General features: G+C 43.5%; 8 protein-coding genes across 15 annotated transcripts; 6 read left to right on the forward strand and 2 right to left on the reverse strand.

Annotated features, from left to right (window-relative positions):
* The first annotated feature begins 7,286 nt into the window (after nt 1-7,286).
* LOC134179605 (52 kDa repressor of the inhibitor of the protein kinase-like) lies at nt 7,287-8,586 on the forward strand. The gene is made up of 2 exons (XM_062646541.1): nt 7,287-7,946; nt 8,005-8,586. Exons 1-2 carry the CDS (start codon nt 7,287-7,289, stop codon nt 8,584-8,586), a joined length of 1,242 nt encoding a protein of 413 aa, XP_062502525.1.
* A 3,028-nt stretch (nt 8,587-11,614) lies between these two features.
* Nucleotides 11,615-13,560, forward strand: LOC134180049 (kelch-like protein 18). The gene is made up of 2 exons (XM_062647123.1): nt 11,615-11,821; nt 11,924-13,560. The coding sequence occupies exons 1-2, from the start codon at nt 11,770-11,772 to the stop codon at nt 13,423-13,425; spliced, it is 1,554 nt and encodes a 517-aa protein (XP_062503107.1). The 5' UTR covers nt 11,615-11,769; the 3' UTR covers nt 13,426-13,560.
* Nucleotides 13,561-14,392: 832 nt separating this feature from the next.
* On the reverse strand, nt 14,393-16,972 carry LOC134179606 (52 kDa repressor of the inhibitor of the protein kinase-like). The gene is made up of 3 exons (XM_062646542.1): nt 16,188-16,972; nt 15,033-16,128; nt 14,393-14,974 (listed from the first exon to the last, which is right to left on the reverse strand). The coding sequence occupies exons 1-3, from the start codon at nt 16,970-16,972 to the stop codon at nt 14,393-14,395; spliced, it is 2,463 nt and encodes an 820-aa protein (XP_062502526.1).
* A 353-nt stretch (nt 16,973-17,325) lies between these two features.
* On the reverse strand, nt 17,326-17,926 carry LOC134179607 (speckle-type POZ protein-like). Its single transcript, XM_062646543.1, has 2 exons — nt 17,917-17,926; nt 17,326-17,870 (listed from the first exon to the last, which is right to left on the reverse strand). Exons 1-2 carry the CDS (start codon nt 17,924-17,926, stop codon nt 17,326-17,328), a joined length of 555 nt encoding a protein of 184 aa, XP_062502527.1.
* A 222-nt stretch (nt 17,927-18,148) lies between these two features.
* Nucleotides 18,149-19,128, forward strand: LOC134179608 (uncharacterized). Its single transcript, XM_062646544.1, has 2 exons — nt 18,149-18,976; nt 19,035-19,128. The coding sequence occupies exons 1-2, from the start codon at nt 18,149-18,151 to the stop codon at nt 19,083-19,085; spliced, it is 879 nt and encodes a 292-aa protein (XP_062502528.1). The 3' UTR covers nt 19,086-19,128.
* Nucleotides 19,129-26,691: 7,563 nt separating this feature from the next.
* On the forward strand, nt 26,692-41,458 carry LOC134180039 (myosin heavy chain, non-muscle-like). Of its 4 annotated transcripts, none has more exons than XR_009969924.1 (36): nt 26,692-27,060; nt 29,663-29,787; nt 29,853-29,929; nt 29,996-30,068; nt 30,208-30,295; nt 30,871-30,941; nt 31,003-31,111; nt 31,168-31,218; nt 31,724-31,807; nt 31,867-31,968; nt 32,028-32,092; nt 32,233-32,347; nt 32,409-32,537; nt 32,604-32,693; nt 32,826-32,914; nt 32,977-33,014; nt 33,134-33,221; nt 33,433-33,496; nt 33,561-33,595; nt 33,658-33,697; nt 33,825-33,871; nt 33,935-33,975; nt 36,393-36,475; nt 36,556-36,654; nt 37,075-37,191; nt 37,252-37,461; nt 37,523-37,594; nt 37,817-37,885; nt 37,955-37,990; nt 38,052-38,147; nt 39,068-39,118; nt 39,185-39,216; nt 39,557-39,590; nt 39,665-39,760; nt 41,078-41,104; nt 41,175-41,191. XR_009969924.1 is itself a non-coding variant. In XM_062647109.1 (36 exons), exons 1-36 carry the CDS (start codon nt 26,944-26,946, stop codon nt 41,380-41,382), a joined length of 3,009 nt encoding a protein of 1,002 aa, XP_062503093.1. In that variant the 5' UTR covers nt 26,692-26,943; the 3' UTR covers nt 41,383-41,458. The 4 variants fall into 4 exon arrangements, 2 of the variants coding, with proteins under 2 accessions (XP_062503093.1, XP_062503094.1); XR_009969923.1 differs by having other exon boundaries at nt 39,662-39,760; nt 41,175-41,187; XM_062647109.1 differs by having other exon boundaries at nt 39,030-39,118; nt 39,662-39,760; nt 41,175-41,458.
* Nucleotides 41,459-41,960: 502 nt separating this feature from the next.
* LOC134179610 (NADPH oxidase 5-like) lies at nt 41,961-48,814 on the forward strand. The gene is made up of 16 exons (XM_062646545.1): nt 41,961-42,056; nt 42,586-42,783; nt 43,194-43,224; nt 43,273-43,369; nt 44,486-44,615; nt 44,670-44,820; nt 44,880-44,983; nt 45,059-45,165; nt 46,026-46,414; nt 46,480-46,658; nt 46,728-46,919; nt 47,077-47,255; nt 47,316-47,559; nt 47,615-47,824; nt 48,042-48,311; nt 48,376-48,814. Exons 1-16 carry the CDS (start codon nt 41,961-41,963, stop codon nt 48,505-48,507), a joined length of 2,709 nt encoding a protein of 902 aa, XP_062502529.1. The 3' UTR covers nt 48,508-48,814.
* Nucleotides 48,815-48,927: 113 nt separating this feature from the next.
* On the forward strand, nt 48,928-60,419 carry LOC134179843 (uncharacterized). 5 transcript variants are annotated; one of them, XM_062646835.1, is made up of 7 exons: nt 48,928-49,019; nt 49,325-49,466; nt 56,416-56,943; nt 58,599-58,840; nt 59,401-59,694; nt 59,806-59,940; nt 60,002-60,419. In XM_062646835.1, exons 3-7 carry the CDS (start codon nt 56,849-56,851, stop codon nt 60,205-60,207), a joined length of 972 nt encoding a protein of 323 aa, XP_062502819.1. In that variant the 5' UTR covers nt 48,928-49,019; nt 49,325-49,466; nt 56,416-56,848; the 3' UTR covers nt 60,208-60,419. The 5 variants fall into 5 exon arrangements, with proteins under 5 accessions (XP_062502819.1, XP_062502820.1, XP_062502816.1 ...); XM_062646836.1 differs by lacking the exon at nt 48,928-49,019 and adding an exon at nt 49,175-49,261; XM_062646834.1 differs by lacking the exons at nt 48,928-49,019; nt 49,325-49,466 and adding an exon at nt 53,676-54,860.
* The last annotated feature ends 529 nt before the right edge of the window (nt 60,420-60,948 follow it).

Raw genomic sequence — 60,948 nt, forward strand, 5'->3', positions numbered from 1 at the left:
ATTCGCACTGCCACATGCATGGCGTACAACGTTTGTTTGAGAAAGCATATATTCTGGACACAGAGTGCCGCCGAAGTTACGGAACCAGCTACTGTTGAGACATTTTGAACAAGGGCTACTGCGTAGGTGGAAAGAGCGTTTGCGTCACCCACTAGCCACTTTTGAGGAAGCACTAACTCAAGCGAGGTTAGCCGAAGCAGCAGAGAAACAGTTGTTAGCAGACCTATAACTTCGGTGGACAGTGTCCTGAGCCCACCATCCAGGAATACAGTGAATACAGATGAATTGAGATCTCCAATCTCAGAGTTTAAGCGACCGAGTTGTTATCTGATAGAGGAGCCGATTTTATGTCAAACGTGATGACGGAGGTTTGCAAGCTGGCAGGCATCAAGAAGTTGAATACTACGAGTTACCATCCTCAGACCGACGGAATGATAGAGCGGTTTAATAGGACGTTAACAGATATGATCGCGAAGTACGCGGTAGTCACGGATACCAGAGGGATATCTACTTAGAGTACTTGCTGTTTGAGTATAGAATAAGGCCTCATTCGTCGTCAGCAACATCCTCTTTCAAACTCCTGTATGGGAGAGAGGCTCGTTCGCTGACAGAAACCGCTCTCACCTTACCTCCGACTGCCCAAGATCTACAGCTAGACGACTATATCACGCAACTAAGAGTAGAGCTGGCATCAGCCTGGGAGACGGCAAGAACAAACATCAACAGCCACAGGAACGCTATAGAGGACAACATGATAAGAGATGTAAGCAAGGTAGGAAATACAAAGTTGGAGACAAGGTCTTTATATTTATGCCATAAGCCAAGCAACAAGGTAAGTATCGGAAACTCGAGAGACCTTTCCGGGGACCGTACGACGTTTTGAAAGTTCGCGGAAATACATTGCTGGCGCGATTGTCTAATCGACCGAATACAGAACCATTCTTTGTCAATCTTGAGAGAATCCGTCCTTGTCGAAGTTAAGGACCGGAATGTCCAAGATGGCTTGGAAGAAGAAAAGGAAATCAATGAGAACCACTAAACTAATAACTTTAAACTATATTTAGCAAACTATTGCTCGAGATCTAGAGAGGGGAGATGTAAGGAGTTGTGTTATACGGAACTGTCGAGTTGTGTTCTAGGGGATTGTTAATAATAAAAATAGCTGAGATTCGAGTTGGCCAACTTTTGTACCTCGTTTGCCGTCATGCATGAATGTGTTGGATACATTTGCATTCGACTCAAAGGAGACCGCCGACTCTCGATGCTCCGATCAAATTGCTACACGCTTGCATGCATGACTATGATATTTGGACATCTACGATTTAACTGTTGATAGGAGGGCATGTTGCTATTGGCTCTCTGCTAATGCAGTTTTGATGATTGGTCAATTAAGCTCACGCGGACTCGTATTTGCTCGTGCACCAATATACACGCATGCCTTCTCCAATGGATAGTCGGAAAAGAGAGATTGGCTATTTACTTTCTTTTCCCATTACATGCATGTATATAGTGACCGCACTGCAACCTGCCTTGTCTTGTTGCAGACCAACATATAAGTAGATAGTCAATCTGCGCGTTGAAATTTAGTTGCACCGAAGGAGTAGATCAATTTACATTCGTTAGCAAAACGTGGTACGAAAGGATAATTTACACTGAACGCACGTCGACGTGCAAGCTATAGGACTTGTGTGGTATAGTAGGTCTTCTACGTTTGGTCGACCTTGTGTCAACTAGCTCTATGAGAGGCATGTAGAAAACGTTAGGAAGAACTGGCAATGAGTCGATCTGTTGTTGTAAACATATATACATCAGCATGCAGAGAGTCAATATATCGACATGCATCTCTTATCGAGGAAGTACAATCATTGAGCAGTTTCTTGATCGGAGGATTGAGAATCTGTCGTTTGAATCAATGGCAAATGCCCTACCTTCAGTCTGTCTACTGCCTCGTAGGGAAAAGCAGACTGCACGCACCCTCGAACAAGAACTCACCGAGTTCTAGTGACCGTGTATGCAGGTCTAGGCGCAAATACAGAATTGTGAAACAGAGGGGTTTAGTGTTAATTAGCCACGCCCCATAGCAGCTAAATGTCTATACACACACACACACACACACACACACACACACACACACACACACACACACACACACACACACACACACACACACACACACACACACACATATATATATATATAGGACCTACGGAACCAGTAAACTCACTTCAATCTGTATTGTGGTTAATTTTCTAGCATATTAAAGATAATTATATAAGTTTAGAATTGAACGAATTAACCATCCATCAGAACTTTAAGGTACATTAACTCTAATAACACAACAAACAAGATTTTGCTGCGGTGGGCGTGTCGTTAAAGAGGAGGGGTCCTGACCTCTAGGACCCTCCCCTCTACCTGCCTATGCCGTATACTGGCAGTTACTCTAATGAACGAAAGGTTTAAGTAGCGGCAGAATTAAGCCTACTATATGTATATAAGGATTACCCAGGTTTTGGAGAGTTGTGGGGGCGTGGTCGTCTTTTTGCGCGCTTAGAAAACATAGTAAATATAGACTAAAATATCTCAAAATTAACGAAATAAAATTTTTGCACGTTGTGTACTATATCCTATTTTGTTTTAATCAATAATCATCTAGCAACATAGAAAGCAGTTGCTAGCCTCGGAGGCCCATGCGCCAATTTTGTTCTGATTTTTCTTCTATTTCTTTTCCACGGATATCTCTTTTTATACGTTATGTACAGCTGTGAAACTTTAGGAAGCGCTTTAGAATTACCCGAACTTTATTCTTTTGTTGAGCACTTCACCTATTGACGCACGCGCAGTAAACGTTACGGTACGTTAAGGCTTTGGGTTGCAGACCGAACGCTTGCTGTGTTGCGCGGCGCATTGTTTTGGTCTTGCTTTCCGAGGCCAACTACGAGAGCACACAAGAGACGGGTCTAGACGCTTCAGGCGACTCTAGCAGTGAAAGAGAACAAGTTACAGTTCATAAGCTACTCAGTCGTTCGTACGTTGTAGACTCCACATGATCGTCTTGAGCGACTTGCCATCGCTCGATCTTTCGCACTTTCCTCCGTGTTTCTTTCTACGAATGGACGCCATACTACAGTACAAAGGGCTTGAGTGATGCGAAAAACACACGGAAACGTGCGACACCGCACATAATCACGTGACTCAAAGTGCCTTCATTCTACAGCCGAACCATCGCCGTATGTGTGCTTTTCGCCGTCGATTGAAGGTGAGTCAAGGAAGCGAAGGCACGGTTTACTTCCGTCTAAGCAAATATCAAAGTGTACGTAAAGCGGTAAAACGAAACTCGCACCTAATTAGTGGACGTTATTTGAAAAACCGCCAAGAAGGTTTTGCTTTTTGGCCTTATTAGAATGCTCAGCTATCAAGTTTGCTCTGAGATAGCGCCAAACTTTCCAACTTGATGTGTGACCAGAAACGATTAGCGGCCGAGGGCAGAGGGAGAGTTGCGCGGAACGGTGAAGTGCTCCTTTAGAGAAACTAAAAGGAATGTTAAAAAATGTGTTTCTTTCAAGCAGATTTGATACTTTGACCGCCATCAACGCTGTTGCACAGTTCGGGCCAATCACAGAGCAGTATTTGCGATGCTTGTTCATGGCAACCAGAGACATTGGACGAAGCGCCATTCAAATAGCTCTGCCCAAAGAGTTTACGAAAGAGTCTACTACCAGAACTGTGTAATTCGATCATGTTTGCCATTGTCCGGTCTAGTCTGAAATTGTTTGCGATCTGCGTTGTACACAGGAGCAATATTAGCAAATAGTTACTTACACAGAGCAATTTATACAGAACCTATTATTTGCAACGCATATCCCGTATGTGATAATCTTTGTCTTTGACTACTAGGCCGAGTTCTATTACAACTGCCGTTGCATATTCAATTATACACGCACAGAGGAAAGAGCAATGCAAAGACACTAAAAACTAGGATCTATATCCGTGCAACGTGCGCTAGGATACCATGGTTCCGTATTTACACCGTAGACTTAGCTTGAGCTTGAGTAAACTACCTCTGAATCATGTCTAACGAAAGCTGTTACATACATGTATAAACAGGTTTATTTAACGATAATGAAAACACACTAAATCTTAGACATGCCTAGAAAATACGTACAGGCCCTAGTGAAGACATGTACATGCACCCTAAGTATATGTTACGCGCTTTTGCGCTCCTAAAAACTTACCAAACTAGAATTTTAAAAACTTTTTCTCTGAAAAAATAAATAGATGTAGCAATTGTATAAAAAGTAACAAAAGCAAGATCTATAGATAATATGAACCAAAGCCAGACATCACTATAGTGAATTCTTCCAACCCCCACATTCCCTACATTATACATTTGGAGGTTGGAAGAATTCACTAGTGATGTCTGGCTTCGGTTCATATTATCTATAGATATTGTTTCTGTTACTTTTTATACAATCTCTACATCTATTTATTTTTTCAAAAAAAGGGTTTTAAAATTCTAGTATCTAATATATAGAGCTCAAATTGTGTGTGTGTGTGTGTGTGTGTGTGTGTGTGTGTGTGTGTGTGTGTGTGTGTGTGTGTGTGTGTGTGTGTATGTGTGCGTGTGTGTGTGTGTGTGTGTGTGTGTGTGTGTGTGTGTGTGTGCGCGCGCGCGTGTGTTTGCGTTTGGCGGCCACGTCTTTTGTCCGTTTGCAGCCGAAGCTGGCACGCACACTCGGCACGCACAGGGTAAGATTTTCGTAAAAAATTTAAATTATGCACAGGGTTTCCTCTCGAGGGTCCGACCCCCGCATAAAATTTCTCGATGACGCAAACGCTACACATTCCAGTTCATTCGAACACACGCTCACACCAGTCCTGTGTAGACTGTATGCATTGTCGTCCTTCGCAAAACTTCGAGCAATCAAATATCTCCTGCCGACGAAACTTACTCTTCTAGCGATTTCGTCTCTCCAAATTCTGATTGCATTTCTACCAAATGCAACCTAGACGTTTTCTGCAGCAAGCGCTACACGGGAAGTGTGTTGATTTCTATCGAAACAAGCGCGAAGAGCATGATTCGAATTTATTCAGCACATCCGGGACCTCGCAACAAAGATTGCACGTGACGTGTCCACAGACCTATCTTTACACTACAGTATCTTGCCCGTACAAAGGACGGGCCATGGATCCTAGTATATATATTTGTATGGGCTGTCATTTTAGATTCTTCGCATTCCTACATAGGGAGTGCTACCGCACTCTCTGATATATATATATATATATATATATATATATATATATATATATATAGCAGAGGTGTCTGTCTGTCTGTCTGTCTGTCTGTCCGTCTGTCTGTGTGTATGTATGTCTGTCTGTCTGTGTGTTCGTCTGTAAGAGCGTTTCTCAAAAACGGAGTGTCTGATCTCAGCCGAATTTGGCTCGCGCACGCCGAATTCATTTGAGTCGAAAGTGAGATTGTGGTTGTCTTCCTGACTTCTCCCACGACGACGCGATTTCCTGCCAATCGCACTCGCTTCCGCTCGGGCCCGAGTATCTCTGGAACGGCGCATCGTATCTCCACCGAATTTAGACTGCTCGTTCATGACGTCGGACAGTAGGCTCCGATTGTGTTGCCAAAACAAGCGCGAAGAGCAAGGTTCAAATTCATTAAGCAAATCCGGGACCTCGCAACTAAGATTGCACTTGACGTGTTCACAGACCTATCTTTACACTACAATATCTTGCCCGTACGAAGGACGGGCCATGTGAGCTCGTATATATATAAAGGAGAGGTGTTTGTCTGCCTGTCTGTCCAAGCCCGTAGGCTGGGGGGGGGCACTGGGTGCACGTGCACCCTCCCCGGACCCGTTCATGGAAGAAGTCCGGGCTAGTAGGCAAATGGACTCCGAGGGATGTGTTGGAACTCCTAAGTACGTGTCAGATATTTGGTTATCCTGTCTGCTACCTGGTAACGTGGAGTAGTGTGTGTTCGTTACAGTGACACTAGATGGAACAGTCTCAGGAAAAAGATAGAAAAAGGAGGCAAGCAGCGGCTACGTGTCAACGGCTGGACGGCTTTCTAGTTCCGAAAAGGGCAAGTGATCAACTTGTGGCCCCTAATCCAGAGTTTACATAGCTGGTTGCAGTAGACGATCAACTAACACCGACTTCCAGTGAGTGCTGTAGCGGTAGTGTAGAAAGAGTAGAATCGTCCTCAACCGCCACGTATGTCGAGCCTTTGCGCAACACATGCTGTGAAGTTCACGACAACGAGGCTCAGCGTGCAGGCGTCGCAAGCGGCAATCAGCAATGCCATCATGCTAATACTTCTGATCATGATTTAGTGGATGATATTGGCAAATTGTTTTTCAAAACCAAGTCTCCTGTCGATTTCTGCAAGTCCATGCAGGCTCTGAGTGCTGCGGAGAAGTACAACCTACTGACAAATCACAAAAAGCCTCGTGCCGACCAAGGTTTTTCTCCGACATGTATCGGTGGCCGCAACCGAGCTTTTCGTTCTGTTTGGCTATCAGAACACCCGTGGATGGTTTACAGCGAGCAAGTGGATGGTGTCTTTTGCATTGCTTGTGGAATTTTTGTTGCTAAAGTGTCCAAGGGGAAGTTTGTATGCAAGCCTTTTCGTGATTGGAACAAGAAAGGAGAAAAAGCAAAGGAGCACGAGCAGTGCTTATACCATCATCAAGCCATTGAGCAAGCTGATAACTTTAAGCGAACCTTGGAGAATCCAGATACTACCATTACTGCACAGTCGGACACCCGCAGGGCGCCAATGTCGCGCGTAATCGTGCTGTCCTGAAGTCCATTGCTTCTGCTGTGTTGTACTGCGTCAGACAGTGCATTGCTTTACGTGGAGACGCAGAGAGTGTGGAATCACTTGGAAATCCAGGTAATTTTCTTTCTTTGCCGAGGCTTCTGGCAGTGCACGATGAAGAGTTAAGAAGGCACCTGGAAATTCCTGCAATGCGATGGGCAACTTATCTTTCTCCTCAAACACAAAATGAGCTGATTAAAGTCATGGGAAACCACATCTTCTTACAGGGAATAATAGGTGATTAGACAGCTGCGCCCTTTTACGCCATTCTTACTGACGAGGTAACTTCGCATAACGTTGAGCATCTTGCCATCTGCGCCAGCTTTGTTGACAGAAGTACTAAAGAGGTCAGAGAAAAGTTTTAACGTTTTTGAAGTTGAACAGAATTACTGGGGAGCGGATTGCAGATGGTATCTTTGGCTTTCTGGAAGAGAATAACATATCACTCGCTACTATGCGTGGTCAGGGCTACGACGGCGCCAGCAACATGTCTTCAGATCGAGTGGGTGTCCAGGCCAGGATTAGACATAAAGCTTCTTTAGCCACCTACGTACACTGCAGTGGCCACTGCCTTACCCTTGTGATAAGCAAGTCATGTGCTCTTCCTGAAGTACGTAATGTGATCGATTGCGTTAAAAAATGCAGCCGTTTCTTTCTCAATAGTCCAAAGAGAAGTGGTGTTCTAGAGATGTTCTTCAACCACAATGTGGTCAACGAAGAGAGGAGGAAAGCACTGATCGATCTGTGCAAGACGCGATGGGCTGAGCGGCATTCGGCTTATCGGCACTTCTACCAAGGGTACGTATTTGTGGTTGAAGCTCTAGAGATGATAGCTTTCCGCTATCACTTGGAGAAATATGGGGCTACGTATGCCGACTGGGACTATGCAGGCCGCAATGAAGCACAACAGATTCTGGCCAGTGTTACTTCCTTTCAGTTTGTTGTTGTGTTTGTGACGATATATCAGTACTTATCACACCTTTCGGGCATTACCGTGAAGCTGCAGAGCAAAGCTGTTGATATCGTGAAAGCGCATAACATGATATCTGAAATTGTGAGGACCTACAACAGCGAGCGCGCAAACGTTGAAAGCAGCTTTTCTCAAATCTACAAAGTTAGTTCAGACATGGCAATAAAGGTTGAAAGTACAATTGCAATGCCTCGCATTGCAGCAAGGCAGCAATATTCCAGCTGCTTCTGTTCAAGAGTATTTGCAGAGAAATGTTGCAATTCCCTTTCTTGATCATATTATTATTAACATCAACCGGCAGTTCTCAAAGTCGGCAGTCACAGCCATTTCCTTACTTGGTCTTGTACCAAGTATCATATGTTCGCAAGATGTCAACCTGGAGGAGGCGCTAATCAAGTACAGAAATGATCTGCCATCGCATGAATTGATGGACGCGGAACTCGGGCGCTGGAGGAACAGGTATATGGCGATGCTCCCTGATAAGAGACCGTGCTCACCAGCAAAAGCCATCAAAGAATGTGACGCCACTGACTTCCCAAACATCTCGGTTCTTTTGACCATCACCTGTACCATGCCTGTCACCTCGTGTAAACGTGAGAGAAGCGCCAGTGCTTTACGACGCCTAAACAACTATATGCGCGCATCCATGGATAAGGACAGATTGTCTCACCTTGCACTCCTTCATATCCACTACGATGTACCAATAGATCTTGACAACGTAGTCGATTATTATGCTCGCCTTCACCCTCGCAGACTCGAACTTGACTCGGTACTGTTACACTAATGTTTTCTGCTAACTCTAAGTCTTGCATATACAATTATGAATACAGATACGTATTATTAGATAATGCCCGCGCAATTGCAAATGCAATTGTGTGAAACAACTATACAAACGGAATTTTAACCATGTTTCCAAAGTGATGAATCCACGAAAAACTTTAGCGCAGTGCGATTACATTTAATTGAAACCACATAGACTTTGTTGGCAAATGCACCCCCCACTCCTGCGACCAGCTTACGGGCCTGCTGTCTGTGTGTCCGTCCGTACGACCGTTTCTCAAAGACGGCGAGTCCAATCTCGGCCGAATTTGGCTCGAGCACGCCGAATTCATTAATCTCGAAAGTGAGACCGTGATCGTCTTCCTGATTTCTCCCACGACGAGGCGATTTCCTGCCGATCGCACTCGCTTCCGCTCGCGCGCGAATATCTCCGGAACGACGCATCGTTTCTCCACCGAATTTAGACTGCTCGTTCCCGACATCAGACGGTTGGCGCCGATTGTGTCGTTTATTGCGGGCGACGCTGGGAAACGGAAGATATTTTGCTGATATCCGGGTCTTGAAAAAATGCGCCCACGGTCGTTTGCCAGTCTACGACCGTCGAAGAGCTGTCGTGTTTGATGCACCTGTTACCCGAAACGCCAGCAGCGTCTTCAAAGAGACGACGTTCAGCGGTACTGTCGAAAAGGCGAGAGTCGGCATTCGTTCTAGACGGGGGACGGATTATCCGGGTAAGTATTGCACGTGACTTGCACGTACGAGATTCACGTCGAAGAATGGCGAAATGGCTTCAACGGGATCAATAATCCAATCAACGGGATTTTTTGAAACTGGACACGTGTCGATTCTAAGCCAAGTTCGATACACCTGTTCCTCGCAATGGCAGCAACGTTCAAGTCGAAATGTCTTCAACCAATCGCTAATCCAATCAACGGGATTTTGGAAACGGCAATTGAACGGGATATAATTATGAAAGAGAATTCTGTCTGGCTGCTACTAAACGGTAAAAGCACTTACACCACGGCTAATTAGTGACCGTAAACGGTTACTGACAAAACATTACAGTCTACTGCGCCAAAACATTACAGTCTACTGGCTGCGCAATATCTGGGAGTGCTATACGATTGCAAGTGTATACGCGACATTTTTTATTGTTTTTACAATGCCTCCGAACAGACGGACTGGCTCAGGTTGCGCTGACAAGGGCATAAATTAGTGTAATTGGTTTGTGCTGTGATTGGAACTTTTTTTTGCATAGGGATGATAACCAACACTCTAGAGCAGAGAGTTTGAAAATCTACAAAGATCTCTCTAGACAAACTGTACGTGACCTGGCTACACCTCCTCTGCCTCTCCAACCATCAAACGCATTTTTAGATACTTTCTGCTATAATCTCTACCTATAAAGGCGACTTGCCTGTCTGTTTGTGTCTCTGTCTGTACTGTCTGTCTGTCATTAATAGCAAACAGTGTCTGCAAATCAATAATTTGTGTGATTAAACTGTTGCCCGGGTGTTGTCCCCTGGGCGAAGCCGGGCATTGGAGCTTGTATATATATGGCACTCTTGGGCTCTTCCACGTATTGTCGCTGTGGCTGGAACGCGTTTTAGAACTTTTACACACGACTAGAGCGACGCCCCTGTTATTGGACACCATCAATCATCGGACAGCATGCAAGAAGTAAACGAAGTAAGACTGAGCTTTGCTAGAGGCCACAGTAAGAAGAATTAGTAAAGACTGTGATTTCAGACGTGGGACTTCCAAAGGCTTGAAACGATTATGCTAGGACGGTAAACGTGATCTTTCTCTGCGACCCCGTTCATCGGACACCACCATCATTTACCAGACACGACCTCCCCCATGAAAACGCAAAGGCCATTCCGCAAATTCGCACCTGAGATAGGTTTATAGGTGACTAGCTAACGCGACAACACTATCACTGTCTCCGTTTGCTACTCTCCAGGAGAGATAGCGCACGCTCATCGAGTCGAGGTAACGCTCCTTTCGTCGGACAGTCGTTTTTTCTTTGCAGCAGCAGTCTGCAGGTAATAATGTCATGAGAGAGAGTTGAAAGGAAATATCGTACGGCCTCCAATTCGTTTGACCTTTATTTGACTCAGCAACGGTTATTAGCGGAAACTGCTGAATTTTCTCTGCTGCCAAGCTCAGTCTGTTGGCATCTACTAGCCCTCAGGTACTGTCTAGCCTTTCCAGCGTAAGAATTTGAACTCCTGAGTGTCTTGCAGCGCAACTGCACAGGCTTGATGCACCGGCCGGATATAGCAGACGATTCACGTCATCCATGTTCGAGCTTTGCGGTGAGCACATTCTCCCAACTCGCACAGGAACAACCCGTGCTTTCCTTTCAAAGCCCCTAAATTGTTACTTGGCTCTGACTAAGACGTGTGCAGGTGTTTCTATCTCAGTTTGATATCTACCATTGCCTGACCTTGCACCGTCACGAAGTGCGGCACGTCATCGTTGGTACAGCCAGCTGTACTGAATGCAGGAACTTTGTTTACTATCAGAGCAGCTAGAATCTTTACGCCTGCTTCTCCTAGGTAAAGTTGAATTAGATTACATCAAGTCCTTGTCAACGCACGCTACGCAGCGATCGACTTTCTTTGCAAAGGGTAAAAGAGCGTTTAGCACTTTAATCCTGCCCTCTCATCGATTTCATTTGTCGTCTTCTTTGTTGAATGGCCAGATGCAGATGCAGGGTAAAACACGATTTGTAGGTAAAGAGTTGTTGATTAGCGATATATGAGTAACTAGGCTGAATGATGCGTGTGTGCAATATAAACGCTACTGTCCGGTGAACGATGCGTTTGTTCGATGAACGGGGTATGCAAGGCTCCGCACAGTTTTCAATCTCACTCTAAGCAGAGAAGAGGTACAATGCTCTCTTTTGGTGTGCTCAATTACAACTCGGATACCTACAAACGGATAACTGAGAACTCGCGTCCGGAATATGATGGTGTCCGAGGAACGGGGCCGCGCTCTAGTATATATAAAGTACTAGGTCTCGTGACCTCTATACCGTACACGGGTCTGACATTGCCAAAGTTGGGATATAGAAGTTCAACCACGCCTCTTTGGCTTTGGTTGCTCTATTTGTACTTGATTCAGGTTTCTCGCGTAATTGGTAACATTGTCCAAAGTGCTAGATGCCACCTCTACTTGTACCATGAGTGAAGAGTCTTGCAGCGAAGAGCCTCTAGAAACCGTTTCAGTGTCCGGTAAGTGTGCTAACTGTAAATATACGGCCGGATTAGCGGGCACGCATGCCATGCGGTATGCAAAGTAACGGTCATGTGATCATTATTTGCATTTGCTTGCAGATGAGTTTGACGAGTATGAGAGAGTTTCTCATCCTTCTACGGCTATGAAATCGTGGAAGTCGTTTTACGACAATCAAGAAATGGTTGATGTCACTGTAGTTGTCGGCAGTAACAAGATGGAAATCAAAGCTCACAAGCTTGTGCTGTGCGCACACAGTGACGTCCTAAAGAAAATGTTGACTAGTCCAATGAAAGAAGCTCAAGATAATACAATTGAGTTTCCTCAAGTCGACGAAACAGCATTCAGAGCACTTCTTGAGTTTTTCTACACAGGAAACGTTCCAGTCAACAAATCCTTTATATGTCAACTCATAGAACTTTGTGATTATGTCCACGTTCCAAATCTTAAAACACATTGTTGCACATGGTTGCATGAAAATCTGGTAGCTGAAGATGCATGTGAATATCTTATGTTTTCAAAGAAGCCGTCAGCTGATGAGCAGCTCTATGAGAATTGTTTCCAATGGATCGAAGATCACGCCGCTGAAGTTCTCAATACAGATGGCTTTGAAATGTACATGACGGCAGAAGATGTAAAAAGATTAGCCGCTAGTGACGACCTGAATCTCGATGAAATCCAGCTGTTTCAAGGAATCGAGCAATGGATTGAGTATGATGATTCAAGACATGGAGACGGTACAGAGATAGCAAAACTTCTGCGCTTACCAATGATGAACGTCAGCGACTTGCTGGGTTGTGTGAAGAGCAGCACGTTTGTCGAGTCTAATGCTATTCTTGAGGCTTTAATGTTGTTGCAGCAACCCACGGTATACAATCCGCGTGAAATCGTCTCATCTAATTTTAACGACTTGCGTCTGCCATCTGAGCGTATTTCAAGATTCCGGTCTTCTTTCACGTGGAAATTGCCCGGATCAACAACATCTGTTAGAGGCTTAGCAACAACATCTTTTGAAGTTCTTGGAAGTTTGCCTACCAATTCCAACCGTATTGTTGTGAAAAGTTTGGACGTGTTGCATACAGCAGCAGGACTGCCCATTCCAAGTTGTGCACGAGTTCAGCTCACCACCAAATCAACCGTCAATCGTAAAGTTACAGTTGGACTTCTAATTTTACCTTCTGATCGAGATTCATTTCAAAGCGTGAGCTTACCAGGATTCGCATGCCATGGCCGACTCGGCTCCACTCCTCCACAACGATGTGGGGTGCAGATAGAAAATGCCACTCTTTATACGTTTCCTTTGTTCAAAGCTGTGTCAATTCCAGCTGGACGCATTGTGGCATTGAAGTTTCACGTCACATTAAAGCAGGTGTGCATACACCTAAATGGCGCTGTAATAGCACAAATACCCTTGACCACAGAATCATGTTGCAATTACTTGCCACAATTCGGACAATCTTGCAAGATTGCGCAACAGTCGTCTTCTCAACAAGCGATCCTAGATAGAAAGAATGACAAAAAAAACGTTTATATCGAGGTTGCAATAGAAAATATTGAAAACACCGCAACTGTATCAGTGAAAAGTGACACTGCTAGCTGCTGAAACATGTAATTAATTAACTTCAATTGTACACCCTAGCTGCCCCAACAATACATGTTAGCACGTACTTCTTGTAATAGAGTAGTGATGCAAGAATCTTTAGACTTATATTGTACTGATTCACAATATAATACTCAAAAAATACACATGGAAGACTTAATTAATTAATTAAGTATGTTGTGATATAGTATACTAATTAGATTAGTGACGTGTATGTTACGAGACAGTACATCTTGGTGAGTCTGTGTTCCGCGTTCAGAGATAGTGCAGTGTGTCTATAGCAATAGAGCGTCAGTCTTCCGTGGTGTATGATCAGTGTGTGCGTTTAAGTACAATAATACTACAATTGGCGTCGAGGATATGGCAACGGGTAGACACGGGAAGATTAGCGATTTTCGACCAGGAATCGACAGTGTTGAAGACTACAAAGAGAGGTTTCTACTCTACTGTGTAGCAAATGACATTTCGACGGACAGAGACAAGGGCAAGGCCGTTTTTCTTACATGTATTGGAGCTACAACGTACAATTTGTTGAAGAATCTAGTCCGTCCGCAAAAGCGCAAGACCTGAGTCTGGACGAGTTGCTCGAAGCACTACAGAAGCACTATCAACCACGCATAGTCGTGATCGCAGATCGCTATCGTTTTACAAGCGACAACAAAGGGAAGGAGAGTCGATTGCAGTGTACCAGTCAGAATTGCGCAGGCTAGCAAAGGATTGTCTTTTTGCAGGCCCGTAGGCTGGTCGCAGGAGTGGGGGGTGCATTTGCCAACAAAGTCTATGTGGTTTCAATTAAATGTAATTGCACTGCGCTAAAGGTTTTTGTGGATTCACCACTTTGGAAATATGGTTAAAATTGCGTTTGTATAGTTGTTTCACACAATTGCATTTGCAATTGCGCGGGCATTGTCAAATAATGCGTATCTGTATTCATAATTGTATATGCAAGACTTAGAGTTAGCAGAAAACATTAGTGTAACAGTACCGAGTAAAGTTCGAGTCTGCGAGGGTGAAGGCGAGCATAATAATCGACTACGTCGTCAAGATCTATTGGTACATCGTAGTGGATATGAAGGAGAGCAAGGTGAGACAATCTGTCCTTATCCATGGATGCGCGCATATAGTTGTTTAGACGTCGTAAAGCACTGGCGCTTCTCTCACGTTCACACGAGGTGACAGGTATGGTACAGGCGATGGTCAAAAGAACCGAGATGTTTGGGAAGTCAGTGGCGTCACATTCTTTGATGGCTTTTGCTGGTGAGCACGGTCTCTTATCAGGGAGCATCGCCATATACCTGTTCCTCCAGCGCCCGAGTTCCGCGTCCATCAATTCATGCGATGGCAGATCATTTCTGTACTTGATTAGCGCCTCCTCCAGGTTGACATCTTGCGAACATATGATACTTGGTACAAGACCAAGTAAGGAAATGGCTGTGACTGCCGACTTTGAGAACTGCCGGTTGATGTTAATAATAATATGATCAAGAAAGGGAATTGCAACATTTCTCTGCAAATACTCTTGAACAGAAGCAGCTGGAATATTGCTGCCTTGCTGCAATGCGAGGCATTGCAATTGTACTTCCAACCTTTATTGCCATGTCTGAACTAACTTTGTAGATTTGAGAAAAGCTGCTTTCAACGTTTGCGCGCTCGCTGTTGTAGGTCCTCACAATTTCAGATATCATGTTATGCGCTTTCACGATATCAACAGCTTTGCTCTGCAGCTTCACGGTAATGCCCGAAAGGTGTGATAAGTACTGATATATCGTCACAAACACAACAACAAACTGAAAGGAAGTAACACTGGCCAGGATCTGCTGTGCTTCATTGCGGCCTGCATAGTCCCAGTCGGCATACGTAGCCCCATATTTCTCCAAGTGATAGCGGAAAGCTATCATCTCTAGAGCTTCAACCACAAATACGTACCCTTGGTAGAAGTGCCGATAAGCCGAATGCCGCTCAGCCCATCGCGTCTTGCACAGATCGATCAGTGCTTTCCTCCTCTCTTCATTGACCACATTGTGGTTGATGATCATCTCTAGAACGACACTTCTCTTTGGACTATTGAGAAAGAAACGGCTGCATTTTTTAACGCAATCGATCACATTACGTACTTCAGGAAGAGCACATGACTTGCTCATCACAAGGGTAAGGCAGTGGCCACTGCAGTGTACGTAGGTGGCTAAAGAAGCTTTATGTCTAATCCTGGCCTGGACACCCACTCGATCTGAAGACATGTTGCTGGCGCCGTCGTAGCCCTGACCACGCATAGTAGCGAGTGATATGTTATTCTCTTCCAGAAAGCCAAAGATACCATCTGCAATCCGCTCCCCAGTAATTCTGTCCAACTTCAAAAACGTTAAAAACTCTTCTCTGACCTCTTTAGTACTTCTGTCAACAAACCTGGCGCAGATGGCAAGATGCTCAACGTTATGCGAAGTTACCTCGTCAGCAAGGATGGCGTAAAAAGGCGCAGCTGTCAAATCACCTATTATTCCCTGTAAGAGGATGTGGTTTCCCATGACTTTAATCAGCTCATTTTGTGTTTGAGGAGAAAGATAAGTTGCCCATCGCATTGCAGGAATTTCCAGGTGCCTTCTTAACTCTTCATCGTGCACTGCCAGAAGCCTCGGCAAAGAAAGAAAATTACCTGGATTTCCAAGTGATTCCACACTCTCTGCGTCTCCACGTAAAGCAATGCACTGTCTGGCGCAGTACAACACAGCAGAAGCAATGGACTTCAGGACAGCACGATTACGCGCGACATTGGCCGCCCTGCGGGTGTCCGACTGTGCAGTAATGGTAGTATCTGGATTCTCCAAGGTTCGCTTGAAGTTATCAGCTTGCTCAATGGCTTGATGATGGTATAAGCACTGCTCGTGCTCCTTTGCTTTTCTCCTTTCTTGTTCCAATCACGAAAAGGCTTGCATACAAACTTCCCCTTGGACACTTTAGCAACGAAAATTCCACAAGCAATGCAAAAGGCACCATCCACTTGCTCGCTGTAAACCATCCACGGGTGTTCTGATAGCCAAACAGGACGAAAAGCTCGGTTGCGGCCACCAATACATGTCGGAGAAAAACCTTGGTCGGCACGAGGCTTTTTGTGATTTGTCAGTAGGTTGTACTTCTCCGCAGCACTCAGAGCCTGCATGGACTTGCAGAAATCGACAGGAGACTTGGTTTTGAAAAACAATTTGCCGATATCATCCACTAAATCATGATCAGAAGTATTAGCATGATGGCATTGCTGATTGCCGCCTGCGACGCCTGCACGCTGAGCCTCGTTGTCGTGAACTTCACAGCATGTGTTGCGCAAAGGCTCGACATACGTGGCGGTAGAGGACGATCCTACTCTTTCTACACTACCACTACAGCACTCACTGCAATTCGGTGTTAGTTGATCGTCTACTGCAACCAGCTGTGTAAAATCTGGATCAGGAGTCACAAGTTGATCACTTGCCCTTTTCGGAACTAGAAAGCCGTCCAGCCGTTGACACGTAGCCGCTGCTTGCCTCCTTTTTCTATCTTTTTCCTGAGACCGTCCCATCTAGTGTCACTGTGACGAACACGCACTTCTCCACGTTACCAGGTAGCAGACAGGATAGCCAAATATCTGGCACGTACTTTGGAGTTCCAACACATCCCTCGGAGTCCTTTTGCCTACTAGCCCGGACTTCTTCCGTGCACCCAGTGGACCCCCCCCCAGCCTACGGGCTTGATTAGACTCGACAAACGTGCTGATCTTCACACAACCCAGCAAGTCGCTGACGTTCATCATTGGTAAGCGCAGAAGTTTTGCTATCTCTGTACCGTCTGCGTGTCTTGAATCATCATACTCAATCCATCGCTCGATTCCTTGAAACAGCTGGATTTCATCGAGATTCAAGTCGTCACTAGCGGCTAATTTTTTACTTCTTCTGCCGTCAGGTACATTTCAAAACCATCTGTATTGAGAACTTCAGCGGCGTGATCTTCGATCCATTGGAAACAATTCTCGTAGAGCTGCTCATCAGCTGACGACTTCTTTGAAAACATAAGATATTCACATGCATCTTCAGCTACCAGATTTTCATGCAACCATGTGCAACAATGTGTTTTAAGATTTGGAACGTGGACATAATCACAAAGTTCTATGAATTGACATCTATAGGATTTGTCGACTGGAGCGGTTCCTGTGTAGAAAATCTCAAGAAGTGCTCTGAATACTGTTTCGTCGACTTGAGGAAACTCCATTGTATTATCTTGAGCTTCTTTCATTGGACTAGTCAACATTTTCTTTAGGACGTCACTGTATGCGCACAGCACGAGCTTGTGAGCTTTGATTTCCATCTTGTTACTGCCGACAACTACAGTGACATCAACCATTTCTTGATTGTCGTAAAACGACTTCCACGATTCCATAGCCGTAGAAGGATGAGAAACTCTCTCATACTCGTCAAACTCATCTGCAAGCAAATGGAAATAATGATTACATGACTGTACTTTGCATACCGCATGGCATGCGTGCCCACTTATCCAGCCGTATATTTACAGTTAGCACACTTACTGTAACAAATGGTAATTACTAATAGTAGTGACTTTACAGTAAGGGTTACATACGGGGTTTTGGGGTACAGTAGTCCGAAGGTCACGGGTTAGAGACCATCGCAATACAGTGTCTTGTCTGGCTTACGACCAGTTCCCGTGTGATCTGCGTTGCTTTACATGGTACCAGGAGTGAATTATGGCGTATCTCCAGCCACCACAACCCATGGCGAGTGGTATGACGTCGCCGGCCACGACGTGGAAAAAATGGCGCCAAAGGTTCGAGACATTTCTCACAGCAGCAGGACGGCAGGCAGCACGAGACGAAGAGAAGATAGCTCTGCTGCTCCACGCAGTGGGGGAAGAGGGCGTCGATGTGTTCAGCACATTCACCTTTACGGCGGAGGACAAGACGGAAGACGGTCAGCGCAAGTACGCTGTTGTTTTGGCGAAATTCGACGAGTATTACGCTCCTAAGACGAACGTGACGTACGAACGTCATAGATTCTTCACGAGAAGTCGTCAGCCCGGTGAGACTGTGGATAAGTTTGTGACTGACCTGCGAATACTCGCACAGACGTGTGAATTTGACGCACTGACAGACAGCCTAATCAAAGACAGGGTCGTGTGTGGCATCGGTGATTCAATGTTAACGGAGCGACTGTTACGTGTTGACGATTTGGATCTGCCAAAGGCGATACGCATCTGCCGGGCCGCAGAAGTCTCACAGGAGCAGCTGAGAAGGTTGGACGAGTCAGCAGCCGTTCAGTCAGTAGAAGCCATGCGGGTGTCACGTGACAAGCCACGTGACAAGCCTCGTCAGCAGCCAAGCGCTCGATGTTCCCGGTGCGGACGAAGCCATGGCCCTTACACGCAATGTCCTGCTAAAGGAAAAATCTGTCACAAATGCAAGGGATATGATCACTTTTCAGTTGTTTGTCGTACCAAATCGGGACACATCCAGTCAGTAGACGCGACGGTTGACACAGTTGGCAAAGGAGAAACACACCCCCAGGCGTCACAGCAGGTTAGCAGTATTACTACGGAGACAGAGGTTGCTCCATCTCTGTTCATTGCTGCGTTAGATCACGACAGCAACAGTTGGAAGGTACCTATCTCAACCAATGGATCAGTAGTCACATTTAAGTTGGACACGGGGGCGCAAGTGAACGTTCTCCCAAGGAAGATATATCGGCAGCTGCACAAAAAAGCCTACAATAAAGCCGGCTAACGCACGAATCATGGCTTATGGTTCAGATATGCCGTTGCCGTTAGATGGTCAATGTGTGTGTCAAGTCAGAGTACGTGAAGGAATGACCAAAACTATCAGATTCTATATTACATCAGTCCAGGCGGAGCCAATTCTGGGTTTGTCTGCCTGTCTAGATTTGGAGCTTCTCAAGCCACTCTGCTCAATTTCCTCTGAGGCCCCTCCTACCAGTCCGACGAGAGAAGATCATTCAGGGGAGACATCCGTCCCAATTGCTGTTGCCTACAGTGACCTGTTTCATGGGATTGGCCGTTTACATCAGTATCCCCATACAATTAGGTTGCAAGCCAACACAATACCGAGAGCAGTGGCCAGTCCTCGACGAGTCGCATACCCATTGATGTCAAAGGTCAAGGAGGAGCTGGGTCGAATGCTAACGGCTGGCATCATTGAAGAAGTAGTTCAACCAACACCATGGGTGAGTCCAATGGTTCCGGTCTTGAAAAAAGACGGAAAGGTACGTATTTGTGTTGATTACACCGAATTGAATAAGTCAGTGGACAGGGAAAGATTCCAATTACCCGTCGCAGATGATGTATTTGCTAAAATGAGCGGAGCACAGTATTTTACTACTCTAGATGCTGCCTCAGGATTCTGGCAGATTCCCTTGTCTCCTGCTAGCTGCGAACTTACCACATTTATCACTCCATTTGGGAGGTATCAATTTAGACGCTTGCCCTTCGGTATCACCTCGGGTCCAGAAGTTTTCCACCGTTCAATGAAGCACATGTTGGCCGACATTGAGGGGACAGACTGTTTCATTGATGACGTCATCGTTTGGGGTGCCACGGAAAAGGAGCATGACGAACGGTTGCGCCGGGTTTTAGATCGTTGCAAGCAAAACGGGCTTAGACTCAATCCCTTAAAATGTCGTTTTCGGCAAAGTCAGGTGAAATATTTTGGCCACGTAGTTGACCGGGATGGAGTTCATGCGGATGGTGAAAAGATTCACGCAGTTACATCTATGCCTAAACCTAAGGATCGTGAGGAGTTGCGGCGGTACATGGGCATGATCGCGTATTTAGCAAAATTTCTGCCACATCACTCTCAGGTGTCGGGCCCCCTTCGAGAGCTATTGAGAAAGGAAACCGCATGGGTGTGGACTCCCGCCCACGATGAGGCTTACGACCGCTTGCAGGCCTTGATAACTAAGTCACCTGTGTTGGCCTACTATTCGCCAGAGGCTCCAATCACTGTATCTGCAGATGCGTCCTCATATGGAATAGGGGCAGTACTGCTTCAAACACAAGCGAATGGACGCAAGGCTCCTATCTGCTATGCATCCAGGGCACTCACTCCGACCGAACAACGTTACTCCCAGATAGAAAAGGAGGCCCTGGCGATGGTTTGGGCGTGCGAAAAGTTCGAGTGCTATCTTCTTGGCCAACCGCAACTGTTTGTGATAGAAACGGACCACCAACCACTACAAACAGTCATGAACGTACAGGATATCGATCAGTGTCCCCCACGCCTACAGCGGTTAAAGATGCGAATGATGCGTTTTCTTTGCCATGTTACCTACGTGCCAGGAAAGTTGTTGGCAGTCGCAGATACGCTCTCTCGCAGCCCAGTTGGTAAAGCTGATGATACACTAGAGGAGATGGTAGAAGAGTACGTCTGGTCAATCGCTTCTGTATGGCCTGTATCAGATTTCATGCGCGAACGAATTCGCCAAGAAACTTCAAAGGACCCGCTGCTAGTCAAGCTGCAAGACATATTACGTACCAGGTGGCCAACAACAATACATCAGCTAAGTCCGGAGTTGCGTCCGTTGTGGAGTGCCCGACATCTCTTTTCCGCGGTTGAAGGTATAGTGTTACGCGGCAGCCAAATAGTGATACCGAAGAGTTTACGCCAAGACATTGCCCAGCGAGCTCACGAGGGTCATTTGGGTGTTTGCAAAACCAAACACCGGGCGAGAGAGGTAGTCTGGTGGCCAGGCATGAATACCCAGTTGGAGACGATGGTGGCCAATTGTGAAATATGCGCAAAGTATCGAAACCAACAGCGAAAGGAGCCATTATGCTCTTCACCACTGCCTGAGCGACCTTGGCAGAGCGTCTCTGCTGACCTGTTCCAGTGGCGAGAAGCACACTATTTACTAGTAGTGGACCATTATTCCAGATTTCCGGAAGTTCACAAATTGGCCAGCCTGCAGTGCCAAAGTACTATCAAGGCCCTGAAGCAAATGTTTGCTTGCCACGGTATTCCGAATAGGTTACACAGTGATAACGGTCCGCAGTTCGCCAGTAGAGAATTCAGGCAATTTGCCCATAAGTATGGCTTTCAGCACACTACTTCTTCTCCGCTACACCCACAGGGTAACGGACTAGTAGAAAGGGCTGTCCACACTGTCAAAGATCTCCTCGCAAAGTCGAGAGATTCGGGAGAGGATTTTTACCTGGCGCTATTGGCATACCGGGCTACCCCACACGATACCACTTCGTTAGCTCCAGCGCACCTCCTAATGGGCCGACGACTTCGCACTACATTACCCTCTTGGCCTTCTGTTTTACAGCCGGAGTTGGTCCCCAGACCTACCATAGAAGCCTGTGACGAGAAAAGAAAACGCCAACAGGCAGGGTACTATGACCGGCGACATGGAGCCAAGGCACTTCTGCCCTTAAAACAGGGAGATCCCGTTTTGGTGTGGGACATGAGCTCCCAAAAGTGGCTAATACCAGCTATTGTACAGAGTAAGGTACATGATCGGTCTTATCAGGTAAAGACAAACACAGGCGTGGTTTTGAGGCGAAACAGGCACCAGCTACGCAAGCGGGCGAACGGCGATCCCAGACGGAACCCCCCAGATGAGGATGATGAGAATGACGGAGAGGAAGACGACGTACCTGCAGCAGACCCACATCAGGAAATCCAGCCAGTGCCGGTGACAGCACCTCCAGCAAACACCACGGTGACAAGATATGGAAGGGAAGTCCACCCACCTGCTTGGCGAACTGAGTATGTCTAACAAATAGATCAGTGAGCAGACCGTCGTTTGATTAATTAAGCTAGTAGTTTGTTGTGTTCCTTTTGTTGTTGTTTTCGCGACCTTAGTTCTTAAAGAGGGAGATGTAACAAATGGTAATTACTAATAGTAGTGACTTTACAGTAAGGGTTACATACGGGGTTTTGGGGTACAGTAGTCCGAAGGTCACGGGTTAGAGACCATCGCAATACAGTGTCTTGTCTGGCTTACGACCAGTTCCCGTGTGATCTGCGTTGCTTTACACTTACCGGACACTGAAATGCTAGGAGATACGCTGACAGCAGCTTCCAATGCAACAGTGTCTACAGGCTGTTCACTGCAAGACTCTTCACTCATGGTACAAGTAGAGGTGGCATCTAGCACTTTGGACAATGTTATCAATTACGCGAGAAACCTGAATCAAGTACAAATAGAGCAACCAAAGCCAAAGAGGCGCCGTTGAACGTCTATATATGTAGAGATCACGAGACTTAGTAATATATACTAGTCACGTGTGAAAGTTCTGAAACACGTTCCAGCCACAGCGACAAGTAAGTGTACGTAAAAGAGACCAAGAGTGCCATACATACATACATACATACATACCCACACACACACACGCACACACACACACACACACACACACATACACACAATCACACACACACACACACACACACACACACACACACACACACACACACACACACACACACACACACACACACACACACACACACACACACACACACCGTATATCGAGGGTTGCTTAGGAAAATCCCTGCACTACACAAGAAAAAGGGAAACATGCTAGTGCTTTGCAAATCTTCAAATACAGCTGTTCCCCAATTACCCTAGAACGTCACAGGATACAGTGGTGAGGCGCAATTTAGAGCAATCAATCAAAGCCTGCTGTTACTTGTTTTGCAATGAAATAATTTAGTGTCTAAAAGGCGCTGTAATTAGCTACAGCCTAAATTAATTGCCACTTCAAATGGCTCTTCAGTAATGAAAACAATTCGGTATATGGTTTTGATCACCGTCAGATGAAAGCAAATTTACTGGCCTAACGCACGCTAATGGGCGTGATTAGTCAGGTTACATAATTTTAGACTTCTAATCAAAGCATATCACAGACGGTAGTATCCTCTATGTAGGGATTGACAAGGTTGTGTGGGCGTGATCATATTTAAGACCTCAGAAATCACCTTACAAAGCGGCTAAATATCTTGAAAAACGACAGATAGAAAAGCTTACAAGTTCGACTACGCTTGACTACTTTTGAATTGATCTCAGCTTGTCTTCAGAACTAAAAAAACGCTCGTCAAAGTTGGAATTTTCGCTGGATTTTGTCTTCCTTCTCCTTCTTCTTCTTCTTCTTCTTCTTCTTCTTCTTCTTCTTCTTCTTCTTCTTTTTCGTCACGCATAATTATCTCTTTGACTACGGCATATCTAAAGTTAAAACCTTGGGTAACGACGTAAACTAAGCCGACCTGTATTCTTTTGATGATAGAAAAAAGAAACATTTAAGAAAAAAGATTTGTAGAATGGATTTGAGTCTACTACTCTACTTACGTTACACGTAATTGTTGTAACATAACCAGGCAAACAAGCTCCTGCTACCCTGTAATGTACGTTGTCTATAGGTACGGACAAGAGTTCTTGACACGTGCTGTGGTTGAAAAAGCCTAGTTAAAGCCTACAGTTAGGCAAAGAATCGCGCTTTTGAATAGCACTAGCAAACGGAAGTGCGTATTACCAAAGATTTAGTGACGTTGAACGTCATCGCAGTCGCAGACGCGATAAACCTCTTCTTTCCGTAATTGGAACACCAACGCTCTCAAGCAGAAGGCAAAAGCAAATTCGGCTAACTTCCATCACAAAATGTCGACGTTAGATGTGACGTTTGTTTGCAGCTTTAGGTGTGGCCTAGACGATGAAATTTTGCGCACAAAGTGAGTTGACTAAAACTACCGTATCGTCGTGTCTGCAGGCCGACTTCTCTAGGCCGCAAATCAAAGACCTCGTGCGTAGAAGCCGGTCTCGTGTAGAGGTTTTGTTCAAGACGCTTAGCACGCTTAATTAGAGTACGTACGCGCTTGCGGTCACGTGCACGTGCTCAAATGTCGGCGTGTGGGTGTAGCGTCCAATGACACCGACACAATGATGACGAAGAAGAAGCTGACGCTTTTGAAACTGACATTTCATGGTTGTCATGTCGTACCCTGACGTGTTCAAATGGTACAGTACAAGTACAAGCTAACCCAGTGGGCCGGCCTGTCAGGCGTACTAAGCCTATAAATTAGTCTGTAGTAGCCACACCCTTCCCCGCCGACACACACACACACACACACACACACACACACACACGCACACGCACACACACACACACACACACACACACACACACACACACACACGTACACACACACACACACACACACACACACACACACACACACACACACACACACACACACACACACAACAACATACATGCACCTAAGCTCATAGCTCTCAACTGAGTAGAACACAGCTTCATTTATTAGTGTTAAGTTATAATTGCAACTAAATGTAACGTCTGCATGATTACCTAGACACGAACACTGCACAGCTTGTTTGCATATTTTGCAAGTAGAGAACACTGTCTAGGTAAGATCCCCATGCTCGAGATGTGTGACTAGACATGTATACCAAGCATGATCTAGGAAATGTGTATTTTCATTACGCTATAGAATGTTCGCTTAATTAATGGAGTAGGTTGTGCTTTCGCACTCCTAAAACTCACCAAACTGGAATTTTAAAAACTTTTTCTCTGAAGAAATAAATAAATGTAGAGATTGTATAAAAAGTAATAGAAACAACATTTAGATAATATGAACCAAAGCCAGACATCATTAGTGAATCCTTCCAACCACATTCCCTACATTTTACATTTAGTGGGTTGGCTTTGGTTCATATTATCTAAATCTTGTTTTTATTACTTTTTAGACAACTCCTACATCTATTTCTTTTTTCAGAGAAAAAGTTTTGAAGATTGCAAGGCAGGAGCGTGACACCTCGCGTTTCTATAGCGAATGAGCTCCCTCAAACAAGCCTATATAAGTTATATTTATATAACTAGATAATTATATAATAATTAGACGAATTCTGCGCAGTCGGTTCTAATTAACTAATTAATCAAGCTCTACCTCTTCCTGGATTTTATTTCTAGCCTTCCCGCAAAATTAAAAGAATTAGTGCTTTCTAATACATGTCAGGCTGTGGCTGACTTTTATTATTTAATTTAAATTTTATATTTTTGCAGTTTTAACATAATTTAAATGGTTACTTATTAAATTTATACTTAAGAGCTAATTTTTTTGTCTGGAAGCATAAAAATCTATCAGCAATTCCAGAGCTAAGTTTTTTAATGTATATATAATTATAAACAGTTGAAAGTTGTATATAAAAGTACTTGCTGTTGCAGCAATATAAAATTTTTTATACCATTTTTATTATGAATTTTACGTGTAATATATCACGAGGGAGTGTGTAAGAGGTAGCCTCGGCCTCCCAGACCCGTGTAGCGCCGATTCTAAATCGTCCTCCACGGGTCTGGGATGGTACCGCCTCTTCTCAATATATTGCGGTTGGTCCTAGGACCAGCATTAGTGTTCAGTTTCATAAATGCATACCTTTCCAATTACGGCCGTAATACAAGAACGACGAAGACATGTCCCGCTAGAACATCGTGTCGCATCCTGCTGCACGGATACCTTTGTGTTTACAGTGGCTACGGTTTTATCATTTGTGTGTTAGTAGGGAACGCGAACGGGACGCTAGGAAACACTTTCTTTTACTAGTGGTGCCGCGGACGCGATCGGCATGTGTCTGATCGCCGTGAATCCGCTGGGAGCAGCTGCATGTCGCGCGCGGAGCCGCGAATTCGCGCTGAAAATTCGCGATGCGCGCATCCGCTATGACTCGATCGTCCAGATTCGATGTGACTTGCCGCGAAATCGCGACAAAACTTCGCCGTGAATTCTCTGCAAGACTTCGTCTAGTAGACGTGATCATGAAGTTGTTGAGCATGCAGCTGGCTGGCTAGTAAGCATCGGTTCGAACAAACGGCTTTACTAGGTGTCGTTACTGCCGTTGACAGGCGCAGTGACTGCCGTTGACAAGCGCAGAATACAAACCACGACGTGTAGGAACGTGAGTTTGCGTGAAGAGCGCACTACAAGTTGTCGTTTGTATACAGTGTAGTCTTTGGTAGACAGCAGATACGGATGAGATGTCTTCGTTGATTACAGCTGTAATTGGGAAGGTATGCACTAGGAAACTGAACACTGCTGCTGGTCCTAGGACCAACCGCAATATATTGAGAAGAGGCGGTACCATCCCAGACCAGCGTGCAGGACGATTTTGAATCGGCGCTACAGAGGTCTGGGAAGCCGAGGCCAGTGTCACAGGGCGTTAATTTTTATCCGGGTATTCATTTAACACGCATGCGCAACAACGGTCGCGGCCCAACATCTGCGACTGAATCAATCAAGGGACGTGAAGTCAATTACAGCTAGTCAACCCGGACTACAGGTCTCCACATAGCGTTGACGTTTTGTCACGTCTACTTTGCGCGTCTCTACTTGTGACGAGGTCACACCACATCTCTGTACGCCAACTGAATGAAAATTCGGTTCAATCAAGACTCTAACGCATTCTCTTTGTTTTGCTCAACTTCGTCGCTACGTGGAGAGTTGAGAGTGCCGGCGAAATGAACGAAGGCGACATATTTGCCACTCTGTTTCAGACCTGTGACGAAGAGCAGAGAGGACGAGTGCGCGTGTCGAATATTATCGAGTATCTTCATCGAACGACACAGCCGGCCGATGTAAGAATGTACTACCGTAGGCTAGTCCAACGGTCGTAGAATTCGATTACCGTATAAGTGTGTTTCTAATGCGTGGGCGGGTAAGGCTGCAGGTCAGTCTGCTGTTGACTGTATTGCAGAGGCGCGTTGATGCGCCAATCTGAGGTGCTGATTGCAGTGTCATACAATGTAGAGAGTTGCATGTGAGGTGTGTGTGTGACAGGCGTTGGAAAGGCCACAAGCTGGTGCAATGGCTGTACCATCTTGTGGGGTGTACAGTAGATGCTCAATGTCTATTGGTCATCAGGCAAACGACTAACAGATCACGTTTGTTAATAAGACGTCTCCAGAGGCTCGTTTACAGGCCTCAACATGTCTCCAGCTCTTGAATGTGTCCAAAACTAAAAGACTGGCACTTGAATTTGGGATGTTGTTGTGGATTGTTTGTGTGGGGTGGTTCAGTAGCATCTAGTGATGATGTAGCACTTTAGACTGTTGGATGTGACCCGTTGTTGTTGTATGAGAGCAAACTTGTTTAAAGTTAATGCACACCATGATAATGAGGATTAATTAATTAACTTAATTAATTGGATGGGTTGCAGGTAATGTACATGTTGTGTGCAAAGCCCAGGCACAATCCATGGATCACCAATACAAACCACAAACACCTAACCCTAACAATACCCCTAACCCTAAAATTACCTGGAAAACTACGCATCCATGGTTTGTCCATATCGACGGTTTATGCATAACAGACGAGTGCATATGAAATAAGGCCCAGCTACTCTATCACCAATTAATTTTGTCAACATTATAAATTATGTTCTTGGGTGTGATGGCTAAAACTGATGCCTGTCTTTAATTAGACAAAAGTTACTGCTAATGATCAGTCATTTTAGGGTGTTTTAAATTCTTTGCAGTTTACAAAATTTACAAAATTAAATAGCTTACAAGAATTTATTGATTAACAATAATATAGTAATTTACTAACTGAAATCGCCTACTATCTTTTGTTGCCAAAATGTATTTGCGGATATGGATGCACATACAATAGTCTCGCGTAGCCAGACCCCTTTTGCCACGTCATCCTTCCGGGCGAAATGGGGTCTAGTGAACAGCCTTTGATGTCGCTGTGTACCTCAGCCAGAAATCGGCTATCTAAAGACCGGATTTGGTTTCTTAAACGCTTCACTAAAGACCAGACTGGTATGCACGCACTGCTATCCTATCTCATTATTTGCTTCTCTTTGTTTTGTAGAGAACAACTCAAACACTACAGCTAGAGTCGTTGCTATTTGTGAAATCTGCATGTCTACAGCAGCAATTAAATATTAAATATGGCTGCGGGAACGTTGATGTCGGCAGGCTCGACATCGTACATCTAGCGTTGTGCGCTTGTGTCGCAATGGTGACTGAATGCGATTCACTGAATGGATGCGAACGTACTCGATGCCGTTTGCTGTTTTGACGTCTAAAGTGACCGCGGACAGTCCAGAGTAAGCGATATGATCTGGTACTGAAGGGCTTGGAGCTGACGTTATCAAAACAAGATGAGTCATCTTTCTGTGTTTGGGTAATCATCTCACGTGTTTTGTGCATTGCTTTACATCGAGTATGTTCGCATTCAGTCTCTGTTGTGACACAAGCGCACAAACGCTACGTACGACGTCGATCATGACAGATTGCATAGGAGATGGAAGCCTATATCCTGCCGACGTCAACGTTCCCACGGCCGCATTTAATTGCTGCTGTTTACATGCAGATTTCACAAACAGCAACGACTCTAGCTGTAATGTTCGAGTTGTTCTCTATGAAACAAGAGAAGTTAATGAGATAGGATTGCACTGATTGCATACCAGTCTGGTCTTTAGTGAAGTGTTTAAGAAACCAAATCCAGTCTTTAGATAGCCGATTTCTGGCTACGCGGCACACCACGACATCAAAGGCTGTTCACCAGACCCCATTTTGCCCGGAAAGATGACGCGGCGGAAAGGGGTCTGGCTATGCGAGACTACACATATAATACTGTCTGAATGATTGTCTTCACTGTTTGGGTTATGCAGAAATGGTTTTCTTGGCTCGGGGTAGTGTCCTGTCAATATATTGGCATTTGCCAGAAGAGTAACGGTTGCTGCTGTCGGCTCTACTGGAGCAGTGTTGCCTTGGATATGAAGATGTAGTCATTTTTACAGGCCGCTGACTATACAGAGGCACACGCGTCTCCCCTCTGTGACGTCACACTACACCACGCCCATTGTAACGTGTTACCGGAACTTGAAGAACTGGAAGCAACTTTGACTTGCTATTTCTCGGCGAAGACTAACTTAAAATCTAAAACTGTTTTTCTTGTCATGTATGCAACTAGAACTATCGATTTCCAACATAAAAGAATTCTGGATATTTGCGTTGCAGTTACCTTTCACTGATAAAGAGATTGGGCTAATGTAATGGCACACATGTGCACACATACCACACGCATACACACAAACACACACACACACACACACACACACACACACACACACACACACACACACAATCACACACACACACACACACACACACACACACACACAATCACACACACGTCAATAGACTATCATTATTGTGTTGTGTTTTGCAGACGAGTGCAACAAATCTTCAACATTTACGCACCTTACTAGACCCAGATGGTAGTGATCCCGAGATAGACTATGAAATGTATGAGAGAGGGATATCAAGTTGGGTAAGGAGTTTACAACAAGAAAGGTGACAGAATTTGTTAGCCAAACTAAAGTTTAATGCAATTGTAATGTGTTGGTTGTATTGCACAGGAGTAGTCCTGAACGAGATCGTATGCCTGATTTGTCAGCATTGAGATACAGTCCTAACCCAGCAGGCGACGACTTCTGTCAGTTTTACAGTCTGTTTATGTGCTGTAGTTTGTCTCATTCAAGGTTGCTCTTTTGGGTGTTAGTGGATGGTCAATCATCAATTCTGAGTACACATAGTATTGAGGGTTATGGAGGCGACACGTCTTCCAGGAATTTGTATGTGACTGACATATTGAGCTTTTACATTCACAGACACACACACACACACACACACACACACACACACACACACACACACACACACACACACACACACACACAGGCATGCACGCAGTAGTCTTGGGTTGTTGGTTAGAGATCAGTCTGAGCTGGTGACAACTGTTGCGGAGCAACGAGGTCAAATTCAGAAACTAATGAAAGAGAAGGAAGACTTATTAAAGCAGGTTTGTTGTGCTGATGTTTGTACACTGAAACATGTATGATAAGTTGTTGAAGTCTTTCTTTGTGTAACACCTAAAGTTGTTTAGTGGTGGAAGTGAGTGATTTTTTTAACTTAAACAGCATGTTGCTAGCTTCAAACCACTCCACTACCTAAACTATAGAAACATAATCTTCTATATTGTATCTGAGTCATCGAACCTTCAAGTTCAACACTTGGTCGACAGGCATGCACAAGTTGAAGAATGTCAGCATTTCTACAGGCACAAATCTAGCAAACAGTCACTGTGGTAAAGTGTCAATTGGCACTAATTACAGGACTAAGAGGTGTGAAATCTTAGAGCTTTGGACAAAGTAGAGGCTGGGGCTTACTTGAGCCCTGGGGTAATAATCAAGCGAGTACAGTAAGATCACACGTGTGCAAGTGCATGCAGACATAAATGTGAATGAATGTATACAAACACATGACACTATATTGTTTATTAAATGTGTCAGACTGGGCAACGATTGTTGCTTGTAAATTAGCTGCATCAAGGTATACTCGACATTAATTCAAGTCGGTAATCGTTATGTGTGATAGCTTGATGTAGCCGAAGAGACAACATCTCAACTAAACGAGGCGATAGCCGAACATAAACAGCAGTTGAGAAGGCAAGATGCTTGCGGGTTTGTACAAAAGTCGATCAAATGTCAAGCAAGTTTGTTTCTTCAGCTACCAGTTAGAGGTCAGTAGAGTGAAACAAAACCTGAACGACGTGCAGTCGTCGAAAGAGCTTCAAAACCGGAAAGTCACTCAACTGGCTCAAAAGAACGTCGACTTGGTGAGTTTTATGTCGTCGACTCGGTACGTTGTGGTTGAGACGAGCGTATGTGACAGGAACAGACGCGAGCGTTACTGGAAACGACCATTGCCGACTCAAAGGAACAAGTAGGTTCAGTCCATGTTTATTGTTTATACACTAACTAGTAATACGTGAGCCTCTGTCGAGCGTCACTTCAAATGAAGCTACAAAGCAGTACTCTTTGGGAGTAGCTTCTATCTGGAGTAGAGTTGAGTTGAATTGATTGAAATGTGTGCTGTCGTCTAGACAGTAGATTTGTCTAGTAGAGATCCGTAAGTTACTGTAGAGATGTATGATTCCTACCCACAATGGTACATACGTTTCTGATCAAAATTGATGTCTTTCTGGCTGATTTTCTCTGTGCCGGACAGAGCTTAGTGATGCTGCCCGGTCATTGTATTGCCTTTCGTTGCTACTTACAAAGCATGATGTGTCATGATTGGTCACTCGCTTGCATACCATACATTCCTGAAGTGTGACACTCGAAATATGGTCATTTTGATACTGCTCCTTGCAAGTCACGTGACTTTTTGAAATCCTGTTCCTATGTCTTGTAGCTCTCAGTTAATATGGTCTGTTGTTGGTTATTAGCTTTCCCAACGAAGTACGGAGCTGGAGGCGTTAGAAGAGGCCAACAAAGCTCTTACGAATCAATTGGACAGCTTGAGAACTCGAGTTTGTAACGAACTGTATTGTTGTGTGTGCGATCTGTTGTTGTTGTATTTCTCTTGTAGTTATCAGGGGATGGAGATGGAAGCTCGTATTTCTTAGACAACTCTCTTTGTAGCACGGAGGAGCTCCTCAGATTGGTTGACGAACTGAAGGCGGATAAGGAGGTAGACTCGGTATGTTTGTAAGCCGTGGGAGACGATGCCGACTGTTTCTGATTGTGTAGGCAGCCGTGAAGGATAGAGAAGAGGTAGAGCAGGAGTTGATGGAGATCAAACAAGAAAACGAAAGGTTATTTGAGGGAGTCAGAGACCGATGAGTATCGGCCTGTCTGTGAGCCTGTTGTCTCTTTGTGTTTCTTTCCTGTTTTGTCTGCCCTGTCTGTATTATTCTATCTTTCTAGCACATCAATAGCTTTACTGGCTGTTTAGATTAAACGGTATGTTAGAAGCTCAACAACCCATGAGTGGTGTGTCTTCTGCATCGCCAGTCTTCTCCAGTACACCAATGAAAGTGTCTTCTCTTCAACATGAGATTACGGGACATGTAGACATGGACTCCAGTTAGGCGTGTATGACTGTAGTTTATGGTTTTGTGTTGTCTGTAGGCGACTGGTGAGATGGCTGATGATGTGTCTAAATCTCATGATAGCTTGAAGGAGAATTACAACTCTCTGGAAGGAGACCCATCTTTGTCGTCGTCACTTGATCATTTTAGCCTGGTTGCTTCGCAAGCTGTGAGTCACTTCAAAATGAATGAATGAATTGTATCTCTATTGATTGGTCATGTTTGGATCATTAAGCATGCACAGTTTCGTCAGAAACATGAGTTAGCGTTGCAGCAGATTACAGAGTTAACGGCTCTTGATCCAAGTCGCTATACACGTGATGAGGTGGGGTGTGTGTGTGTGTGTGTGTGTGTGTGTGTGTGTGTGTGTGTGTGTGTGTGTGTGTGTGTGTGTGTGTGTGTGTGTGTGTGTGTCATACCAATGACATGTCAGTTTTGTTACAAAGCCGATGTGTAGAGCGTTCGAACAGAGTTGGAAGAGGACGAGACATCATTCAAGCATAAACTCACTCAATTGATTGCTTCCAAACAGAACGCAGAGAGGAAGTATGGAGTTTTATGTTGGTGTGTGAAAGCAGGGATTTATGTAGTTTGTTGTGTCTGCTCAGGAACAAAAAGCTGCACAGCCTTGTTAGTAGATATAAAAGTGAGAATTTGCTGTGTGTGTGTGTGTGTGTGTGTGTGTGTGTGTGTCCGTCCGTTCATGCTTGTTTGTCATTCATTACAAAATTTGTGTGTTCACCTTATCGGTTACTTGCATGTTAGGTGAGAAGCAGGAGCTAATCAGAGAACGCAATGATGCTGTAGAACGTCTAGAGGGATACGTCATAGACGCCGAAGCAAGAAGCAAAGAGTAAGCGTGTGATCAAGTGCATCAAAGCATCACCCACAGTTAGTAACTTACATATCACCAGCATTTCACTGAATCGAACAATAGCATGACCATAGTCACAAGGCTATAGTATTATGTGCCGTTTTCTATCAGATTGTTTACGTAATTGCTTGGTAAGTTAGTATCCGACATGATATGCTGGAAGTTAGTGTTGACTTGGTGTTGTTGGTAGGATTGCCGATTTCAAGGGCAAGTTGGTTGGTGAGCAATTTAGGGCACAAAACATGCAGCGAGAGGTACCTTTTGTGTGCTAATCAGTGTTCGCTGTTTTCTATAATTTTTTCTGTATTGGATTATCAGATGAACGACATGAAACGGGAATTGGATCAATTGAGGTGGTACTTGTTGTTCTGATGTTTGATATCAATATCGATTGGTAATGGTTGCTGTATAACAGAGACGAGAACCAATCGTTGGTCGTTTCGTCTGAGGAATGGGTACGATGTGTATTGTAGGTCGTTCTTGTGTGTGTGTGTGTGTGTGTGTGTGTGTGTGTGTGTGTGCATGTGTGTGTGTGTGTGTGTGTGTGTGTGTGTGTGTGTGTGACATAGTTTATGTGTGAAGAATGAACAGCGCACGTCACTGGAGCAACGTATTCGTGGACTTCAAAGGTGGATGTATACACAATGTAATATTAAAGTCGACATAATTGTTATAACTGTGTGTTCGTCCAGCTCTTTGCAAGACGTAGAGGATAAACACAGCACGGTTGACGGTGAGTTTTCTGTTTCCAGAATGCATCGTATTCTGTGGTAACTCTTAACTAAACATTCATGCTAACAGTAGGTTCATTATGAGAATTATGGGTAGGAGTTTGTCAGGTTGGGTTGCATAGTGGAAAAATAGGAAATTGAATTAGCGTAACTACTTGATGACATCTGCTAAACACAATGTTACACAGTGCAGGATACCAAATTGTAGTCATGTCTGACTGACCGTACTTACCAAAGGGTTTGGGCATCTGTCCAGGCAAACAGCAAGGGCGACCATTTCGATCATGTCTAATAGTGCAGATAATTGTGTGTGGTGTGTGTGTGTGTGTGTGTGTGTGTGTGTGTGTGTGTGTGTGTGTGTGTGTGTGTGTGTGTGTGTGTGTGTGTGTGTGTTCAAGTATATGACACCACTACTGTCTGTTCCCCATAAGTGTGAACTTTGAAAATCATCAATATCTCCACTGATTTTTGGCCTTTCGCGATGATTTCAGTATCGTTAGAAACCGCTAGGTCTGCCATTTCTGTTTATCAAATTATCTAAGCCTTTCCTACAAAGGAAACGGAAGGATAATGCTTTTGCATATCAAAGACAAATGGGTGGAGCAATGGTTATTGTCCAATTATCTTGTAAGACCAACCAATCAGCAACTGGAACCATTTAAGATAATTGGTGTAACATGGTCCAACTGGAGTAGCTCTTAGTGCTCTAATGAGCACACCTGGTGTAACCTGTACTTCATTACTCACTTCCGAGTTCACACCTACGGGAATAGACAATAGTCGCGACTCTCAAACATTGGCTTATTCTAAGTGTAGCTTAACGCTTATAGGGAACTGCAGAAAATATGTAACATATTGACAGCGCTTCTGCGTGTTCCTTATTTGCAACATTTGTGCTTGCTACACACATATTGTTTACAGCCACTTTTATGGAAATATGCACTCGTACTTTATACTCATAAATATTTAGATTTATCAAAGAGTAAATGAAGAATTAATAATATGCTGCTACTGCAAGCCAAATTAGGATGTTCGATAATTTTCTGTGGATGTCCAATCAACCACGAGTTGTTATATCCTGCACTGATATAAGCACTCGCTTACAAGCTCGTGATGACATTCTAGGGGCGTATATGTTTGGGACTACCTTTTTCTGGAAAAGCCTAGGTTGGATAGAGTGGAAAGAGACAGGGCACCGTTACCAATTGAACACAACCTTTCCGAAACGAGATAGATGGGGCAGTAACAGAACTACGTGCATGCGTAGCATCTTTCTAAATAGAAAATTTAAAATTATTGACTGTAGAGAACACAAACAATTACGATATGGTAGAGCAGTAATAGAATGGAATCTCATGCTTTCATGCAATCGCTGACTCCCATATCTTTTCTTTTTGAAAGATGGATTTCTGAATTTTCAGCAAATTCGCTGTATAGAGAAAATCAGTGCCTTTAAGTCAGAATCACCCTAGGTGTACGTATTCTTTGTCATAGCCGTTTCATGTACTTTTCCACCTGTTAGAATGTCTACTAACTCATGGGAGTTTGTTTTGCCGAACATGAAAAATCAGCTGCAATTCTTCGAGACTTTTGTGTGGGCAATCAAAAATATGCACATATAGTGGTCTGGAAATGCTAGGGTAAGCGAGCGCGTTGATTTGGAAGGTAACGCTAGTAGAGATGCAAGTTTTACATGTCTAGGTGCTTTTGCTGTTCTCGCTATCCTGTACTGATGGTGGGATAGGTTGGAAAGTCTATCTGTTCTATCCTTTTGGAAACAGAAAAGTTGCCGATCGGACAGCATAATACCGTTTCAGTCTACCCCTTTCCGGAAAGGGTTTGGATTCTATCCAGAAAAAAGAATGCTGCCAAATTGAACACGGTAGTGGGTCTTTCCATTCTATCTGTTTGTAGAAAGGTCCTCAAATGAATACACTGTAGAATAGCTGCAGAAATGTCTCTGACAAAAGTAGATACGGATGTCTCCTTGAGATCCTGAAGCGAGAAGTTCTTTGCTTATGACTCTCAAAATGTCTGACAACTACTAATTGACTGTCTCACATTTCTTAGGATTTCAGTTAGTGTGATATAATCTACCAGTTTTGCTAGAATAGGATGGGCCATGTCAGACTGGGTGGAGTTTACATACATAATGCTCTGGAAGCTGCTGATTCTAACATATCTGAGCATCATTTAGACTATATGATACACCAATGTTTCCACTTAGTATGTTTCCATCTCCTCATGCGCGTTTTGGCGATATCAGGATCATGTTTATATAAGTACTCGGAATCTCATGATCTGGGAATTTTCCCACACTGCACCTATAGTTGGAATGGACTTGGGTGTTTTAAGCGAGCTTATAATAGACTAATAAGCTACTAAGTTGCGGTAATGTGTTGTTATTGTGGGTTTGTAGATAGCGTTGCATCTTTGAGAGATGAAAACGAAACGCTGAAGAAGAAACAGAATTGGGATCAGACACGAATTACTGAACTAGAGGTTGCTCAGTTGCTTAATGAATACCGACCAAAATTGTAGACTCGTTTGTTACTTGCACTGTTTGTTTGTGTATTTGGTAGGATGCACTGGAGCTGTCGGGTCAGAATCACGGGAAAGAACTTTATCAACTTTGGCAGGTTCTAATGGAGAGTGGAAGAGACAGAGCAGCTCCACCACTGGTGTGTACATTTGTATCTACAATGTAATGTTGGAATTTAGAATTGACGATCGTATGTGTGTGTGTGTCCATTTGTTTGTTTATCTGTGTGTGTGTGTGTCCATTTGTTTGTCTGTGTGTGTGTGTGTGTGTCCATTTGTTTGTCTGTGTGTGTGTGTGTGTGTGTGTGTGTGTGTGTGTGTGTGTGTGTGTGTGTATGTGTGTGTCTGTCTGTGAGTGTGTGTGTGTGTGTGTGTGTGTGTGTGTGTGTGTGTGTGTGTGTGTGTGTGTTTGTTTATATGTATGTATGTCTCTGTGTGTGTCTGTTAGTTTGTCTGTTAGTTTGTCTGTCTGTGTGTTTGTGTGTGTGTGTGTGTGTGTGTGTGTGTGTGTGTGTGTGTGTGTGTGCATTAATTTTGTAGTTGAAGTCTGTTGTGTGTAGGATCTGAGTTATGCCGAACAGGTTGTCACTTGTTACCAAGTCAAAGAGCTGCTTGTGCAAGAGCTACAGTTGTTACGAAGTGAGATCTCCCGTCAGCAAAGTCGTATTCTTGATTTGGTATGAAACCGTTCACAATAAACACACCATTGAAAACATGAACGCTGGTTGCTTTTTAAGAGCGATGTTATGCCTGACGACAACGACGGCAGTCAGGCTTCCGTTCAAGAGGCTGTCAGTTGTCAAACTGATTCGTTATTGGAGAACGAATTGATGAAGTCAGCCTGGCATGACATCGATCACTGGGATATTGAAGACACGGACGTTCGGTCTCGACCTGTTAGTCCGTCGTCATCAGGAGAAATGGATTCATCATTGTCTATGCATGCTGTATGTGTTCTTGTTGTTTGGTTTTTTGTTTGTTATCGTGTGTCATTGCTTGCATTGATAGAAACATTTTGAGTTTGTTTTGAGTCAGTATTTGTCGGAGAAGGCAACGCTGCGACAAAGGGTTCATCAGCAGGTGAGTTAGAAGTATAGTGGAATAGTTTATTGACGTGCGCACACACACACACACACACACACACACACACACACACACACACACCGACACACACACACACACACCGACACACACACACACACACCGACACACACACACACACACACACACACACACACACACACACACGAAAACCAGTCTAGTTATGTATGTCTGTGTTGTTCATTTTGTGTGCTTTACCAGCGTCAGGCGTATCAATCTACTGATGCCGATTTCAGACGAGAGCTTGAGGACATACAACAGACTGTTACAGTAAGAGAACTGTAAGAGTTGATTGTGTCAGTTGAGATGTCATCGTGTTTGTGTTTATTGTGCTGTTAGGAATACAAAGCTTCTGCCATAGCGAAAGAGGAAAGGGTCAGGCCATTTGGTTATGTGCTGTTGTGTTGTGTGTGTGTGAGGTGTAATGGTTTGTCAGGAGCTCTGTGGTAAGCTGACTACTCGGTGTGATGTCGTGAAGAACGTTGTGGCCCGGTTGTCACAAAAGGCGGCGGCACATTCGGCATTGAAGCAGGTTTGGTGTTTACACGTGTTTATCAAATGAGACAGCGGCAGGTAGGCAGACAGACAGATGAATACTAAAGGGAAACGTACACATGCATGGGTGGATGGACAGACTGACAGATGGACAAACAGACAGATCGACAGACAAACAGACAGATGGACAGATATTTTATTCTCCTTTAGACTCTACTTGTGTACATCTGCTAGAAATTTTGTAAAAGTAAGACAGATGGGGACAGAGAGGGAGGGAGGGAGGGGGAGAGGGAGGGAGGGAGAGGGAGGGAGGGAGAGGAGGGGAGAGGGAGAGGAGGGGAGAGGGAGGGAGGGGAGAGGGAGGGGAGAGGGAGAGGGAGAGACAAACAGACAAAGGGATGGACAGACAAACAGACATGCAGGTTGACAGACAGACAGACAGGTGGACAGACAGGCTGACAAACAGAGAGGGGTGGATGGACAGTTGAACAGAAGACAGATGGATGGATGGATAGACAGATGAACAGAAGACAGATGAAGGGACGGACAGACAGAAGGACAGATGAACAGACACACTGACACAGATGGAGGGACGGACAAACAGATGGACAGGCAGACAGACAAACAAACAGACAGATAGGCAGATGGATGGACAGATAGATATCAACAGACAGAGAGATAGGACAGATAGATATCAACAGATAGTCAGATGGAGGGACAGATAGACAGCCAGACAGAGAGCTATATAGACAAACAGACAGATGGAATAGACAAACATACAGATGGATGGACAGATTGGCAGACAGACAGACAAAGAATGTTTGGAATGTATAGTTGGAATCAGAATGATTTATGTCTAAATGTAGAGACGGTTCAGGGTAGGTTGCTAATTGTTCTTTTTTTGTGTGTTAATTGGCAGGAAGAACGGTTGACATCTAGATTTGAAACTGTCTTTAGATATGTAAAGTGCCTACAAGCCGAAGTAGCAAAAGTTTCAGAAGAGCTCTGGTAAGCTTCTTTACTACATGTACTCTATTATGGTTCTGTTACTTATCGAGGAGTTGGTTCGTATAGGAATGGCAAAGAAGAAATGACAAGTCAACCATGTAAGACTTGTGTTGTTTGTTTGTTTGTTTATTTATTGCTGTTTTGTGTGTGTGTGTGTGTGTGTGTGTGTGTGTGTTTGATATGTGGGTGTGTTTGTTTGTTTATTTGTGTTTTTGTGTGTGTATGTGGTGTGTGTGTATTTGGTGTGTGTTTGTGTGTGGTTTTGTGTGTTTTTTGTATGTTTGTTTGTGTCTATTTGTTGGCATGTTTTTGTGTTTGTGTTTGTGTGTTTAGTTTGTTTGTTTGTTTGTTTGTGTGTGTGTGTGTGTGTGTGTGTGTGTGTGTGTGTGTGTGTGTGTGTGTATTCTTGTTTATATCACTTTGTTACCATCTTTTTAGCACAAACTTCAGAAATAGGTCCATCCACTGCTAGGTAAACCGGTTAACAGCTGTTCCTATTTTGTCATACTTTGGATATCAACATCATGGTGTCTTGCTGTGTAGTAGAAATGAACAAGATCTCACCGAGGCTACACTTAGACTAGACAAACTAAGAGTGGATGTTCACAAGTGTGAAAATGACATCAAGGCACTGGACGAACGGTATGTTGCTTGTTTGTACGTACACACACACACACACACACACACACACACACACACACACACACACACACACACACACACACACACACTGTTACTAAAAGTTGGGCTCGTCCTCTCACTGGCTAGTGCTTTGGCACTTACACACAGCAAATTACCTCTTCACGTGTATGAGCTAGTAAGAGGGGTTGGTGTGATGAAAGGCATTAGGAATGATGGTATCATTTTTTGAAAGCTGACTATTGATTAGTGTTGTTGTTGTTGTTGGACGTATTATGATGTCAGACGATTGCAGTTTGGCAAGAATGCACGTATTTCCATCTTACTCCACAACTTTGCTACATGCTAGGACATTTGCTGTGCACAAGCCTAGTAAAGATTATATTGAGACTAGCTGAGTAGCCCGTTGTCCGCCCACGCAGATGAGACTACTAATGCTTAGTAAGATTCTGGAATCAGGCAAATTGATTTGTTACTGAGTATACCCTTTTTATGAACAAATTATGATAAAGCAGAAAGTATCTCAATGCGTTTGATGGTTGGAGAGGCAGAGGGGGTGTAGCTGCCATCACGTACAGTTTTGTATCCAAGAATCTTTGCAGATTTCCAAACTCTCCACTGTAGCATTGGTTATCATCCCTGTGCAAAAAAGTTCAAATCACAACACAAACTAATTGTACACTAACTTATGCCCTTGTCAGCGCAACTGGAGCTAGATCACGTGGAGGTTAGGACTGGCTCTAAATATTGAGATGAATGCTGTCATCCATTTTACTATGAACTCAGACCTTGTAATTACTTCCTTAGTACAGTACGCTACGCGTCACTTTGGATTTCATGCCTCTCTGTGCGCATGTGCAGTGGAGGCATTTTAAAAGACAAAAAAGGGCTTTCACACAGGACGTTTTCTTAGATTTTGATTCATGGATTTCCAAGATAAAGCTTTGTTCTCAAGTTGGGTGTGATTTCTTGGTGCTCATGAGCAGTAGACACGATCTTTTACCTAATTATAAATCGCTTGCAACAGTTGCATCCATCTCGGCAGCAGTTTGCAACAGTTGTGAATGTGATGTAGGACATGACGTACCCGTCCCTAGCCAGACCCTTCCCGCCTGCGCGAGACTAATCCTTACATACCCATCATTTTCTCAAAATGTTTTTAGACTTGTGAGCAGTAGAAGTATATTACAGTAATCCCCCGCCCTGTGTGTTTGTCCTACTGAACTTCGAAATCAGTACATCCATGCCCAGTTGATTTCACACCAAGTCATTTGCACCGTCACTTTTTAATTAATATTAATGCTTTTGTTTTTGTTGCAGGGCTAATGGTTTGGCAAAGCTTTCACGGTATGTCTAAAGATTATGTTGTCTGCTTCCCTGTAGTTGTTTTATTTCTTGTGTTGTTTGCTCGAACAAGGAATGGTATAGAGAGGTCAAGAGTTCGGAGGAAAAGTGTTTGGTTGTGGTGTCAGACGATTATTGCTCTCGTCATTCTCTTTGGTTTGTTGTTGTTTCTCGTGCTCCAGATGTTTGAGTATCGTATACTTGACGGGTATGGTGCGTCGTGGTATGGCAATAGTGTGCCTTTTGTGTCATATCATCATTATGGAACACCGCCGACATAGTGAGCTTTACATGCTAGCTACGTAAGTCTAGGTTTCATTAAGAATATATATAGACAATCTGATTTTTAAAGAAAGAGTAATGAGGTCTGTGGGATGTATCGTTGAGAATAGATGCACACGTACGTGTGAACGCGCGCGCGCGCGCGCACGCACACACACACACACACACACACACACACACACAATATGTATATATATAACCAGAAAGTTGGGTGGCATTTACCAGTTTAATTAAATTTTAGCGTTTTGGCCAGGGTACACCTAAATTGTAATTCCATTAATTTTTGTGAGGTAATGTCGTGTAGCGCATGCGCCCTATTCAGGCCACTGATACGCAAAAATCGAATATTGTTCTAGATGCAGCTGCAGCAATTCTTCAAACATAGTGACCACGTTCACTAATGCAGTCAACTAGTTTGACGGTTTAAAAAAATTACCATCAAGATTTCTTATCGTGGAGACTTTTGGTTTATTTATAAATCAGAGCCTTGTGCATACGGGTCTGTTTAGCAGGGTAGACTTGGAGTGCATAATATTATGTACAGGTAAGTTAGTATACGGGAGTTTTGTTGCAAAAGATGGCGCAGTTTGTTGGACGTGTAGTAGGTACGAAGATGACGCGCACGGCAAAAGTATGCGTGAACAGACTTGCGTTGCATCCTTTAGTAAAGAAGGTAAGCAGTTCATTGCGTTCGTGTCTGTCGAGTGTCTCGCCTCTCTGACATGCCTGTTGACAGTACTACAATCACAAAAAGAATTTCTTTGCTCATGACGAGATGGAAGAGTGTCGTATCGGAGACGTAGTCAGAATCCAGGAGTGCCGCAGAATAAGCAAACAGAAATATTTCCAAGTACTCGAAATCGTCGACAGAGTAGACGGCACGCAAGCAGGAGAGGCGAGGACTTCGCCCAGATAAGCATAAAACTTGTATGTATGAAGTTGTACGTGTACACGTACAGTCTAAAGGCTTAGCAAATACCCGGATGAAGGAACGGTTACGTATTGTAATATTATATATTGTTGATATAAACAATAATATATTAGTATTTTTTGTTATTGCTGTATCACACACAGGAATGTTTGGTGTAAATACTAAATTAATAATATGATTATAAATATGATTTCGCAGTTTGAAATTGGGTGGTCATGTTGACACTCTTGTCGTACAAGCATCGTGCATTGTTGAACTATAATTTTTTTAGATTGTGTCTTATATGCTAAGAAATAGTGCTAGCAGTAGTAGCACGAGTGTTAGGATCGTGGCTCTTGTGGAGCTTCCACTGTTTGCACACGTCAGTTGTGATGATGTTTGTGTTGGTATGGAACCGGGTTGTGTTGCTCTTTGTTCTGTTTCGGCCATTGTGCATGTTCCACAGCAAGGCATCCCACCTATGATATTGGTCACTTTACTGGGCATGACCAATAATTCCAAATCATTCCGCTCATCTTTTGTGGTACCAGTAGTGACTTGACGCTCCAACTATACCCGGCTTATCTATTGTCAAACAAATGACTACCCAACTTCGAGATGGAATGAGTACGACATTTTTATCATATAGAGATTAAGGCTGTTTATGATCAAATTTGCAAGCGTCGCATTGTATGTGCAACCCCATCCTTTTTCAATAACCCATGATGGCTGTCCTGTTTTATTCATATTTGAATAGATTAGCTGATTAACATGGCAGTTTCTCAACTTTGACGTGCCGTTGCCCAGAGTACTGTTATTGAATTTGAATCTAGTGCCCATGAGGTGGAATCAATGACCATGTATGTGTATTGGTTGTAATTCATTGCTGATGTTGATGAGGACAATCTTCAGATTTGTCGGTTGGTTGAAGGTCAACAGATTTTGTTTGTCTTATACTCCGTACTTTCCTTTTGTATAGAGAAGTGGATCAGTCATTTCTTTGTAAGACATCATGCTTGCCAATGCAAACCAGGGGCGTTAACTCGGGTGTGCAGGACTGTACTTGAATTCAAGAAGTAAGTAGATTTGTTGGTCAGGTAATGGGGTGGTTTTGGAAAATATTGAGAGGTAGTGTAGAGCGAATCGAATGTCTCGCTTGGAATGTTGAGACTGGGGTTTGCTCCTTCTTCTGTACCTATGATACTGCTACTGGTTGGCCATTGTGGTCTAAAACAGAAGTCTCTGTGTGGCTATCGTATTGCATATACGCATACATATAACCAGCAGCCAGACTAGCATCTTTGTCTCTGCTTCTGCAGCTATTCTGTAGTTTCCTGCTGTTTGGTCATTACACACGATGACATCGTGTCTTTCACCAGGATGCGAAGCGAACCTTCATACGTAAGTCGATTACAACACGGTACCATCGAGTGCCATGAGTTGAGTTGTGTGATAAATCAAAGTTTGAAACATCAGCTTGTCGTTACCTTATACGGATACTCATCTGAACCATCTCCAAATTGGCCATTAATAGGTTCTGACGAACTGTAGCTGCCAGGCACAAAGGCGGTAACAGAATCAGTAATGCAACCGGCATCTTCTCAGCTGAGGGAAAATAAGGTGGAGCTACATTAGTTTGGGGTGTGAAACAAGCAACATAGGTCATATTGTACAAAATGTATTGGTGAATAGTTTGCAAGCCAAGGACAAGAGATTGACTTTGAGTATTGACTGTGGGGAGTGATAAAGGCAACAATCTTTAGGCACGTTTTTTCACAAGTTTAGCACATTCTATTTATATCCAACCAAAATGGGGAGGAGCACACTAATGATTGATCCCAAAAAAAATTGTTGTGGCAGCACTCTCAGGGAAACCGGAAATGTAGGATGTGTACATCAGGGATGTTGGGCTTGTACTCATTGTACTTTCTGTGATATCATGTTGCAGAGAAGGTTAATTGTAAACATAGATAATTAAATTGGTAGACAGAAATCATATCAATTAGCAAGTGTCCCAACAGGTGGTCAGCCATGTGTGACACAGTAGGTTCTAGATTTCACTGCAACTGGAGGTGCTTGGGGATGCTACTGAAGGTTTCAAGGTGACAGTTAGAGGTGTTGCCTTAAATTGATTTCACAATAGCCTGAGACGCTTTGTATTTTACGACAGTGCACTTTGTTGGTTGGAGTAGGCAGCACATGGAAGATAGGTCTGCGGATGAAAAATGGCTGGCTTGTCTCAATAGGAAACTGGCTGCTGTAGCTTCTTCTGATGGACTTGTTGGATTGGATGAGTTCAGAAATGTCTTGGCACTGAAAGATGTTAGAGATCAGTTGTTAAGAGTTATTAAGTGCGATCATTACTGTGTGATGTAGGATTTCATTGCTGAGAGGTTCTTTCAGCTTTTTGACAAGAGCGAGGATGGATTTCTGTCTACGAAGGAGCTCATTGATGGTATCAGTCTGTTGACTCAAGGATCAAAACTGGACAAACTGCGTTTTTTGTTTGAAGTGTATGATGTCGATGGTCAGTGATTTATCTTTGTGTGCGTTCATTTTCTCAATGAGCATAACTTTCTGCTTTAGGAAATGGTTACATTGATCCTGAGGAACTGAGGATTGTTCTGGAGTCATGCATGGGAGAATCAGCTCTCAAATTGAGTGACGAACAGCTGGATGATCTAACAAATGTGCATTTGTGACATAACAATTTTTCATTACTTATTTGTGTAAAGTGCGTATATACAACAAGCGTTGCTCATTAGGCATTGTTTGGTGATATGGATGCAGATGAAAGCGGGACAATTACATTTGAGGAGCTGAAAGCACAGTTGGATAGGAACCCCAGCTTGGTAGAAAACCTCACTGTCAGGTATCTGCTTGAATTATGGCCAGCTTGTTTACACTATGGTAGAAATAGTCTATGGTGAAATCAGCAGCTTAGATTAGATTAGATACTTTGATATATTTAGAGTCACAACTACTAAGCCTTGTTATAACGATGACAGTATTGATGATGGTGGTGATGATATTATATTACTATATTAAAAAGTATGATGATAATAATAATAATAATGACAATAATATTTGAATAGATTTGCACTACGTCCATATTGCTACAAGAGCAATGAAACACTAAGCACTAAAACTAAATATATGCAATGAGATACTAAAATAACTAAAAGAAAACTATTTTGTTAGCAAAGAAAGTTACTAATGAGTTAGTGACTTAGGCAGCCATTGGCCACAGCTTGCATATGGTTACTGGATTATGTTCAATTGGAAGATAGCGATGACCAAGATAAACGACTTGGCTAGGTATAGGGAGTGGTGTGATGATGTAGTTGCGATGAGAGAGCATGCGCATGATGTTTGACTGAAGCCGGCTTTCTGTCATTCTGGTGTGAATTGTCACTCTCGTCCATTGCTCTTTTCCAGTCGTTTCTTATGGTTATAGGTAATCATGTGTATGTGATTATAACAGTGCAGTAGTGATAATAATTAGAGAGTCGTTCGATATTAGCTAATAGTTAGCTATATGTTCGCACTTGTTTGAATGTGTGGAGTAGTGATACTTCATCTTTCATTTAACCAACTTTATATGGATGTCTGTTTTGAGGTGTGCAATGTGATGTTTATCATTCACCTTTGTGAATTACAGTATAACCCAGATTGCATGTATTTCATTGCTGTACAGTGGAGATACAGGAAGTGTTTGTTGTTTCTTGAAAGTGTTCCTGAGTGGCTTTCTCCTCAACCATTCAAAGCTCGACGCATCTTTGCTAACTTTTCTTGTGCAAGATACATTAAAAACAACATGTCGACTGTCGTTACTACAGTTCTTTTCACTGTGATCAATATCGGTCTCTTTACTTACAATGCTATAGCTTACAAACATTCTGGACCAGCTGTCTCCATAGCTCGCGGTTTTGGTCTTTGTCTGGATTTTGATACAGTTACTGTTATTGTTTTAATGTTGAGGAAGACGTTGACGTGGCTAAGAGGAACAAGTCTAGGTCCTTATTTGCCATTAGACCAGCATATCAATCTACACAAAGTAGTTGCCTACGTCATATTGATGTTAGCAATTGGACACACAACAGCTCACTGTGTTAACATAAGTGAGTAATATATTGAGGTACATGTATTGAGATGCATGTAGTAGGATGATGTTTTTGTTGTTTAGGGCAGATTGTCAATGAACCGAATGCTACACATGCTTACTGGGAGTATCTCTTCTCAACTCACACTGACCTCGGTTGGGTCAACGGCAGTGCAGGAGTGACAGGCGTTACCTTGCTCATAATTCTTATTACTATTGTAATCTGCTCTCAACCATTTGTTCGTCAAACTGGCCATTTTGAGGTCTCTTGTTCTGCTTTGGTTTAAGTACATGGAAACACACACTGCAATAATATTATTTGCTTTGCTTAGATCTTCTACTGTACACATATGCTCTTTGTTGGCTTTTATGTTGTTCTAATCATTCATGCCGAAATGTACTGGAAGTGGTTCATTGTACCAGGTACCATTTATGCTGTGGAGAGAGTCCTACGCTCTAAGGCCGTCAACTTGGTCCGTTATGGCAGAACTTACATAGTGCAAGGCAACTGCTTACCATCGAAGGTAATTCAAAATGATAATTTTTGCAATTTAATTTGATACGTGCTATTGGATTTATGTATTGTATTACACACTAATACAATACAATATTAGACATCAACACATATGTGTTAATAGTGCATGTTGACTCGATGAGATTGGTGAAGCATTCTTGATGTAGGTAACTCATCTAGTGATATCACGTCCTGCTGGATTTACATTTCAACCAGGAGACTACATATTTCTACAGATTCCAGCAGTAGCAAAGTACGAATGGCACCCATTCACGATCAGCAGCTGTCCAGAGCAGACAGACGTCATCTGGGTACATGTTCGTTCAGCAGGGACGTGGACCACAAAGTATAGCCACGATTTCATGCAGGTGTGGACTACTTTCCTGTCATTTTTTATTTTAACTAGGGTTTATGAATACTTTGCGAGCACACTTGAGAAAGCAAGGCAGAGGGATATGTTTATAAGGGCAGCTGTGCAGAGAGTGGGCTCTGGTGTGTCCGACCACAGGAGACTGAGTATGCGACTGAAACAGCAGTATCAGAAACGACTATCTAAACCTTCTACTGATGTGGAGGCACGTTGTACGTCAGTGTGTGAAGCATGGCAGGACAACGTCAGGTTTACTAAACAAAAGAAGCAAAGCCTGGAGGTGTGCATTAATTTCAAGTACCACGAGTGTGGAGCACTGAATCTGTAATGTTTAGTGTTACATTGATGGGCCGTATGGAACACCGTCGACTCACATCTTTCAAGCAGAACATGCGGTATTGGTCGCAGCGGGCATTGGAGTTACACCTTTTGCATCTATTCTGCAGAGCATAGCTAAACATCATGAAAACGAGAAAGTTCAGTGTCCCAACTGCATGCACAAGTTTTGTAGACAAAATCCACAGTCTGTGATGAAGCTGAGGAAAGTAGGTAGTACGATTTAATACGATTTTGATTTGTGTGATTTTACATGCGTGTGCAAACACACACACACACACACACACACACACACACACACACACACACACACACACACACACACACACACACACACACACACACACACACACACACACACACACACACACACACTGTATGCATGCATGTATGCCACACATTGATGCAATAATTTTTGGGACGTAGGTTGACTTCTATTGGATAAATCGTGATCAGCGTGCTTTTGAATGGTTCATCAGTCTTCTCACACAGCTGGAAGTCGAGCAGAGTACCGACAGCAGCTATTTCCAACAGTTTTTGGAGATGCACATGTACATGACTTCGGCTCTCAAGAAGGAAGATGTCAAGGTTATATGTCTGCAGGTGGCAATCGATCTCTTGCATAAGAACACACACCAGGATGTGATAACTGGTTTGAAAACGAGAACAGAAGCTGGTCGACCAGATTGGAATAAGGTAGACATCAAATCGGAGTAGTTGGGGTGGTGCTGTTTTAGTCTCATGAAGTGATGGTATGTAGGTATTTGCCAAAATCAAAGCAGAGGGAAAAGGAAGGGTGACCGTTTTCTTTTGTGGCCCTGCAGCTTTGGGGAAAGTGTTGAGATCAAAGTGTGATGAGTACAAATTTGGTTTTAGAAAAGAAAACTTTTAGTAGGTAATCCATAGGTTCGGGTAAGCAAATCTCCACTGTAAATGTCTTGCCTATAGTGGTCCATTATATGGTAGCTAATGTGCTGATCAAGTTGCTTCACTGAGTTTACTCATGATTCTTTTCTGTTTATAGCGTATGTAGTATATACTAGTTCATCTGTTTATGTTTACACAGTAGTTGTGCGTGTACGTTATGTGCCAGTCCTAGTATAATTCTTGATTGCATGATCTCTATGCAAGAGTTCAGTTGTACACTATAGAAAATTAATTAAGATGTATGTATAGACAGACATATGCATTCTACTGTATTGCAGACAAAATCGACGCTTACGCTTCCCACCATTACAATTGGAAATAATACCGCCCACATCCGTCTATCGACCCGCCCACAATACCATGTAACCGTAGCGCATGCGTGGTTAGGGCACACGTGGGGTATACCTAATCAAATGAAGAAGCACTGAAGTGCTAAGCCCTTGGGCTGCTAGCTTGGGTTTCAAGGATGAATATATGGTAAGTTATCAGATACAAGATACAAGATCATGTGGACGCTACTACTAGCGCTCCCTGGTCTGGAAGTTCGAAGCTGCCATGCCTTATTAGTACGTGATCACTACTACAGTAGTAGGTTTCCTGTCAAGTGCACGTGTCGGTCTTATGGCGAAACGAGTTTGTCGCTACGTTTGCGCGTTATCTTTCTGCTAATTGGACTAGCACTTATCTTCTTGTCTCTCTTCTTGTTGCCTGTGTTGCAGGTTGTTGTGATGCTTATCTTCTTGTGTTGTTAGTTAATTTATTAGACTTTCATTGTTTTTCAGGCTGTAGTGAGTGCCTCTCGGAATAAAGACGAATTTGTCAAAGAATTTCTCATTTCTTAGCATGTTTATTGTTGAATATGTGTCATAGCTGTATGATGAGGTAACTCTTGCAGGACTGTTAGAGAATGTTTTGTACCATCAGGTCAGTACATTGATATTGTGAAGTTTTAGAGGCTAACAGACAGAGGCTGTGTCTCCACTTGTTGCCCTTTAAACATGTTTAACATTAAACATGTTTAAACTCTAAACATGTTTAGTAGACAGCGTCTCCACTTGTCCATTTATTCCGGGCTATTAAAAGAATTATCCGGGACTTTGTTGTACCGCGCGAATTCGTTTCTTGTGCACCAGACAGTCGGAGATCGTCTTCTTGTCGTCTGAAGAACAATCACAGACACAAGTCTCTGTCTTCGCCAAAATGGCTCTCTCCTGACACTCTGCATCAGTCTAAGCACTCTCTGACATTGCCTAGTTTTGTCTTCTTCCAATAATCTCCAAAGAAAGAGAAAGAACAGCGTGAAAGAACTAACATCCACCGTTTTGGAACGCGCGTTTATATCACGTGACTGTTAAACCTAAACCACTTTCGTTAAACTACCTCTGAAACATGTTTAGCAAAAGCTGTTTAGGTTTAGAGTTAAACAGGTTTAACGCCAGTGGGGACGCATTATTCTTAAACATGTTTAGACTTAAACAGGTTGTAAACATGTTTAAGCCCTAGTGGAGACGCGCCCAGAGAGATAAATAGATGTCTGGTTAAAGAAATGGGTAAAATTTTGTGGATTCATTATCATGCACACACAGACAAACGAACAATGAGACTGACAGACAGACGTCAGACAAACAGGTGACAGATATATCTCTGCTTGTTTTGAATTCCCTGGATGTTTGTATGTTGTGTTTGTTTTCTGTCTGTTTGTCATCTGTTCGTTACGGCAACTACAACTAAGGTTTACACAAATGCATACTAATCTGTTTATGTAATTGTTTGTTAGTCTGTTTGTCTGTCTGCCTGTTTGCTTGGTTTTGTGGTTGTAGGCTTAAGTTAATGGTGGCCATCGGCATAGTCTCTCTGTGCAGGAATCCACACACAATTGCTCCTTTGACTCAGGAATTTCATGTCTGCATATTGTGGCCGGGACTTTGAGCTCCTAACCTCAAAGTTGTATCATAGTCAATGCCCATTTGATTTCCTGTTCCATTTGCAAGTGTATTGTTGTACAGACTCATTTACTTTGGGTACAGTGCATGGACGTACATCCTGTCATTGCATGATGGGGTGACATATTAGAAGGGCTTTTTAGTTTGTCCATTTTATGCATTCGTGGCATATACTGTAGAGTTGGTATCAATGGGGTCCACGTTTGTATTGAGCGTTGCAGTATACCTAGAGTCACATTGCATGATACTTACAAATTTGTGTGTTCAGTTCAGCTAATTATAAAGGCTGTTTTCAGCTATGTTTGAATGTATGTATATATGCATTATATATGTATTTGTTAGTGCATGTGTGTATATGCACGTATACTAGACATGCATGCCGACCTGCACACACTAAAGCTAAAAATCTAAACGTTAGGAGCTGCCAGATACTGGTCACGCCCCCAGCTAACAACTGGGCTCCTGTACGCTACTCAGAAGGACTCTAGCAATCTCTTGGAGCCGGGCCAGGTACTCACAGGAGCACCAGCTTGTGAAGCCACCTGAAGTGTGAATACCCAAAGTCTCACCAGGACCACAGTGGCTGATGTCATGTCACAGCCAATGGCCGCTTAGTCTCTCATAAAGACCAGGTAGACTACTCATTTATACTCCTGAGTCGGGAGAGGCAATTGTGTACAAGTTTCTTGCCGAAGGAAATTATGCCATAGCTCGCATCACTGGAACTTGCAACTCTGCAAGGTCCGGGGGGGGGGGGGGGTTGTACACACTCTATTGGATGACTCTCGATGATATCACGTTCGTCTATTGGTTGGTAATGACACCATTTCTCGTCTATTGGTCGGAATAGCTTCATTTGCATTTGAGCTAATAGAGTATAATATGGTCATAGGGTTGCACGTCGGACGACTACTATACCCTAGCCCGGATATCCAGGCCTCGGGTAACTATGGTCTAGATGTAGCCGAATAAACTACAGTGAGCAAAAATACTATACACTTCCAATTCTCTAGTAATTATTTTTAATTAACAGCAGAAACTAGGGCCAAAAGGTGCAGACCACTGACACCCCGTTGAGAACGCAAGTTGCCAAATCACACTGCCTCGAACGCATGCTAACTCTACTGTAATATGTGAAAAAGCTCATATCACGCCGAAATCTTAGTGGCACGGAAAACAAAAGCGCATCTCATGTTGATCGAGAATTGGCAACACGAGGCTACACTTGGAAACCCGGATGAGACGTCGAACGATCCTGCATGCCTGTGAGCAGATCCGGCGAACTTGCTAAGCGTTTCGAGGCTAGAAACTGCATATGTATGAGCTTGGAACTGTGGTCTCTAAATTCTTATTCCTGTCTGAAACTGGCACGACACTAGACAATCTTGCATGTTTATGTGCTCGGAAGAAGACACTTGTGTTATGAGTGGATTCACGCAACTGACAAAGGCTCTTAACGTCAGTGAACACCTAGAGTCCATCTTCGTTGTTCTGTCACATGATTTACAAGTGAGACTCTGTATGGCGGGCGTAGCTATCTTGTGCTGTCTGCTGGTCGGTATTCGTGTGGCTTGGTGGTGGTATGGACAAACCATAAGCGCCACAGTGGCTACCGATGCGGGCAAGAAGGATGACGACGCTTTTGAAACGTATCGACCTGCTGCAACTTGGTTGCGGTCCACGGCAGTGTCACGTGACTCGGTTGCAACTAGAACAAGAGCGAAGAAACGAACTCAAGTGTCTGAGTAATCGTGTGATGGAATGAATACTTTAAGTGCAATGGATTTTGTCGGTTGTGTGGGCTTTGGAGATGAGAGGAGTGACAATTGATTATATAAATTCATTAATTAATTAATACATACACCTAGATGCATGGTCACAGTGTTAGGAATTACTGAAAATTGTTCAATGTTATGCGTTTGACAGATCTTTGTGCATTCTGTAAGATAGTCAAGCTCATGCTTGGACTCTAGTGTATAGACATTTTTCTATTAAATTTTGTTTCTATGCACTTCAGTGCTTCGATCAAAAGTGTTTGTTGCATGGAAGTGTCGTAATGATCATATGACTGTACTGTGTGATAGATAATACAGCAATACTGAATACCTCGTTTGTTGACTGACTATCATAAATTGATCAATAATCATCATCGATCCCTAGACATCATAGACGTGCAGGTACCCAGTACATGCATGCAAATTGTGATCTTGTCTTTTCGTGAATTCTTACAAACAGCATCAAAAATATAAGTTTAGACCAACTGCAGGTCTAGAGTCTGTCTAGGCTACGTATATCAATGAATTTGCAAATGTGAATTCGAAAATTCGAAGTTGTAAAGAGCCTTTCACCGAATTATGTACACTAGAGTTTGACCATTACAAAGCCATTCAAGAGACAAACGGTCATCACCATAATGTTTCACAGTGAATCGCAGGGGCGTAGGAAGTAAATGAAAACCGGTCCGGCCTAGCGCGCGCTAGTGGGCTGGACAATGTAGCGCACGCTAGTAGATGGGCGGGACAACTTTAGCCTCGCATCGGCTGGGTCTCCGAGCCTGTACAGTACCTTCAACTGACGTCTGGAGAACGCAAGGCCGACGCACAAAGTACTGCATGAGCAGAAATATATTACTTATTTAATCGGCTATACCCTTAAAACGGAAGTTGATGCCATTGAGCGTCTGGCGAAAGTGCATATTTCAAAAACCGGTCCGGCCATGGCCGGACCGGTCGGACTGGACGCTACGCCCCTGAATCGTGATATGTGTACTACAGTAACGTCGCTACCAACACTCAAAGCGCATGCGCAAAACTAATTTTTCTCTCTGATGTTTCGTAACCGCAAGACAAGCCTGCTTCCTACTGAAGTGGTCAGTCGCGTTTTTAGCTATCTCTCGGTAGCTGACTTGAGAGAGTGCACGTTCGTTTGCCGTCAGTGGTGGGATGCAGCCAATCATCCCAGACTGTGGCGAGGGGCATTCGTCCGATTGAATGTCAACTCCGCGTCTCGTCGGCTCCCGTCAGAAATGCTGTCCGTACTGCACTTGCGACGCATTTCTCGCATAACGATATCACTGGCTGGTGATGTAGCGAGTCACGTGACGGATTTTGATTGTGTGGGGGAGACAGTGTTGAATATTGTGGAGGTGCTGTGTGACTGTTTGGTGGAACTACACTTGAACATAGGGAGATTAGTATCATGCTCAGCATGGCTGGAAGATCTTGGCAACCGACTTGAAAAGACCTCTGTTACAACTCTTCACTTTAACTCGGCACATCGTGTTAAGTTACCTTTTGTCGGATTTGAGAAGTTCAAACAGTTGAAGAACTTGACAATTCCAATAAAGACTTCTCCGAACTTGACATCTTTGTGTCGGTCTGTAAATCAGCTTGACTTCTTAGCTGTTCACGGTCTCAAATTATCGGATGTAGGATTGAGAGAAGGCATGCCACTTGGAAAGAATATTGTTAATCTATTTCTTGTAAACTGTCATCTGAAAGATGACGATGTATTCACGATTAATAAGTATATGGAGAACCAGTTGGTCGGCTTGAGTGTGGAGCGAAACGATGTCGGGGATGCTGCCATGAGAGATATTTGTATTCGGCAGAATTGTTTGATGTTGCTGAATGTGAGCCAGACTTGCATTACTGTTTCTGGACTTAAGCTTGCATTAGAAACGTTAACGCATCTTACTACGTTATCGGCTGGTCGTTGTCGTGCAATGGCTGGCAAGCAATCAGCTATTGACTTTAAACATTTGCAACACTTTCGTTCTCTTGATTTGTCAGGCTGTGGTGCCATACATGTCATAACATTGTCCTCAGACTCACGGTTGGAATACGTGAATGTCAGCTCTTGTGCGGCAATCAGAGAGTGCATGTGGACATCGGTATGTGTGAGCCTTCAACATTTGGATATCAGCAACTGTACTGGTTTGTCACAGAATAAACTTAGTGTTATGATTCAAAGCCTTGCATGTAATTGTCCACATCTGTCACAACTAAACATTGGTTGGCTGCGATCAGTTAATGATGAGGTGTTATTTGGAGTAAAAGAACAACGACAATGCACTACATCAAGTGTGCCTCTTAAATCGTTGCAGACAAGATCAAGTACGTCTAGTTTGCTTGGAAAGGAAGCTAAGAAAGCGGCAACTCTTTTGTGTTCGTCGTTCAAGTTTGTGCGTGACGAGACCGTATGTTCGTCGTGTGTGAAACACAAGTCTGCCGAGGTTCACAGGCTAGGAATAATGGGCCTCGCAAATTTGACAAAACTCTGCCTCAAGGCTTGCTCACGAATAACAAACGAAGCTCTTTCTTGTGCACTGAAGTTTTCGCTTCTGACCGATCTAGACATCAGTGAGGTATTCCTGGTAAGGCATATATTCGAATAATGAGACTGCATGAGTGAATCCCCTCTCAACACATTTACTGTAAGTCTAGTCTATTGTATTGCACAGGTAATAGCCTAATAGCCTAAAGCTACCAGGCATTCTGTAATGCACATATTGTATTTCTTTGACTAAACGCCACCCTCGAATAAACGCTGCGTTTTAATGAATTCCAATGTATCCAGCTTGAAGTTTGAAGGAAAAATTGTACAACTTTTTAAGAGGCAAATTTTCCTTCTTTAGACGACCTCGATGCTGTTTCACCTGCTTCACTGTAGCCTCGTCCCCAGACTCACATGAGCCTGGCAGTGTCCGGTTCTTGTATGACACTTTCAGCCTACGGGAACCAGACACTGCCAGGCTCACGTGAGTCTGGGGACGAGGCTACTTCACTGCATGATGTCTCAAAGTGTGAAATGCATGTACCAGTATGGTGTGTTGTTCTCTTGAAAATCTGTCAGACCTACAGCGTATACACGTGTACATACACACTCCTAAAGCACAGATAGAAAGCTCTGAACAAATATACGCCACAGTTGAAACCCTAGCTCTAAACTATACACCACGGGGGTTTAATCAAAGAAATCCGGTACGAGCACGTATTGAATAACTACTAGTAGACACAAACTGGTACTTACTCTTGTATCACCCCATTATCTATCAAGCCCCCATTATCTATCAAGCCCCCATCCCAACTTTAGCCCAGCGTTTGACATTTTGCATCTACGCTCCACTTAATTGGTGATAATTGGTACCCAGGTGACGGGCTCCTTGACCATTTTTCTTGAGCAAAAGTGAACTGAAATAAGAATCTACAGACTGTTGTTTACTGACTCCGACTCTGACCCAGAATTTAAAAGCTTTAGTGAATCTGAGATGACAGATCTAGATTAGTGGGTAGTACACTACTGGTAATAGCAAACGTTGTTCTAGCAAACTTGAGTTGTAGTAATTAGTCAAACAGTTTCAGCAGTTAGCACTTAAAGGTGCCATATCCTTTAGCAAGACTACAGTCTCATACCTCATAGAGTAAGCTGATGTGCCATGTAGGTGGGGTGATACAAGAGTAGGAATGGTATAACAAAACGACAACATATGGGCTTTAAAGAGAATCAACAGAAAGATTGTAGTACAGACATATTAATAATTATGAGCATGTTGGTTCTCACGCTTGTGGAACATGGTGCATGGATGGGTCTCTACACGAACGTAAGGTCTCTAGGTACAGCAAGGACATAACGATGCCAGACCACAGACTGTGGTCGATGACACACAGAGACTGCAAACAAATTGATGTGGTTGCTCTGATATGTTGGGAATAGGCAAAGTCCGGGATGGAAAAATAGTTTTTGTGTAGACCCAGAAATACTGATCTTAGTATCTAGGAAAAATGGACTGTATACATCTACAGTAGTCTGCAGTTAGACCAAACGTTTCCATTATTGCAGAGGCCTCGGGCTTTGCTTGTGTGAGGCTCAGACTCTGCAGGTATGGAGATGTGAGGTCATCGATCGTAACAAGTTTGTTTATCTCACAGATCAATGACTCGGGACTGTTGGATGTGATGATAGGTTGTCCTGTTCTCGAACGCCTTAATGTATCGAGCTGTTACAATATTGGCGACTTTGCAGCCACGATGGTCGCACAACGGTTGAAACGGTTGACCCACTTTGGTGCTGCCTATACCGCCATCTCGGACGCAGGAATCCATGCACTGGCCGGTGGTCTGTGTCGTCTGGTGTGCATTGATATCAGCTATTGTACGAATGTGACTGCAAAGAGCCTTCTGGTGATACGATTGAGTCAACCTTGCTTACTTGAACTGCATGCCAGGCATCTTGCAACTGTGACTGGCTACTAGACAGAGTCATGTGGTTGGTGTTAATTGAGATCACGTGCAATAGGTAGTTAATATTTTAGTTCATATTACGACATAATTGTACGTTGCAAGGTGTGTGAGGAGGAAAGAGATGGGCCTTCTCCAGTTTCTGTTTCTTGTTGTTCTATTGACGGCATGGAGTGTACAAGGGAGTGAACCGTTGAACTTCTTGGTGTTTGGAGACTGGTACGTCAACTTACCATGCAGTCGTAGGGTACCAGTGTTCTTGTTCTTGTAGTTTTTGTTGTTGTTTGCACTTCCACTAGGCTACCATTTGTTGTTTTTCATCTCTGTCCCGTTGTCGCCATTGTGCGCAGATTTCTGTTTTTCTTGCGTCGATTCTAAGTTTACTATAGAATTACAATTGCATCGATAGATCTTCTTTGAAAACCGCCTTTAAAGTCCTTAGTGAGCACACAAGGTTGACTCCACTAACTTCTAGACTCAAGTCGAACACAAGTTAATTAATTAAGTTAACCGGTGGATTTTTCCTGCTCGGCGTCTATTATACTGCTTTTCTAGACTTTCTAGCAGAATCTTTAAGGCGACAGGCGAGCTTGAGACGACGAAACAAAGTACCCCCGTTTCCGTGTGAACGCAAGTTGGCTAGAGTACAGCCACCCAAATTGTCCTACGACAGTCTAGACTTAATTAATACTAACCCCCTTTGTAAAAGCGCCCAGTGTCTCTTGCCAGTTGTCCGGTAATGCCTCTAGTGTTAACCCCAGCGCTTATTCACTAGGAGTTAGAGTAATACTGTACTTTTGTAGATCAACCGACCAGCAATGGCATGCAGCGCATGCGCTCGTTGTCATCGTTGGTGTTAATTAGCGTCCACAATCCCACGTGTCAGTGACGTGTCCAGCCCCCCTTAGCACGCTCTTTATGTTACTATATCACAACAGCAGCTGTTTCGTAACCTCTAGATATAGGCTAAGTGCTTTTCATTATCTAGTGTAGGGGCGTGGGAACCGATCCGTTTGGTCCGTCCTGGGACGGACCAATATTCAGAAAGTCAACTTTCGCCAGCTGCATAGTGGCACAAACTTCCGGTTCAAGGTCTATATAGGTGATTAAATAAATTTGGCTTATTATTTATCACTTTCTATTCATTTGTCCCTTTCTTGACAAGAAGGACATGAAAAATTAAACACAATGAAAGACAAGCAATCTTGTCTCGATGTACAGACAATCTAGACCCACGTGATAGTCACACCTACCGTTCGTCATGGCAGTCTGCAGTTCCCGTGAATTCGGCGTACTTCCGCCCAAGTTTCATCCTACAAAGTCATTCAAGTGTCCTAATCGCACTTTTGGGTCGACGGGAAAGACATGATCCTTCTGAGTAGAGTGGTGTGAAGAGTATGACTGGCTTTTCTGCTATGAGACGGCTCAAGACATACTTAATTAATTAATTAAGGAGCACCATGAAGCAGCCTAGGCTAAATCATGTTATGCTGTTGCATATGCACAAAGAGAGACTTGATCGTTTAGACTTAGATATCATTGGCAACGAGTTTGTGAGTGGCAGCGAACACCGCCTCCGCATCTTTGGTAATTCTAGGACTGAGTAAGAGGTTATGCATGTGAAAGTAAGTTACACATGTGTCGATTTTGCTTTTAGTTGATAATGGAATTAGTGTCTTACAAGTATGGCCATGCCTATCTAGTTCGGTTAGGATGGACCAATGTGATTTTGCTTTCGACGCCCCTGTAGTGTTGTATCAAAGTATCAAGCGCGTTGCCATTTCCCTTTTGTATTAGTGATGAATAATGGTAATGTTGTGTACTTGATGAAAATCTCGGATGAGGAACTAATGTACAACAAATTGTGTTCCTAGGGGGATGGGCAATGAGCAGCAGAGAGCTGTAGCAAAGCAGATGGAACTAACAGGCTCGGAGACTCGATCAAAGTTTGTTGTCAATGTTGGAGACAACTTTTACGTGTTTACGAAAGACGCGCAAGGCAATGAGCAGGGAGGAGTCAAAAATCTCACGGACCCATTGTGGACGAATTACTTTGAGGAGATGTACACTGGTTATCTGAAAGAGATACCATTCTATAGTGTTTTGGGAAATCATGGTAAGACCCCATTTTTCTAATAGGCTAATTGATGTCAGGAAATTGAATCAAGTGTTACCTATGTTTTGGGGTAATGGTAATGGTTCTAAAAAATTTACTTTGCTGTGGGTGTATTGTAAGCATTGTCTTCAGTTGTGGCATTCAAACAAGGACATGCAGACTCCTTGTTTGGGATTGTTGCCTGGTCAAGTCCCACATGTATTCAAAAAAAATTGCATGACCACAGCCATTAATTTTAAATGGTGGGGTGAATGTCAATATTAATTAATTAATCAGGTGGGCGTGTTCTTTAATGAACATTAAGTTATTAGACAAGTCATACTACAACCAACCGTTATACTTAGCTACTATTATTGTGAAGTAACGGAAGTCTCTATGGTGAGAATGTAGTGATGTTATCATGAAGTATTACCAGTCATTAATTAAAAATTATTTAATCAGCTATGCTCTATTGCGGAAGCTCATGGTGTGCATAGAATTTATCAATGAATAACACAGAGTAGTGATACCAATACACCAGAGGTTGTGCTATTGACACTTTGATATGAGTTTGTGATTAGATTACTTGGGGAACACTTCCGCCCAGCTGATGTATCATTCCTTGTCGTCTCGTTGGATCATGCCAGACAGGAACTACACAGCTCGTTTTACCATCGGTGACGACAACACTACAGTACTATTTGTCTTCATTGACACGACTCCATTTATCAGCTCCTACTATGACAATCCAGGCGATCCGTGGATGAAAGAGCAGTTAGCACACCAATCGTACAAGAAGCAACTGACGTGGCTTGATGAAGTTCTGTCACAAAGCTCGGACCAATGGAAACTAGTTGTTGGACACCATCCGATCTGTAAGTCTTGACACAACAGCATGGTATTCCATTATTATTGAATAACTATTTTATTTATTATCTCTTGGTAGTTTATGGTTTTATTGTATTAGTCATTTGTTGTCTGTGTAGTGTCTCATGTTGGTGTATTCTTACCTGATCAAGTGACTCAGTCAATGGCTTTGGTTCGGCCAGTCCTTGAACGACATCATGTACCAGCATACATCTGTGGTCACGTCCATAAATTGGAGTATCTACAAAGCAGTGGTAACCACACAGCATCATTCCTAATAAATACAAGGTGGTCGTGTAGATCCCTTTGTTGCAGACATTGACTACTACATCTCGGGAGCTGGTGCCACTGGGAAAGTTTACGTCGATGATCCCAAGATGAAGCAGTCGGTTGTGTGGACATCAGATGATGCTGGATTCATGACGGTTCAGCTGACTACAACCCAGATGACGAGCACGTTTGTGAATACCAAGGGGGAGAGTATTTACAGTGCAGTCACCAAGTTATCAGGCAAGAGTTAGAACAAGGTATAACATGTTACAGTATTTTCATGCGTTTTGATTTGTATGTCTATGGTATATGTCACTTGTTGCCGTCACTCTTTTCATGGCTTGTAGTTATTGACGATTTGTTTGGGTGGAGGGAGTTTCATAGAGTCATGTTACCTATCAAGTAGTGTTTTTGTATCAAACATTTGTGTACATGGTGCAGCAAGATGTAGGTCATTCAGATGTAGATATGACTCTTGAACGTGTACCCCTGACCCAACTCTGATTCAACACACACATAAATCAAAGAAAACAGGTTATCTAGAGAATCATGCAGTGTTTTTAGTCAATGAACAGAAGGACTGTGGGTCCTGAGGTCATACGCTTTGCTTCCTATGTTAGTGTGACACATCAAACAGGACACTCTCCAACAGGCTACCAAAGACTACTGCACGCGTTGTCTAAAAATCTCTATACTAATTAAATATAATGATTATAATAATTAAAATTAATAATATAATTATCAGGTTCTCTCATTTGATCCCACGCGTGGCCCAGTCAGTTTACTGCATGGCTGCAGAGGAGTCTTTCTAGGGACAATAAGTCGCAGAGCCTGCATGGAAGTGCATTGGGACCATCCTGTGTGATGGTGTCTTTGAGCAAGCGCCTCAAACAGATGAGAAACATGTCTGCACGTGCAGCAGTTCTCTTTGTCTACAGACCTGCACGGGGCAGAAAACCTATGCACGGTCAGTATCAACGTTTCACTGACTC

The sequence above is a fragment of the Corticium candelabrum genome, chromosome 5 (genome assembly GCF_963422355.1).
Source record: "Corticium candelabrum chromosome 5, ooCorCand1.1, whole genome shotgun sequence".
Lineage (NCBI taxonomy): Eukaryota > Metazoa > Porifera > Homoscleromorpha > Homosclerophorida > Plakinidae > Corticium > Corticium candelabrum.

Bases quoted from the DNA above. Each gene is read 5' to 3' on its own strand.
- LOC134179610 (XM_062646545.1), top strand. From the start codon at position 41,961: ATGGCGCAGTTTGTTGGACGTGTAGTAGGTACGAAGATGACGCGCACG. The intron at 46,415-46,479 runs GTGAGTAATATA...TTTGTTGTTTAG, and splicing joins AGCTCACTGTGTTAACATAA to GGCAGATTGTCAATGAACCG. The intron at 46,659-46,727 runs GTCTCTTGTTCT...TGCTTTGCTTAG, and splicing joins GTCAAACTGGCCATTTTGAG to ATCTTCTACTGTACACATAT.
- LOC134179606 (XM_062646542.1), bottom strand. From the start codon at position 16,972: ATGGGACGGTCTCAGGAAAAAGATAGAAAAAGGAGGCAAGCAGCGGCT. The intron at 16,129-16,187 runs GTCGCGCGTAAT...GTACTGCGCCAG, and splicing joins ACACCCGCAGGGCGGCCAAT to ACAGTGCATTGCTTTACGTG. The intron at 14,975-15,032 runs GTTAGTTCAGAC...CTCGCATTGCAG, and splicing joins GCTTTTCTCAAATCTACAAA to CAAGGCAGCAATATTCCAGC.
- LOC134180039 (XM_062647109.1), top strand. From the start codon at position 26,944: ATGAACGAAGGCGACATATTTGCCACTCTGTTTCAGACCTGTGACGAA. The intron at 30,296-30,870 runs GTTTGTTGTGCT...TATGTGTGATAG, and splicing joins AGGAAGACTTATTAAAGCAG to CTTGATGTAGCCGAAGAGAC. The intron at 33,698-33,824 runs GTACGATGTGTA...TTATGTGTGAAG, and splicing joins TCGTTTCGTCTGAGGAATGG to AATGAACAGCGCACGTCACT.
- LOC134179605 (XM_062646541.1), top strand. From the start codon at position 7,287: ATGCGTGGTCAGGGCTACGACGGCGCCAGCAACATGTCTTCAGATCGA. The intron at 7,947-8,004 runs GTTAGTTCAGAC...CTCGCATTGCAG, and splicing joins GCTTTTCTCAAATCTACAAA to CAAGGCAGCAATATTCCAGC.
- LOC134179843 (XM_062646832.1), top strand. From the start codon at position 53,511: ATGCTGTCCGTACTGCACTTGCGACGCATTTCTCGCATAACGATATCA. The intron at 54,861-56,415 runs GTAAGGCATATA...TTTATCTCACAG, and splicing joins ACATCAGTGAGGTATTCCTG to ATCAATGACTCGGGACTGTT.
- LOC134179608 (XM_062646544.1), top strand. From the start codon at position 18,149: ATGGCGTATCTCCAGCCACCACAACCCATGGCGAGTGGTATGACGTCG. The intron at 18,977-19,034 runs GTTAGCAGTATT...TTGCTGCGTTAG, and splicing joins ACCCCCAGGCGTCACAGCAG to ATCACGACAGCAACAGTTGG.
- LOC134180049 (XM_062647123.1), top strand. From the start codon at position 11,770: ATGAGTGAAGAGTCTTGCAGCGAAGAGCCTCTAGAAACCGTTTCAGTG. The intron at 11,822-11,923 runs GTAAGTGTGCTA...ATTTGCTTGCAG, and splicing joins AGAAACCGTTTCAGTGTCCG to ATGAGTTTGACGAGTATGAG.